Source organism: Coregonus lavaretus (assembly GCF_964263955.1).
Source record: "Coregonus lavaretus genome assembly, chromosome: 4".
NCBI classification, from domain to species: Eukaryota; Metazoa; Chordata; class Actinopteri; order Salmoniformes; family Salmonidae; genus Coregonus; species Coregonus lavaretus.
Genome location: NC_139991.1, coordinates 26,216,257 through 26,288,345, shown reverse-complemented (window position 1 = coordinate 26,288,345; position 72,089 = coordinate 26,216,257). Strand labels below are relative to the sequence as shown.

At 42.0% G+C, this 72,089-nt stretch overlaps 4 protein-coding genes across 5 annotated transcripts in view; 2 read left to right on the top strand and 2 right to left on the bottom strand.

The window, feature by feature from the left end:
• LOC311127770 (enolase-phosphatase E1) overlaps window positions 1-3,998 on the bottom strand; it is a 13,461-nt gene extending 9,463 nt beyond the window's left edge. The window contains exons 1-3 of the mRNA XM_084159648.1: window positions 3,678-3,998; window positions 2,672-2,773; window positions 1,520-1,722 (exon numbers count right to left, since the gene is read on the bottom strand). Of these exons, the coding sequence (XP_084015774.1) occupies window positions 1,520-1,722; window positions 2,672-2,773; window positions 3,678-3,761 (389 nt within the window). The 5' untranslated portion in view covers window positions 3,762-3,998. The remainder of the gene's footprint in view (window positions 1-1,519; window positions 1,723-2,671; window positions 2,774-3,677) is intronic.
• A 21,356-nt stretch (window positions 3,999-25,354) lies between these two features.
• Window positions 25,355-30,341, top strand: LOC311127168 (heterogeneous nuclear ribonucleoprotein D-like). 2 transcript variants are annotated; one of them, XR_014613100.1, is made up of 9 exons: window positions 25,355-25,621; window positions 26,219-26,387; window positions 26,565-26,726; window positions 26,980-27,111; window positions 27,301-27,412; window positions 27,662-27,823; window positions 28,619-28,725; window positions 29,147-29,250; window positions 29,988-30,341. XR_014613100.1 is itself a non-coding variant. In XM_084158945.1 (8 exons), exons 1-7 carry the CDS (start codon window positions 25,533-25,535, stop codon window positions 28,687-28,689), a joined length of 897 nt encoding a protein of 298 aa, XP_084015071.1. In that variant the 5' UTR covers window positions 25,355-25,532; the 3' UTR covers window positions 28,690-28,725; window positions 29,988-30,341. The 2 variants fall into 2 exon arrangements, 1 of the variants encoding a protein (XP_084015071.1); XM_084158945.1 differs by lacking the exon at window positions 29,147-29,250.
• A 453-nt stretch (window positions 30,342-30,794) lies between these two features.
• LOC311127768 (heterogeneous nuclear ribonucleoprotein D0-like) lies at window positions 30,795-34,212 on the top strand. Its single transcript, XM_084159642.1, has 6 exons — window positions 30,795-31,198; window positions 32,258-32,426; window positions 32,539-32,700; window positions 32,914-33,045; window positions 33,272-33,371; window positions 33,537-34,212. The coding sequence occupies exons 1-6, from the start codon at window positions 31,035-31,037 to the stop codon at window positions 33,719-33,721; spliced, it is 912 nt and encodes a 303-aa protein (XP_084015768.1). The 5' UTR covers window positions 30,795-31,034; the 3' UTR covers window positions 33,722-34,212.
• A 5,091-nt stretch (window positions 34,213-39,303) lies between these two features.
• LOC311127734 (vesicle-associated membrane protein 7-like) lies at window positions 39,304-43,324 on the bottom strand (the record flags this gene model as incomplete). The annotated part of the gene is made up of 6 exons (XM_084159602.1): window positions 39,304-40,774; window positions 40,973-41,134; window positions 42,312-42,413; window positions 42,836-42,932; window positions 43,013-43,083; window positions 43,247-43,324. The coding sequence occupies 6 exons, from the start codon at window positions 43,322-43,324 to the stop codon at window positions 40,631-40,633; spliced, it is 654 nt and encodes a 217-aa protein (XP_084015728.1). The 3' UTR covers window positions 39,304-40,630.
• Window positions 43,325-72,089: the final 28,765 nt, after the last annotated feature.

Here is a 72,089-nt window from a genome sequence, read left to right as displayed (position 1 = left end):
TGTGCTATTTTTGTATGATGCCTTGGTGGGGTGGGTGAGAGGGATGGAGGACTGGGGATGTATTATTGTCAATGTCTCCATGTCTCAAATTTGAAGTATTTTTTAAAAAGAAAATATCTTTGGGTCTCCACACCTTGTTATTGGAATTTCGACATTGCAAAACCATTTTTTTTTGTAAACTTAAGATTACCATTTTAAGTTAGAAAATAACAACAAGTGGCATTGACAAAATGATTGACACTCCGGAAATAGTACTAAGTTGCACAGCCTTTGGCCAAGATAACTGCCGACAAATGCTTCTTGCAGCCATCAATGAGCTAGCTGCAGCTTTAAACTGGCAATTTGGCCCACTCTTCAGCAGCATAGCAACCACACAGCATTATCAAACCTCGCCCATGTTTGATTGTAGGGAGGGTGTTATTTTCTTTGAATGCTTAATTTGGTCGTTGGTAAACATAGGAAGACCCCACCGCTGAAGGAGACAAGAAAGCCTGATTGAACTTCTCAAAAACACAGCTAAACAAGCCCAAATCCTGGGGAAATGTTCTGTGGATCAATGAAACAAAATTAGAGATCTTTGGCTATACAGATCAGTGATGACCAAATGAAGCATTCAATTAAAATAACATCCTCCCTACAATCAAACATGGGGGTTTGATAATGCTGTGGGGTTGCTTGCTGGGACTCCCTAAAAACACAACACTTCGAAACAGCTACAACCTGAAGTGGCATTTCATAGCAGGTTAGGAGAGCATTTTCGCTAACCCTAACCCTTTTCCTAACCTTATCCTAATTCTCCTAACCTGCTACTTTAATTCTCCTAACCTGCTGCGTAAGTCACTTCTGGTCATAGCTGTATCAAAGTGGCCTGTTTTTAGGGAATCTCTTGCTTGGCTGCCTCTGGTGCTGGGGGCCTTGAACGTGTGCAATGCATCATACTCCAAACACACATCAAAAAGCACCAAGGAATGACTCAAGAAGAAACTCTGAACTGTTCTGGAGTGGCCAGCGAAGAGATGTAAATCACATCCAAAACCTATGGCGAGATCTGAAAACAGCAGTTGGTAAAGGGAACCCCTCAAACATTTAAGAATTACAGCAGTTTGCTGCTGAAGTGGGCCAAATTGCCAGTAGAAAGGTGCAGCAAGCTCATTGGCTATAATAACCAAAGGCTGTGAATGTGTGTAACTAACAATCATTTTGTCCATGCCATTTGTCTTTATTTTCCTTAATAAAATTGTACTTAAGTTGACAAAAATACAATTGGTTCTGCAATGTTGAAAATCCAATAACAAGGTGTGAAGACCAAAAGTGTTTTCCTATTTCAACAGATTTGAGAAGAAATAGGGAATTATTTAAGAAATGTGCAAGGGTGCCAATATATTTGGCCGGAACTGTATGTCTGACTTCTGTTAACCATGAAATGATGTCTATGGGATATTTGCACCAAAATCGATGTAGGATTCATCCCTCATTCAGTACCATCAGTGCAATAGAAGGAACACTTCTGGCTACTTACTCGCCTTTGATTCTCCCGGCAGCGTAGGCCGCCCTCCACATGTGTCCCTGCAGCTGTTTCAGAGCCGTGGTCTTCCTGTCCGAAGCCATCTGCCACAGCACGTTATCCACCACCTCCCTGATGGCTTTCTCCTCGTCCGTGTGCCCAGACTGGTCCAGGACGTGCTGCGCACATGCTCGGTTCAGGCGCAGGTCCTCCTCAACCTAACATGATGAAAGGGTCAGGGCAGGAATTAACCATCGACAACTCTTGGGTGTTGTCCAACATAGATATCTTGACATCGACATTTATGGGACTTGTTTGGTGCATTGATATTTCAATGCTGGCCTCGACCCTCCTCTCCATCAACCGCACCCTATCAAGGATGAAGACAAACAGCTCTTGGCAGACAGGAAACTGTTCATTCCAGTAAATTAGATATTATGGTAGTCACCACGCTATTATGAGAACTTAATTCAATAAGCTCATTGGAGGAGGAGAGAACTCATTAGCTCCATTCAAAGACCTCCTGGCTGCATCCCTTATTGAAGAACCCAATGTTGTTACAGAATTTACTATAATCAAGTGTTTCTCTGAAGTAGATAGCAATCCATGAATGTCAGTGTTCCTCAACCCCCTTGTTCTGGTCCTTCAGATGACCGACCTAGTCAGATTTCAAGTGGTAGTTTTGATCTAAAGGCAGTCAAGTGGTCCTCAAAGGAGTTCAACCACCATAGTTTGCCAGTCCCTCCCTGGTGCAAAAAAACGAGCTTCCTGCAGTAGGCCTGCTAGACTTCAGCAGCCAGTGAATGTGAGCGCAGCTCTGAAAGCTTGTCTCATCTCTAGCACTCATGTCATCCCATTTGACAGCCTGCAGGCTTCCAGAATGCATGGAACTTTTAAGGCCTGCAGCTAATCAAATACACCCATTAATCTGTGACCTACATAGCTATATATTTGGGCTAAGCCCAAACCCACTGTAGACACCCAACTCTGAACAGCCGATTCATTTAATGTACTAATCTGAGGCATACCACATAAGCAATCGTTAACAGGCTCAACAAAGAACAGCGTACATGCTTTCACCCAAAATTTATGCATATTCTGTCTGTGATTGTGTGCAGTCACTGCTGACTGCTCATCATTTTCCACAGTTTGCAGCAAACCAGTTACCTGTTTCTTCAGGAGATGCACGTCTTGTTTGCATTCATCTTCTTCCCAATGCGCAGACAGATGCTCTTCAAGATTATCTTTGATGTATGGGAATAAAATGTCCTACAGGAAAAAAATAGCACTGTTAGGATATAGTTAGCTAGCTGTCATTCATGACCTAGTGTGCACCATCCGACTCCCCTTGTTCATGGACGTTGAAATTTGGTCCGTCCACCCTGTCCTTGATTTCAAGGTCCACTGACGTTTTTTGGACGTCTATAATTGGTTCACAGACATCTGGTCCAGACCGGCTTTGATTTGGCCACGTCTATGATTGGTTCAGATTTGAACAAATCATAGATGTCTATGTTTCACAAGTTTGGACTGCACAGTACAATAGAACAAAGTACAGTACAGTATAGTTCAGTACAATACAGTAGAGCAGCGTAGAGTAAAATACAGTATGATGTACTATATTGTACTGTACTGAACTAATCTACTGTGCGCTACTGTACATAGCTCAAATTTAGACACCTTTAATTATTAATTATTTAATTTATTAATAAGCCGGGTCTAAGGGCAATCCATAGCTACAGTTTGCCCGATATCACCAAACCCGTTGATGTACCTGTTTTAGCAGCACGTGCCCAGTGTTGGGGATGCTACCCCCACCAATCTAATTCAAAGATTGATTCCCAAGCTTTCACATCTAGACAGGTAAACAGACTGCCTGCAATAAAAAAATAATGTGATAATGCTTTCTTCATTGACATGTAGATAAGTGAGTGTACGGTTTAAATTTGGCCATAGATACATTGACCAAAATACGTATTTTCAAAGTCTGTAAAATATATATAATTTCAATTTTCATTCAGAACCGAAAATTAACCAAATATCAACGTCTGGATAAGACGTCTTTCAACGTAATTTTGCTCACTAGGTAGCAATCGGTCTAGCAAAAAATGTAACTTGCTAGCTACAGTACACACCTCAAATGCCATATATTCGTCTCAGTTTGTTGTCCTACCTTTACAAACGTTATTGGTGTCGTGGTTCCTTCAATATCCAGCAAGAGTGCGGTAGTGTTTGCAGGGATTGAAACCGTAGCCATGTTTCTGTCTAAAGCCGCCTATAGCTATTGTTAGCTTAGCTATCTACCCGGCTATCCAGCTTGGAAAAACACGCTAGCAAACCTAAGACAGAGGACTACCAATTCCTTTCCAAATCGTGTTAGGTTCCTTTTCAATTAGCTAATGTTGAGTAGTGGAGGCTCGTCACGTCAGCAGACATGCAACAGCCAGACAGACCCATTTGAACGTTCTCAACACATAGAGCGTGCATAATAATAGCCCAGGAAGTGTTCTGCTTCTTTGGTATATTGGCGTTCGCAACAATTATATGTGCATTCCGCCACCTACTGTGCGGGTGGATAATAAAGATCTCAAAAAGGAAATAATGCGGGGGTAAAAAAAGTACATATACAGTACCAGTCAAAGTTTGGACACACCTATTCATTCAAGGGTTTTTCTTTATTTTTACTAGAATAATATAATAATAGTGAAGACATCAAAACTATGAAATAACACATATGGAATAATGTAGTAACCAAAAAAATGTTAAACAAATCAAAATATATGTTATATTTGAGATTCTGCAAATAGCCACCCTTTGCCTTGACGACAGCTTTGCACACTCTGAGGGCGGGACATTTTCTGGTGACAGTAGTCCTTGCAGTGCTTCTGCCATGAAGCCTTGGAGGCCCAAAAACGTATTGGCTGCAGATATAATGATGTCCAGCTTATTGGAATTCTTAGACACATGCAGTACAATTAATAACTGTGTATATAATGCTACAAAATCCACCTTCTTCACAACAAGGGTATCCAGATCACTTGATTGACGGATAACATTTGCAACTGGTTGCTGTGCATCCACCGCCATATCTTCGTCAGCACTGTGGCCTCATGTCCCATAACGCTATCACCGACTCCACATAGGAGCTTTGCTGTACAGCCCTGATCCTTGAAACCTCAACCTCTTTCACCCTAACAGGGCACTCAGGGAATATGTTCTCCACCACAGTTGCAACATTTTACATTCAGACTCTTCAATAACATATTCCTTCCATCTGCAAAAACTTGAAAGTGGCCAAACTTTTTACACTTTTCAAATCAAATGTTATTTGTCACATGTGCCAAATACAACAAGTGTAGACCTTACCGTGAAATGCTTACTTACAAGCCCTTAACCAACAATGCAGTTTTAAGAAACGACTTACTAAATAAACTAAAGTAAAAAAAATAGATATATAACACAATAAAATAACAATAATGAGGCTATATATAGGGGGTACCGGTACCGAGTCAATGTGCGGGGGTACAGGTTAGTCAATCAAATAAAATGTTTTTGTCATTCACATGTTTAGCAGATGTTATTGCAGTTGTAGCGAAAGGCTTGTGCTTCTAGCTCCGACAGTGCAGTAATATCTAACAAGTAATATCTAACAATTTCCTATGACATTGGGTGCTGTAGGTGTCTTGGAAGGCGGGTAGTTTGCACCCGGTAATGCGTTGGGAAGACCGCACCACCCTCTGGAGAGCCCTGCGGTTGCGGGCGGTGCAGTTGCAGTACCTGGCGGTGATACAGCCCGACAGCATGCTCTCAATTGTGCATCTGTAAAGGTTTGAGAGGGTTTTAGGTGCCAAGCCAAAGTCGAGGTAATTGGTACATTTAGGTAGGGGTAAAATGACTATGCATAGACAATAAACAGCGAGTAGCAGCAGTGTAAAAACAAAGGGGGGGGGGGGGGGGGTCAATGCAAATAGGCCGGGTGGCCATTTGATTAATTGTTCAGCAGTCTTCTTGCATTGCATCGGGTTTTGCATGAACGCTCTCATGGCCTATCTTATATATCCCAGCTTTACATAGGTTGGTAGATACTCTTAATCAAACATCAATAATACAGATCAACTTTGCTCCTTTTCCCCCATTTTCCATACGGGTCACGCGACGTGCATGAACTACTCCTGGAATTTTTTGCCTAAGATATTGATTATCAATGTAAAACACGACGCCAGAGATAACACATTTTACCGGTGCCCTCTCCGAAAATCAAAGCTGTCCACTTCATACGTCGATAATTTCGCGAGCCACAATGCACGCTCCTTTTGCTCTTTAGATACACATAATATCAACACCATACCACTCCTGATTACTTTGACTGCATCCACTTTTCCCAGCGCCTTCCCATATTAACATCCTTATCCAAAAAAAACGTACTCCAACGAGCAACGACTCATCAGGCTAATTTTCCATAATAACTTTAGCTCTTTTTGTTATATTCTTGGACTTCGCTGTTGCCACTCATCTTTATCGCTAACGGTCCTCGTCGCGCTTTCAGGTTCAAACAGCACTTCTGCTTCTGCCATCTCAACTACGTCCCCACCTGGGCAAAACATGCAACATCTTCGCCCATCGGAGGTGTTCTGCTTCCACGAAGGAGTGATGATGATGACGACCACGAGGATAAAGCATGGAATGTTACAAATAAAATATGACAAAGGTCAACCTTCAGCTAGGTTAGGAATCATAACAATACAGAATCATAACAATGCTAATTTCGCCAAAGTGATTTTTTGACCTGTGTGAAGCTAGTCCCAATAAGGGATAGCCATAATAGTGAAATTTGCGTTTTGCCGGCAAAATAAAGGTCCCCCATTGAAAGTGATTCTAACGGATACTGTCGTGTATTGGGATTATGCCTTTGTTAAATGTTTTTAAGTGGAACTGAAAGAATGTTGATTTTAGTATGAAGAGGGAATGTTTTAGTGTAACGCCACATACAACAGACAGGAAGTGTGTTGTAGACAGGGGATTGGACAGTAGAGGGAGCCACCCACATCTTGGGGAGATTATATATACTGGGGGAAAAACGAAGGAGAGGGCAGAGCGGCCATTCTGAGGCGTCGCTCTCCGGATGTCATGACATCTGTCACTTATGCTGTAACCGTGTGATATTAATAAAAGCCTCTAAAACACGGTGCAGCCTAAGCGGACTCCTTGTTGACAGCAATAGCCACGGACAACAGACACTACAAATGGGGGCTCGTCCGGGATTTCTGATTGCATCGTTCTTGGTGTCCTTTCTGAGTCGCTTTAAAGGTGAGATTACTCACAAAATTTGGGCATTGGTTATTCCGCTGATTCATGAGAGGGCATTGAAGGTGTACAGTTAAGAGTACTTGGGTCGTTGTTGATGTGCGCTGTTGTGGTCGACTGGGAGTCTGTTATAATATATTCCATTCGTAAACGGCAGGTAATTGGAAGTTTACAGCATAAAACGGTAGGAATTAAGTATTGAAGGTGTACAATTAAAACAGATATGCGCATTCATTAGGGCACTGTACCGCTTAAAGACCCCAGGGGGGCCATTTTAGATAATGGTCCGACAAATCCGCTTGCACGATAGAATGTGCAGTCGGTGGGTTTTAAAGAAAACTCGGTTTGATGGGGTTTATCTGATTGGGATTATGGCTCGACTTTCGTCCGACGGGGGGTTTGATTGGGTCTAATTTCTCGGTGAAATGGTCATTAATCCACGGTAGCACAAAATGGTAGGAAAATATGTTAAAAAGAAAATGGGCAGTGCAGGATGCTTATGTGTGTGGTAGGCCGCAGTTAGCTAAAGGCTAAGGCTAATGTTAATGCTAAATGCTGGAGTGTGGGTCATGCCACATTATACATAGCGGCTAATGCTAAATGCTAATGCTAAATGCTAATTGTGTTGCGTGCTACATGCTAACGTGTCCTTAGAGGTCCTATTGCGATAGGATAAGCCTCTTAAACTTGTTTGTGTGTGGGTGGAATTCAGAGTTCTACGCAAATGTGAGTTCTGTTATGTGTAATTGTCTGACTATAAGTGTAAAATAGAGAACTGAGGTAGAACGCTGGCGTTCTATGGTGTGGCAATCATAGGGTTAAGTGGATGTGCGCATGCGCTTGATTTTACGGCGCTAAAACTACGACATGCGGTTATTTGCTAAAACTACAAACACGGCATTGTGGGTAAGGGTCATAGGTCTGTGGGGTTACACTGCAGGGGGAGACAGGGAGACACAGACGAGGGAACAAAGACGAGAGATTTTAACACGAATCTTATAGTTTTAAAGCGGCTGGTGTTTGAACATGAAACTATTTGTTGAGATGTAGTGAATTTATACATTAAATATATGTTGACGGAGTATAATGAATTAAATTAAATGACGGATTAAAATAAAATAAAAATGTTTTTGAGCGATCTATTTAGTTCTGAGTTTAGTCTTAGAGTGAATAATGGGTGAACGAAGGAATGTTGAATATGGTTGAGATAACTCAGTGATTGCAGTAACTACTAAAATCTTTTTCTGTGTCTCTGTTCTTCTGTCATATGAGAGGAACAAAGGAGAGAGAGAGGAGGGGCTAACGTGTGGCTGACGTAGCGTCACGTGACGCGGCAGAGGATCAAGTCAAAAAGGTTTTGAGACTGGTTTGGTTACAAAATATTTGATGTTATGACAATTTCACATAGGCTTGGCAAACTGATTCATTAAAAATTGCATTTTGGAGGCTATGTGCATCACTTGGGTTAATTACAGATGTGTTGGGAATCAAGGACTGACATTATTCTGTAAAATTAAGATAAGGGTTTATGGGAATTGTAGTGTTGAAGGGTTAGAGGCTTTGTTTTTGGGATTGCTTTGAAGTTGACTAACTTACACTTGCATTTGATGGGTTGTGGTAAGATAGCCACTAATTGATAAATGGGTAAGATAGGATATAGAAATAAAAATTGGTTTTAATTATTCATGATTTTTTTGGGTTGTTTGGGTTATATTAATAATTGAAGGGGGGAAGCCATAGGCTATATAGTCTAAAATAAAATAATTCACGATAAAGGAATATAAAAGGGTTGTTAAAAATGGGGAGAAAGGACAGCAAGGCTATAAAAGTCAGTACACCGGTTGATATAGTACAAAATGGTAATCCTTTAGTTAAGAGTATTGCTAGGTTATCCGGCAAATGAAACAAAAGTTGCCCTTCATTCTCAAACAAAAACTGATAAAAGATTCCAGCGATAAGATAAACAACGGTATAGAGAAGGTGACAGGAAAACTAATGGCAGAAGTTAGTACACCTTTCTCACATACGGATTCAGCAAAAAGACACCCACCTTACGAGAAGGAAGTAGAGCTTAAGGATGTTTATCCTCAGCTTCCAGGGATCATCCAGGAGGGTGATTGTTGCATCAGAGATGAAGATGAATAATAGATAGAGGACAAGCAGAAACGACAATGAAGATGAATCCAAAACTCCAGAAGGAAGAAAATGAGATGTCTGAAAGAGAAGAGTGAGGTTAAGGAAGAAGATGATGAAGATCAGAGTGATTGAGAAGAGATCATGGGTGGATATGACTCTGTGATCAGAAGGAAGTTGGCAAGAGAGGAAAGAAGGATATAAGAGATTCGAGTTCAGATGAAGACAGCGAGAAAGAGGAGACTGAAGGTGCTGTGTATTCAAAAGGAGTTTATCCTACAAGGACTAGCAAAGAAGAAATAGAGATATAGACCGATGTTTATCATGCCTGGATAAAGCAAATAGTTTAGAAGAAGTAACACAGCTGAAGATACAGAAGAGGAGAACCTGCTGAGAAAATAATCCCAAGAATTGGAGGAGAAGAATACATTGAGGCCAAGATGCTGAAGAAAAGTAGGAAGATGATGGAAGATGATATTTTGAGGACAGAACTTAGAATATAAGCTTTTGAAGAATCCTGATATGTCAACAGCAAGAAAGAACAGGATCAAGAAACTCTCAGAAAACTCAATCATACAACTGGTGGAGAAGAGAAGCTTTGGTTAGGAAGAATCAGAGTGAACCAAATCAACAATCACTGTTACAGCTTCAACTGAACAATATCAAATGCAATTGTACCAGCCAAGGAGGGTACCAGGTGTTCCATATCCACAGCCAGTTTTTGGACAGACACAGAATTGGAGAGGAAGAGGACGAGAAGGCTTAGAAGGAGGAGGAAGATTTCAGCTACACTTCCAGCAACTTTCAGAAGACTGTTATAATTATGGACAGGTTGGTTACTTTACCTGTGAGTGCAATGGGCCAGGAGGAAACAACAGAGAACATTTTTAAGGAAGATAAAGGAGCAAGTGAACCTGTTCTTGGACCTGTTCTCCAGGTGAATCCTAAGGATTCTAGAGTGCCTAGAAGATACGAAGGGGGGTGTCAGCTGATAGCATCGATTAGAGAAGAAGAGAAAACTAACAATTGAAGTAAAACCAGAGGACTATGAGAAGTGATAGTGAATAGTGTAAAAGCTTTTATCTGTGTTGAGCCTAAAAGAGGTTAAACATCTCACTATGTAAAATTAACTAATTAGGATAGGGATTTGAGGTAGTAAAACAGTTAATTACTCTTAGGGAACCAATTGAGCTATGCTATAAAAAATCAAGGAGAAATTAAAATAGACATACTAATATTATAACATATACCTATTGCAGTGTTGGGAAGAGATGCATGGTGTAAATTGAACTGTACAATAGGATGTACACTAAACGGCTGTCTGGTAGAAGATTTGAAAAAGTAGGGTTTTTGGGAATCATATTGGCTTAAAAAGATAATATCATAGGAAGGATGATAATCTATTAGACAGCCTATTAGACAATCTGTCTGGAAAATAAAGTTAAAAGGGGTGACTATTATTCTGGGTTACATTCTTACACCAAGAGATTTCAGGCTAGGCTAAAAGGTGTTTAGTCGTTTGCCAAGTCTGTGTGTAAAGAAGTCAGAAGCAGGTGGGGACTTTCCCAATCACATATCCTAAAAATTTGGTGGTAAAGGGATTTTGTGAATAAATCAGTGGAAAAGGTTTTTAAAGGTTAGGAGAACTAGGTTGAAGGAACTCTAAGACAGTAAGCTAAGTTTCAAAGTTAGTAGTAAGAGAGAGAGAACAGTGGTGAAGGACACTTTAGAGTAGGAAGATCAAGGTAATTGTAGGTGTATTTTTATAATAAAAAGTTTGAAAGTTAGGGTTTCGAGTAGGGAGAGAGAGTGAATGTAAGTTACATTTACGTCATTTGACACTAGTGGTGATAGATGGAAGTACAAGCAAAGAGTTCAAATCTTTGGGGAAAATGGATGAAGTAACTAAGGACATTAACACTTCAGTCTATTATAACAACAGTGAGAAGCAATTTAACTCTTTCAACATGGATAGTTATTAAAGCCATAAATATATCGCATTTGATTATAAGGGAGCCAATGGCTTCAGCACCAATTTTAGAGGAAAAATACTTATTAGGGTTAGGATAGACAGTAGATAATACACAGAGGATATCGGTAACTTTCGCACTAGAAATAGTTAAGAGTGTTGATACATCAACTAAATCAACTACTTTAATGGTAACTGTGGAAAGGGATTAATGATACGATGGCAATAGCAAATGTAGGAAGTATGACACCGACATCAACTTTTCTGAAATTAAAGGGGTTCATGTTACGGATGGAGAGTGCTGTCAATGATAGTACGAATAGGGTTAAAATAGGAGAACAGATAGTAGTGGAGAGAATATAGATTCATCATGGAGGTACAGGATGAGGTCTTTGATTTTAATGACAGACAAGGAGAGGTATCTGATCAGTACCGCTCGTTAGGGAAGAGAGAAACTAAATGCATGTAGTTTGATTCTTCTGTTGTGAAAATTAGAGATAGATGGCCAGGTAGGAATCTTTGGTTCCAGCGGTTAACTCATTCTGTAAGATCAGGGAGGAATCTTGAGGGTCCATGTCTGTTGAGAATTCCAGCAACAAACATGTTAGAGACGGTCGCTCGACCTCTATCAAGTATGTGTCAATCTTATGCTTTGTCATGACTGTGGTATCAGCAACAATCAGTAACCGATAAAATAATGTCATTGTCAAAACATTTGTTTGAGCCTAGGGTTAGGTGTTATTGGGTTAAGTGAATTAACTTGTGTGCATTTGTTAGATGGGAAGTAAAATCGGGTAACAGCGAGCCCTGAAGCATTTGAGGTGAAACCAGTGAGGGCTAAAAGTTGTTTGTTCTAATAAAACATATGATGTAAGGGGTATGTTCATGGGAATATCAGATTGTGATGTTATATGATAACTTTGGGTATGCATGACCTTAAGGGTAGTAATGAGAAATATGTTACTTTTTATGTACCAGGTAGTAAGAAGAGCAGGACTTTGAGGGTTAAAAGATTAGCTTTTGCCTGACAATGTGACTATGGGAAATTTTAGAGATATTTTGAGGGTTTGTGGTGATAAAGCATATATATTCTTACCCTATGGATGGATAGGAGGTTGTTACATGTCAACGTTGAAGCCTCCATATGAGGTTTTTACCATTAAAAGAGGGGTACCACCGGACACAGATAAATCTAGGGTTGGAAATAGGATGAAAAAGACATGGAGACATGTCATAGTCTTCAAGCCTATCATTGAAGGATAAAGCTAAGGGAGAAGGGGGGACTTTTTCCATGGTATGGTGTAACATTTGGGAAGATCATATTGATAATATTAGGTATACTTTGAGTCCAGATAGTTCAGATATTATCACTAGGGTTATATATGCATTGAAGAATATAAGGGATGCATTTGGGAGATCTGAGGGAGCTGGATGGTCAGCGAAGTCTTGGTTGCAAGATCAATTAGGCCCAGTAGGGGCAGTGATGGTTCAGATTTTAGTTTCAGCTTTGATAACACTGTGTGTGATGTTTGTAATTTGTTACTGACCTTTAAGAAAGCTATGAGATTGAGATAGGTTGGAGAGTGATGCCTGGAGACAACACTCAGATGCCGGTGTTGACTGTTCCTGATCTGGATGAAGATGGACAAGTAGAACTGGATGGATAAATATCCTTTTTGATTATTTGATCATTTTTCAATTTTTTTTTTCAATATTAGGGTGATTTTGGTATGATTTTATGAATCAAAGGGGGGAAGTGTATGAATGAATAATTATCCTATCATTAATGTGATTCATACATCATTTATATATCATTTTTATATTCTTAGTTGATATTGATGTTTAATTTGAAAGTGTTGTTTTGCAAAAGATACTGTTTGGTTTTTTCTTTTCTTCCAGAAGCATTTGGGGGACATGTGGAGATTGAAATACTCAAACAAGGACAATATGAAAGGACAATGACTAGAGGAGATAAAACAAGGAGGGGTGGAAAGATTCCGATTCCATCATCAACAGTCCATTGGAAGAGGAGACTACGGGGAGATGAAGTGTAGTGGACTACATTCCAGTGTCTGCAATGAAATATAGACGTGTAATACATAATTTGTGTCATAGCCTTAGGGATTAATTTTTGTAGAAGGATATTTGATGTTATTGAATACATGTGAGGATCTTAGATGTTTTTGTTTATTTCGGTGATGTTTAGGGACAGGGAGTCTAGGCAGGGAGAGGTCCACTGTAGGGTCCAATGGGTTGACCAGCCTTAGAGTGGATATTTTTTGGATAGGATTTTGTTTGCAGGGGCTTACATGTGTATTTAATTGCATCATAGTTTCAAATGCATTTACATGGTTTATGAGTTTATTTGGAGTACCATGGTGGTTGCCTGGGGCAGAGGGACCGTGAGAGAATTTTACTGTCTTGATTGATGGATGGATTTGGAACGAAGGTTGCCGGACAGTTTTTCGCTCTTACACTCCATAAAGATTTGTTCATATTTCATAGTAATGTATTCACACTTCATAAACAGTTATTCATATTTCATAGAAAGGTATTTACACTCTAGAGAAGAATGTTTTTGGTTTAATGTTAAAGATACTCAATAAGATAAATTGTTACTTGTCATAATCCTATTCTGTTTGTTTTCGAGACTGTTTAGTCTCGAAGGGGGGAAATGTCGTGTATTGGGATTATGCCTTTGTTAAATGTTTTTAAGTGGAACTGAAAGAATGTTGATTTTAGTATGAAGAGGGAATGTTTTAGTGTAACGCCACATACAACAGACAGGAAGTGTGTTGTAGACAGGGGATTGGACAGTAGAGGGAGCCACCCACATCTTGGGGAGATTATATATACTGGGGGAAAAACGAAGGAGAGGGCAGAGCGGCCATTCTGAGGCGTCGCTCTCCGGATGTCATGACATCTGTCACTTATGCTGTAACCGTGTGATATTAATAAAAGCCTCTAAAACACGGTGCAGCCTAAGCGGACTCCTTGTTGACAGCAATAGCCACGGACAACAGACACTACAATACAAAATAGTGAAATCATGTCATATTTGCACTAGATAATGCTAAAAAAGGTGGAACGTTGTATCAATTCAACAAAATACACTAATTAGTTAATTTGACACAAAACAAATCAGTTGAAATCGCACTGTGGATGTGTTAGACTTTAGAACTGCATTGGGGGCATATATGCACTATACAGCCTAACCTATGGATTGTGTACCCATGAAATGGGGTATCAGCCTACTCAATGACACACATTATAGACTGTCTGGAAAGGTGATTTCCCACAGTCCTGCAATAAGAGCTAAGAGGCTAATATTTGTGTAAACTCTACACAGTTGTGTTCTGTGAGTGTCACTGAGTAAGCTGATACCCCATTTCCTGGGTGCAACATCCATAGGTCAGGCTGCGCAGTGCAACATGAAGGTCCAATACACACAATAGACTGACTTGAAAGGTGATTTACCACAGTCAAAGTCCTGCAATAAGAGCTAAGATGCTAATATTTGTGTAAACTCTACACAGATGTGTTCTGTGAGTGTCACTGAGTAGTGTCAAAGTTGCGTCAATTCAAATCTGGCATTAGGAACAAAAGAGGTCAACACGACTTCTAAGGTATACTAGTTATTTTAATTAATGCAAAAACCTTCAATGGTAAATATGATGTTTCGTATATACGGGCTCTCTGATATGCCTCGCAGGACATTCCAGAGAACTAACTAATTGTTCCAGAAAACAATACCCAAATACTCTGACAGAGGAAGTTTCCCACTTCTCTGCTGGCCAATTAGAGTAAAGACTTGAGTGGTTTAAACTTTCTCAGCCAATCCGTTGATGCAGGGGGTTGGTCTCATCTCTTCGGCGCCATTTGTTACACACTTCAGGCAGGCACAAGATTATCATAACAACCTATCATAGTGAGAAGAGCCAGCTCCCTTAGACATCATTCCCATGTCAAAGGAAGACTCATAGATCACAATGAACCATTATAGTCTTGTATTTGAAGACACAATCCTTATCTTCTCTTCACATCAATCACAGCCTGCCAGGTGTCACAGCCTACATTAGCCCAGTCAAGACTGCATTCTTTCTAAGTTAGTCATCCTATCAGTTTAGAAGAATAATAAATCCCCAATAGTCCCCCTTTTCACACCTCATAAGGTGTGATTCAAAAAATAAGAAAACACAGATTGTCATTCATTATAATACAATACAAACAAAAAATCACACTTTTATTAATAGGCCATAATGTTACTAAAAATGCAAACCCTCAGTTCATCTACACCCCACTTGCAAATTGTTACCAGTCACCAAGGAACTTCAAACCATCACATAAGAAAAGACAAACATTCACATGGTTAACTTGATTAATAAAGCATAAAACACAGGATTAATAGAACACAAAACATAAGACTATTAAAACATAAAACACAAACAGAGAAGTATATTTTGGCCCCCTTTAGACACCCTCTAGTGTCACTCCACCAAGCCTGGTAGGTCATATCCTCCATTCCTAGGTTGGAGTCCAGGATTGGGCCTTATCTCACCATCTGTGGGAAATCACCTTCTCCATCTCCTTTCTCACCAAACCTCAGACACAGGAAATAAGACAACATCCACAAAGAACAAGTATACCCATATAAGCTATAACTTCACCCAGAATAGTTACAACAATAGTTTTCCATTTATCAAATATGTTATCAAACCAACTGTTTATGGAGCTATCAATACCAGATCTCTCAGCCAGTTTGTTCGTCAGTGTAGTTACTCCCCTGAAACTCTTTTGTCACTGACCCGTCCGGTGCTATATTGTTTGAGGATGAAAATACAGCACATAGATCCAAACAGAACACAAACTCCGCCCCTCTCAGCCAAAAGCATATCTAACGCTATTCTATTCTGCTTTGTCATTAAGATAGTTGCCGCTGTCTGCTCATCTAATCCCTTTATTACATCACAAGTGTGGTTTATAAATCTTTGCTGGTTATAGTAAATATAATTTATCCAATCTAAGTTTTTATTAATTGTTGACCACCAAAAAATACTTGATTCAAACTCAACTGCGATCTGATTCCTAGCTTTGAATTGTTCTGGAACCTCTCGAGGTACTCCTATCCCATCACAGGATCCTTTCATCAAAGGATCCCAGGAGGAGGTCCTACTTTCTATTTGACAACTCACCAGTCTCTGACACATTTGATTGTTTGCGTATGTAGGTGAGTTCACAATCAGTTATCACCACACAACCATCAGATGTCAGCACGGGCCTTGTTTTAGTTCCTACAATCCTCTAGCTGCAACAAATAAGAGATTAGTCATGTTTTCTTTCAGTTGTGATATTCTCTGTGTAGGAGCACAGCTAAGATGCCCTACTCTGTATCCTATCTTACTAGTCCTAGAATAACAATTAGAATCCCCTGAGACTTCAAACGTAGGCAACCTAGGTCGGAATGACTTTGTTATCAGGGATACTGATAGTTCAAGTTACTACAAGACTCTTTCACCAGTCTTTCAACAGTCCTCTTTAGACATAGTTCTTGCCGTATACTAAATCCATTCCAACCACCGGTCAAGATTCCTACACCCTGTCTCCACCTGTCCCCAAACTGTGTATGGAGATTTACATATCCCCCACGCTCTCGATATGAGCAACTACATAGTCCCAGGATGTACACGGCGACACACATATAGTGATGTCCTCCCCTAAAGTCCCTAATCTTCTCCTTTCCCTACGTCTAGCTGTCTCCTATGCCTTCATAGACTGTGCTCAGGTATTATTTTATCAACTTGTTTTAGGTTAACTACTACTTTTGGCTGATCAGAAGGGTTTGAGTGTGTTAGGAATATGGCCCCCACAATCAGAAAGCTACCTACCGTCAGGAAACCTGTGAATCCCCACCCTTGCCCTGAGAACATGTCAGACGCCAACCCATTACTTCACCTTCTACCAAACTCACACAGGGATGATCAGACAGGGTAAGGGAATCTTCGTTAAGGAGCCAACCCCCGAGCCCTAATGGTGATCGGATCTTTCTCCTAACTCTGTGTTTGTTCATCAGGTGTAACTGGGTTTACCTTTTTGCAGTGTGTGACATGCACCCAGATTGATCTAATAGGACTTGATAGGGCCCTTCCCAACAGGCCTGCTTCCAGTTTTTCTTCTTTTAGGGACTGGATCCACACCCAGTCTCCTGGTGTGATAGAGTGGGTCACCTTCTCCTTTAGTTCACCTGTGGGGCACAAAACCTCTGACATACGGGTGTGGTTAATAAACTATCTTCACACATACATGTTGAGCTCTCAATTTCTATTGTTGTTTTTTTATTTTTATTTAATCCTATCAATATTATTTAATCCTATCATTCCCCCTTTTTGACACATGATTTGCCCATGTGTCAATATTACCACCTTTCTAAACCATCCTTATGTAATTTATCATCCTATTGCCATGCCTTTCATTTTTTAGATTATCTTTTGCTTCTTTATTGCTCCTCCCACTTCCTTTGTCTTTTATGGCAGCTAAATTCAACTTTCATCCAGTTCAGAATCATTTAATAATCCAATCAATCAATCTCTTATCTTGTAAAAACACTTATGTTTAGTTCAAACTCTGTTCTACCCGGGCTCTCCCGGGCTTGACCTGAAGACTAATTGTTGGACATGACAAGTCTATTTCTTAGGTCACCTAAGTCTTCTGTCTAGCAACAAAGAATAAAAATATCTATGTTCATGATTAACCCAGTTATATCTAATAGCCCACCAAAAAACCTCATCATCTTTAAATCACTACCAATGTCATATCCCTCGTTACTCTCTACCATTTGGATAACATCCCTGATGTATGTATGTCTCCTTAGAGTTCCAAATTACTTTACCATGGGCTACCATTGCCTTCCCATAGCTAAGATCACTTAATTTACCCGTATGCAGTACATAATGGAGTACGCAAACTTTACAGCACTTTATCATTACCAATTCTTTTTGCTCACTTTGTGTCCCTGTTCTGCCAGGAAGGTTAACAATTGGATTGTATCCCTCTTACATCCCTCCTGAGTGGGATTAGCCAATAGAATATCATCTACATAAACTAACATTTGCTTCCTTCCCTAGGTTCAAACTTTCCCACATTTTTAGTTATAGCCTGGGCTAAGATTGTAAGACTTTCTGAAACTAACTGTAAGTCCATGACCATCCTCCAGTCGGCGCTAGGTGCCTTCTTTCTAACAGGAAAATATTGGAGAGTTGCATTGTACCACATCTCCAGGAATTATCACCCCTCCCTTAAGTAAATGCTCAAATGTAGGTGTTATCCCTTTTATTGCTTCTGGTTTCATAGTATATTGCTTTTGGTATGGTCTATTATCGAATCGAGGAATCACTTGTACTGGAGCTACCCCCTTTATTAGTCCTACATCTGTTGTCCTTGTGACCATAATTTGAACGGAATTGCTTCTAACTCAGCCTCCTGTTCCTGAGTTAAGAAAATCTATTCCTGTCATCCGTTAAAACTTATCTCCAGATGGACACTGGGCTGGGTTTTTGCTCTCCCATTCAACTTTATTCTATATCTCCCAGTGGAGTGGCCATACTGATCCCCATTTGGTGTATTCTGCCAGTCAGTAATGTTCTTCCCTTGTTTTATATATTTACCTAGTGATAAACATTCCTCTGAATGTTCTTTCACTAGGACAATATGGGGGCTCCACCTTTCTCTGTACAGCCTCTGGCTCTGTGAACCCATTTTAACCCAATTTGAAAAAACAACAATCACAAATAGCCAGGCCTCACTCAATTTGATAGCTCACTTTTATGACTTAAATATTGCCTAACTGAGATGAGCTAATCTCTTTCTCCTAGTTATAATCTAAAGATGGTAGTACACACAAAACATGATAGATATTCCCAGTCTTAACCCATCAATAATTGTTTGTATCATTCTAATTCCTCTTAACTAATCCATTAAACCACTCAAAATTCCTCGAGTATACAATGATTATTTAATTGATTACCCTAACTCTGCTACATGTGATCTCATCTCAAATGATCCATTTATCAATTATTTATTCAACCCCCTAGGAAAACCTGTCTTCCCTTCTATTGTTCCTGTCCTCCCTGTAAATGTCATTTTTGAGTTTTTATCCAATACAATCACGGTTACATCAAATGTTCCCTCATTTAATGGTATTTTCTTTCTAATATAACTTCCCTAAATGAGATTAAATCCCCTGCCTTCCTCTACTATCCTTATATCATTACTGGATCAATGATAATAACCGTAACAACTATCAACAACAATTGTAATAACTATTTCACATTAAATTGTGTCTTTTTTTTCTGATTATGCTACAATTGTAGCCTATTCTATCACCCCAGTCCAAAATATAAGTTTATGTAACAAATCCATAACCCACCACAGGCTGGCGCCATTCCCCAGCACAACAGCCAATGCATACTTTCATCCTAACCAAAATAAATTATCGTTCTATAATGGTCCATCTATCTTGTATTTCCCCGCTAACCCATTTCAGTTCGCTATTCAATGTATTTAACTGTTCTCTCTGATTATGCCCTAATTAATAAAACAAATACTTGCTATCGTTGGTCAGCATACGCTTAATGACATTCTTATCATCTGAACTATACTGTCTCTCTCCCTCCCCTTGCTCCTTCGGGGGAGCGCATGGTAACCTTATAACATATTTTCATAGACTTTTCTAGAATACTTCTATTTAAGCTATCTAATTCAACCTTTCACAATCCACATAGTAATCTAGGTATATAGCCCCACTGCGAAAGCTTTGTCTACTGTCCCTACCTGTGTTTGAACCAGGGACATCGCCAGTCACTCCACACCATCTGTGATGCTCTCAAAGTAACTACTCCCAGCTCATAGAGCAAGTGACGTCACCAAATGAAAATCGCAGTAGCTTTCACCTCAGCAAAAAACTCTCTCTCCTTTTGATTCCCTATTGTATAAGTTAGTTTTTCTATTTAACCCCTAAACACGCTTGCTACAAATAGTCCATTCAACATTACCAAACCAAATACTCATCGTACCCATTCAATCAACACATCAGCCGTGGAATTTACACTCATAAATGCAGATTGTTACTCCATGCCTTGAAATGATAAATAGATTTCCACCAATAGCATATTACAATGATTTCTCATTTTACCCTCTGACACAAAATGAAGTTCCCTCACTGTACTACGTTAGCTCTACCATGATAATTAGTTCAATTTAACCCTCTATTTGTTTTGTACTATATTATACATTACGTCTAAAACAACATTACTTATGGTCAGTTTATTCCGCCATCATATTATCCAACAACGCCACAATCTTAACTCATATGGGGCGGCCGACAGTTTAGTGACCAATAGCGCCGCGCCAACAACCGAGAGGTCGCCGGTTCCAATCCTCGAGCCGACCAGGCGAAAAATCTGCCGATGTGCCCTCGAGCAAGGCACTCAACCCCAATTGTTCCCATAAATCGCTCTAGACAAGAGCGTCTGCCAAATTACCAAAAACGCACATGTAAATATTCTCTACTTTCTCACCCAACGCACGTCTACGCTCGGTGAGCAAGTTTAGAACACTCTCTCGTCAGATACCCACATGCGTTCCCAGCCATCTCCCAGTCTTTTCATGGCTCCAAAAGCCACACTTTCGCTCTCTCCAGCCCCTCCCCTCGCAACTCTACCTTTTTGAGGAGCTGTGAGGAGCTGCTTCTCGTCCCAGCGCGCCTCCAATATTCCGCCGTTACTCAAAGTACTCCAGTCCATTTATTTAAATCAAATAATTCCCACCTAATTAGTTAAAGTTGGTGCACGTTTATAAACCGAATTATTTCGGTCTAATTGTTTAACCAGTATTTTGCACGGTCAAACATCAAACGTTAAATCAAATAATAAACCAAATAGCCCAAACCAAGCACCTAAAACCAGTATTATTCTACGTCAAACATCAAACCTCAAATCAAATATTAAACCGAATTGTTTCGACACAACTATTCAAAAGCAGTATTATGCTTTTTCAAACTCCAAACGTTATATTTGAAATATATCAGTTCAAACGTTTTAGTTCAGTCACACAATTCATCACTTTAGCTTTATGTTCCCAATTGTTTTTAACGGGTTATATGGTTTAAGCAACCACAAATCCAACAGTTATTCCCAAATTATACCGTTTGGACAGCCACAGACGTCTTAATATACAGGTTTATTATTTTTTAATAACCCCTATTCACTATTTTATTTCGTCTGTGATCATTCGCGCACTCATGCATACAACACCCAGTGTCCCCCTGACTCTAGCTGTATCTAGCCCTCTAATACGTGTCAGTAGTGTAACACTATCTAAAATTTAAGTGCCCGTTATGATCGTAGCCGTATCTCAGTGGATATGTGCCACAACGTTACACTTTGATCAATTAATCCCTGTATCTCACAGTTACACCATTTGTGGTCCAGAGACTTCAGTATTTTCCTCAGAACCTAGCCATATCTCTTCTGGATATGTGTCTCAGAAACAATACTCAACTAAAATTTTTGGCGTTCCTCTGATCCTAGCCATATCTCGATGGATATGTGTCAGCAGCCAACGCCCTTAGCCAATAATTCCCTGTATCTCACAGTTCTCACCCCTGGTGATCCTAGCCTGGAGACTTCAGTATTTTTCTCAGAACCTAGCCATATCTCTTCTGGATATGTGTCTCAGAAACAATACTCAATGGTACCAATGTTTTAACATCACATTCACCAGAGGTTTACATGTCACAATATTGTGCTTATCTACTCATAATGGTTTGATAATTTAGTTCACTTACATCAGACAGGTGTTTCACAAAATTAATTTGAATAAAGCCAATTTGCAGATTTTTGGTTATTTAACAACAGGTATCTGCTTACCTTTATAGAAGCCCGGGCAGTTTGTGAAACACACGGTTCGATTAAAGAGTTGACCAAATGGGCCGGACATTTACCCAGCGAAGTCCCTTCTACCAGATCGCGTCGGGGTCACCAATTGTCAAAGTTGCGTCAATTCAAATCTGGCATTAGGAACAAAAGAGGTCAACACGACTTCTAAGGTATACTAGTTATTTTAATTAATGCAAAAACCTTCAATGGTAAATATGATGTTTCGTATATACGGGCTCTCTGATATGCCTCGCAGGACATTCCAGAGAACTAACTAATTGTTCCAGAAAACAATACCCAAATACTCTGACAGAGGAAGTTTCCCACTTCTCTGCTGGCCAATTAGAGTAAAGACTTGAGTGGTTTAAACTTTCTCAGCCAATCCGTTGATGCAGGGGGTTGGTCTCATCTCTTCGGCGCCATTTGTTACACACTTCAGGCAGGCACAAGATTATCATAACAACCTATCATAGTGAGAAGAGCCAGCTCCCTTAGACATCATTCCCATGTCAAAGGAAGACTCATAGATCACAATGAACCATTATAGTCTTGTATTTGAAGACACAATCCTTATCTTCTCTTCACATCAATCACAGCCTGCCAGGTGTCACAGCCTACATTAGCCCAGTCAAGACTGCATTCTTTCTAAGTTAGTCATCCTATCAGTTTAGAAGAATAATAAATCCCCAATAGTAGGCTGATACCCCATTTCATGGATGCAGAATCCATAGGTTAGGGCGTTATGCTGTACAGTGCATATAAATATGCCCCCAATGCAATTCTAAAGTCTAATACATCCACAATGCGAATTCAACTTATTTGTACTTTGTTTTGTCTCAAATTAACTCATTATTGTCTTTTGTTTACCATTATCTAGTCCATTCCGACCTTGTTTAGCATTATCTAGTCCAAATATGGCATCATTCCACTATTTGTATGTTTGAATCTCTTTCAACTGGGGACTTTTATTTGGAAGGCAAACCGCTATTTTCACACAGGTGATTTAACGAATTTTTTTGTGGGTGTGGGACAGACATGGGGCATTGCGCAGTCGAATGTCCCATCCCCAGTCCACATATTGTAGAATGCGTTCTTTTCCAAACCAGCCAAGCCAAAATGTGTGAAGCAGTGCATAATTAACCATATCAAGAGATTATCTACTCTGGCGTAATTAATTATGAGGCCAGAATTTTTTGAAGAGATCACAAAAAATTTAGCTACAGTGCTTCAGCATCTTTGGTATCACAGTTTCTAAACCCATAGGCACAACCTCGCGAGACTTCCGGGAACGCTTGTAAAACAGACCAGGCTGGAGTTTGGGGTTTGAGAAGTCAATGAGGGAAGTGAAACGTCCTTAGTTGTACATTTTTTCGAAATCTAAAGGCACAACCTAGATTCGAGCTAATGTCTTAAGTAGTTGCACATGTTATTACTTCAACCTCGTGAAAGTGACAAACTGACACGTTTTCATTTTCGTCAAAAACAACTTTATAACGAAGGAGTACCTTTGATTTGACAGCTTTCACATGCGCAATTTGGCGCTAGACGACCGTTAGACCCGATGACGTGTTTCTACGCATGAGTTTAGCAAGCAAACGTCGCCATGACGTTGCCTACAAGTGTGAGTGGGGATTTCTATTGGATAAGCAGTTTTTTGGGGATTTATTAGGATCCCCATTAGCCGACGCCAATGGAGACAACTAGTCTTACTGGGGTCTGACATATAACGAAAAATACATTACAGACAAAATACTTTACAATTTACATACATTTAAAAACATTAACATGTAGTGTGTGTGTGCATCTATCAGTTACACAAACATGTCAGTACATACACACAACAAGTAGGTCACATAGGGGAGAGCCGTTGTGCCGTGAGGTGTTGCTTTATTTGTTTTTTGAAACCAGGTTTGCTGTTCACTTGTGCTATAGAAGATAGAAGGGAGTTCCCTGCACTCATGACTCTGTATAATACTGTATGTTTCCTTGAATTTGTTCTGGACCTGGGGACTGTGAAAAGACCCCTGGTGGCATGTCTGGTGGGGTAAGTGTGTGTGTAAGTCTAATATGCAAACAATTAGGAATTTCCAACACATTAATGTTTCTAATAAAAACAAGAAGTGACGCAGTCAGTCCTTCCTCAACCCTTAGCCAAGAGAGACTGGCATGCATAGTATTAATATTAGCCCTCTGATTACAATGAAGAGCAAGATGTGCCCTCCGTGCCAGCTGCAGCTTAACTAGATCTTTCTTTGCAGCACTTCACCATATGACTGGACAATAATCAAGATCAGATAGAACTAGAGCCTGCAGGACTTGCTTTGTGGGGTGTGGTATCAAAAAAGCAGAGCATCTCTTTATTACGGACAGACCTCTCCCCATCTTTACAACCATTGAATCTATATGTTTTGACCATGAGTTGACTGTTTACAATCTAAGGTAACACCAAGTAATTTAGTCTCCTCAACTTGTTCAACAGCCATACCATTCATTACCAGATTCAGCTGAGGTCTAGAACTTAGGGAATAATTTGTACCAAATACAATGCTCTTAGTTTTAGAGATGTTCAGGACCAGTTTATTACTGGCCACCCATTCCAAAACAGACTGCAACTCTTTCTTAAGGGTTTCAGTGACTTCATTAGCTGGGGTTGCTGATGTGTATATGGTTGAATCATCAGCATACATGGACACACATGCTTTGTTTAATGCCAGTGGCAGGTCATTGGTAAAAATAGAAAAGAGTAGAGGGCCTAAAGAGCTGCCCTGTGTTACACCCCACTTTACATGTTTGACATTAGAGAAGCTTCCATTAAAGAAAACCCTCTGAGTTCTATTAGATAGATAGCTCTGAATCCACGATATGGCAGAGGTTGAAAAGCCATAACACATACGTTTTCTCAACAAATGGTCAATAATATCAAAGGCTGCACTGAAATCTAAAAGTACAGCTCCCACAATCTTCTTACTATGCATTTCTTTCAACCAATCATCAGTCATTTGTGTCAGTGGAGTATATGTTGAGTGACCTTCTCTATAAGCATGCTGAAAGTCTGTTGTTAATTTGTTAATCTCCTCATTTGTTAATCTCCCACACTATTTTCTTTCATTATTATTATTATTATTATTATTATTATTATTATTTTATTTTTTAAACATGAGTGACTAGTTACCACACCCACAAAGTCAAACATTGACTATATCGTAAAAATTAATGAAAACAAAAATAGCTTTTTGTTCTTAATTTAAGGTTAGGGTTAGGCCTAATGTTAGCAGTGTGGTTAAGGTTAGGTTTAAAATAAGATTTTAAGAAGATAAATTGTAGAAATGGGCGGGGTTTAGCCATAATTATGACGTTGGGGCTGTGGTAACTAGTGATGACACACTGATGCCGCGTTCATGTACTAGTCGGACACTCTGTATTTCCGACTTGCTAACTGGTTGTAGTTATACACGTGCCACGTTCAACGAAACACCAAGTCAGAAATGTCCGAGTTCCGACTAGCATGTGAATGAGGCATGAGCCCCCGCAAACAAACCACATCATCTGCGTCACTCTCCGCCACCCTGGCCGCCCTTGATGTCAGCCATTTTACATAGCAATCGCGACTGAATTCGTCCCAAATAGTAGCTAGCAATCAGGCCTAAATACAAATTTATATTTACAGCTAACAACCGCCTGAAGTGCAAAAATGGAAACCGAAGGCCAAGTTGACTTCAGCACAGACGAGTTTCCAGAGGGCTCCAAGATAAACGCAAGTAAAAACCAGCAGGATGACGGGTAAGCGACTAACGTAACGTTAGCTAGTTAAGTACAACAGTAGCTAACTAACTTTTAAGCGTAACTAGCTACTGTTATTTTGCCCGCTGGAGACAAGTAGTTTACGTTATTGGAGTGGTAACAAGCCAAAGTTTGCTAGCTAACTAGACCCTGTTGTGATCGTGCATGGCTAGCTAACTATCTGACATTATCTAACCAGCGCGTCGCTGTCATGTCAGGCCAAGTTGGCTGACGTTACCTGGACTAACTTAAGTTGTCACCGCGATATTTATAACTTTTGAAAAGCCTTAATTTCTATTATCATTGTCATTGGTGTAGTGTTCATGGGCTTGTTGGTTATTGCCACTTTTTTCCTCATACACTAAGTTACTGCTGGTTTAGAATCCTGACAGAAAAACCTGTCCTGAGCATACGCAGTGGCCACCGAAACTAGAATCAGAAGTGTGACGAAGTTCGATTCAGTTAGTGACTCAGCTTGATAGGGAGGTAACTTCAAGATTATTTTAGACTGAAATATCAGTGTCAGTAATAGCAAGAATGTAGTTATATGACTGTCTGATATCGACTGTATTAGTCTCCTTAATTCTCCATTCACAGCAAGATGTTCATCGGAGGGCTCAGTTGGGACACCAGCAAAACGGACCTCATGGATTACCTTTCGAAGTTTGGAGAGGTTCTAGACTGCACCATCAAAACAGACCTGATGACGGGCCGGTCCCGGGGCTTCGGCTTTGTCCTCTTCAAAGACGCAGAGAGTGTAGACAGGGTAGGCGCTAGAACAGACTGAGGACAGGGCATGATGCCTCTGCTTGTATTGTTTTCTTAATTCTGCAGATGTGAAATAACTAGATAGGTTTGAAGACATACATAGATGGCATCCACTCACTTCTCTTGAACAATCACACGCACACCCTGTTTCACTGACACTTTGTCCTGTGTGCAGGTTTTGGAGCTGAAGGAGCACAAGCTGGACGGGAAGCTGATCGACCCAAAGAGGGCCAAAGCCATGAAGGGGAAGGAGCCGCCCAAGAAGGTGTTTGTTGGAGGCCTCAGCCCAGACACCCCGGAGGAGGAGATCAGGGAATACTTTGGTGCTTTTGGAGATGTAAGTTGAAGTGAGAGAATGCTTGTACTGTCAATGTATTCATGTTTTATTTTAAGGTTTTAGATATGGTAGACCCGTGCTTTTAGGAAACTGTATGTCCACTGAGTGAATGTTGGTGCAATGGAGCTAGAGCTGATATTATTGTATGATAATCTATCCTCTTCACATGGTACAAAGACTGGGAGATTTGCCAAACGTTATGATTACTGTCTTCATAGCAGCTAACTGAGAGAGACTCTTGTGTTGTTTCCAGATTGACAGCGTCGAGCTTCCCATGGACACCAAAACCAATGAGCGACGCGGGTTCTGTTTCGTGACCTACTGTGAGGAGATCCCTGTCCAGAAGCTGTTGGAGTGCAGATACCACCAAGTTGGGGGCGGAAAGGTAGCTTGAATCCGCTTATTCACAGTGAACCCTGTTACACATCTTGCGCTGATAGGCAAAGCTATTCTTTCTATGCTATTTAACCAACTTAGTTTAGTGATTTTGAAGAATTATGTTTGCAGTCAAATAACATGCGACTGTAGGTACTTTTTCAGAAGTGTTTTGGTTCATGGTGTGTTTTCTCTGCAGTGTGAAATCAAAGTGGCCCAGCCCAAAGAAGTGTACAGACAGCAGCAACAACACAGAGGAGAGAGGGGGGGCTACGGAGGAGGCGGAGGATACAGGGGCCGGGGACGAGGAGGTATGTGCAGCTACATCTAGCCTATGGCACTGAAGAATGCACATCAGAAGAATACATTTAAAATCAGTCAACTTTATTCTTCCACAAGGGAATTTGTTGTGTGGCATTTGACACATGCAACAATGACAGTGCTGATGACAGAACAGGGCATGCATTGCAGTATATTGAAAAGAAAATGAAGACATACAAATGTCTTTGAAACTACAATACAGACTACAGTCACACTGAACCTCTCCATTGTCTCTGCAGGTCAGAGTAACTACAACGAGGGTTACAACGGCTACTACGGCCAGAACTATGGTAGCTACGGCAACGGATACAACCAAGGATACAATGGCTACACAGGCTATGACTACTCTGGCTATAACTATAATAGTTATGGTTATGGACAGGGATACGACGACTACAATGGTAAGCTACACTATTGATGCCAACTATCGAAACAAGCAGTGCCTTTCAGCCCCCAGCAACAACTCTTGTACTTATAGCTAAGACAACAGGTGGAAAAATGTCTCCCTTGTATGTACTCAATAGCTCTGGAAAAATAAAACAGATGTCTGTAATGCTGCCTGCCTTGGGTCTCTTTGCTCTGGTACATGTTTGTGAGGGGTCCTTCATATCCAGGCAGTGCACTTCGTTATGTTATAGGGAACACTTGCAACATTAATGATCATTGAGCCCATGTACAGTTCTATAAGATTACATTTGTATGGCACACACTTCTTAGAGTACTTGTAGTTAAATTCCTGGGTATATAGAGTAAAACACACAATTTTTTTATTGTCACATACACCAAATATGTGCAGTGAAATGTACAGGGTCAGCCATAGTAGTATGGTATCAACAGATTTTTTACCTTGCCTGCGCGACCTTTCGGTTACTGGCCTAATGCGCAAACCGCTATGCTACCAGCTGCCCAATCTTGACACATGATTGTGCATCTCAGTACTGATACAGTAACAAGCAAAAATAACAATTAGGTACACAAACACTGCAGACTACATCCTACTGATTATTTGTGATTTCTTGCTGCCATTTACCCTATAAAGGAAAGTGAATTTAAACTCACATGCACCTGGACTCCCATGTCAACTGAACTCAATTGATAACACCTTGATAGGATTTCCTTCTGCAACTGTTTTGTTTCTGTGAAGTTATCCTGTGACACTCAATCTTCCTGACCTCTAACCCTTGACCTTCCCATAGGCCAGCAGAGCAGCTATGGGAAGGCCTCTCGAGAGGTCACAACCCACCAGAACAACTACCAGCCTTACTGAGCTGATGTGATCCAACAAGACCTGCTTAGACTTCTGGTAAGACCACACTCCCACCGTCACCTTAGGCTTGACCTAAAAAAAACCTTAAAGATCAATAGACACTAAACAATTTCTCTAAAACCTATCAAGAGAGAAAGCAAGTGGTTACCATTACCATGCACCACCCCATTCTGACAGATACATCTAAAGAGTCATGTCTACAGATCTTTAATTGCAAAAATGCTTGTGTATAGGTTTGCCTTTCTTACTAAGCTCTCCAGAATAAACGTAAGTGTTTTTCTGTAGATTGTCCTTTTTTCCCTTGCTTTTTAACAGGTGTTCATAAGGAAATAACATAAAGAGACTTGATAGCATTGTTAACAGGTAAAGTACTGCTAAGGGTACAGAGTAAGGACCTATCCTAAGTTTTCCTTTTCTTTTCCTAACTCTGATGTTGTACCTTGTTTGTACCTGCCAGCGGGGACTTCATTGCAGGCCGTGTGTCGCCTGACCACGACAATCTCTGGGCGTCGCACATAGCGGGCAGAGAGCACGGCATGCACAAGAAAACGCTGTCCTGCGGTATGGTCTCTTCACACTTCCTGTAACCAGCGATAAACAAAAAGAAACATAAGAAAAGGACAAATTAATCTCTTTCAGTTTTTAAAGTGTTTGCTTTAACGATTTGTCAAATTGATTTTTTACAGGATATTAATATGAAACAGTGTAAAAATGTACCTTGACTTGTATTTGTGTATTGTCTTAATTTTAGTGGTCTTGTGTTTCAGTTCTGGAGCTTCAGTGGTTTTTCTATAATGAACCCCTTTCTTAAATTCAATGCTTGCTTTTTCTTTATAGCCCTTAGAGAACTTCACTTGATAAACACACTTTTTTTTAAACTTAGGTGTTAAAGATCATATGTAAACCAGCTTTATGATGCCATAAAAAGCTGAAAACTCAAAATGTAATATTTGAGCTATTTGTGTAGCTGACTTGAAACTTCCACCAAATGTTTTACCTTATAGTTTAGATATGGTCACGTTTGGGCTTGCTCCTTAATGGTGAAATTGACCCACCAATTCATCGGAGCTGAAGCTTTTGCTGGCTGGTGAGCTGTTATAGGACAGGCTACAGAACCTTGGTGAAGCTGCGAGTTCTACATATGATCTTTAAAACGGAATGGAGAGAAACAAACGTAATAGTTTAAAGTTGACAGCACAAGCAGACGTTAAACAGTGAAACATGGACGTGCAAGGTTCACTGTGTCCTACAGAGCTCCAGAGTTGGTAACACCTACTGTGTTGTGTCCTTGTTTGCAGATGGGCTGGGCTGGCTGGAGGACTGGAGAATGACCTTGTACCGAGGTGGCAGCTTTGGGGGATGAATCCTATCCTGTCCTCAGATCAGCTCATGTTTTAAACACCAGACTCCAATTCCTGAGATGAAGCTGTCATGAAAACATGCAGCGCTTCTTGTAAATAGCGAGGTTGCCGGTTTTTGGTTCCTGTTTCCACTCTTCCCTTCATCTTGTACTCTGCTGAGGTTGTAGGTCTAGGTTTCTTTGTGATTTAATGTGTTCTTTTTACCTTGATTTAACTTGGCCTGTTTTTGTTTTAAACTTGGATTTTTCTGCAGTGTTTTGGATAAAGGTATTAAAGAGGGTACAAAACTGAGATGTGCTTGACTTTGTACTTGATATTCTGTTCTGCATTTCATAACACCAAACCATAGCTGCTGCTCTAGTCTTTAACTTGAACATTAGGCCTGTAGGTACAACTTCAGTCTAGGTGCAATAATCATTACACTTGAAATAATAATTTGATTCACACAACATTAATGTACTGAGTTTGTTTATCATGAGAATAAACCCTGCCTTATTTTTCTAGGATATCATAGTTTAGACATCAGTGTATGGAACCTGTCTAACTGAGTCAGGTGGATGACAACTCCTCTCATCCAAACCAAACTGTTATAAGACTGCAGTGCAATACGTTTCAAAGCATAGCATAAATTTGTGCTATTTGATTTTCATAGAGGTCTAGAAACATTTGCTAGTCGCACCATTTTATTATTGACGCCATTTATGTTTACGTAGCTAGCTGGCTAGCAAGCTGTCAACTGCCGGTCTCTCGCAAAATATACTAGAGAACGTAGTAGTCGGTAATAGTCAGCGAAACCAGAAGGATTGGTCATCCGTGGTGCCTAATTTTTGTTTTGTGTCTGGTCTTTAGCAAGATACTAACCTGGGGAAAAATTGAACGATTTCCAATTCGAAAGCAATTCAGACCGACGAGACAGCAACACGATCGCTACCACGCAACATCGATAGCAGCTGATCAACTAGCTATTTGTGCAACACCAACAACATGTCCGAGGGCCTTGAAACCGGCGAAGATCCAACTGTGGTGAAAATGAAGGAGTACGGAGAGGTTAGCAGCGAGGAGCAGATACCGACGGCTGCAGAGGGAGATCAGGCAGGAGAATCCGAGGGCTCAAAGATTGATGCCAGCAAAAACGAAGAGGATGAGGGGTGACTGTGACCGCTAGCAAACGTTCGATAACTCATGTTCCCGATATGGCTAGTTAGCTCAGCGTTGAAGAAGGGACAAGTAGCTATTTTGTTTCATAATTTTGACATTTCCTCGCATCGTTGGGTAACTTCTATGAGGTATAACTTGTTGAATGCCAGTACCTAGCTAGCTAAATGTCTCAGAAATGAGGATGGATGGATGGTACCTTAGGGTAGATCAGGTCACTGTTGTTGTGCAACTGTTGTGGCTGTCACATCCTTCAGCTCTCAGGCGATGATGCTTGCTAGATTTAGAGTTGTGTATGTGAGACATTGATGGAGAAATGATACATCAATCACCACATAATAAACGAGAATAGAAACATTGTGTTGAAAATTTACACACAGCACTTACACACAGCACTTACACAAACACTTACCCCACCAGACATGCCACCAGGGGTCTTTTCACAGTCCCCAGGTCCAGAACAAATTCAGGGAAACGTACAGTATTATACAGAGCCATGAGTGCATGGCAGCAAACCTGCTTTAAAAAAACAAATAAAGCAACACCTCATGCTCCCCCATGTGATCTACTTGTGTGTATGTACTGACATGTATGTGTAACTGATAGATATACACACACACACACACACTACAAGTTAATGTTTTTAAATGTATGTCAATTGTAAAGTATTTAGTCTGTAATGTCTTTTTCATTGTGTTGGACCCCAGTAAGACTAGCTGTCACCATTGGCGTCGGCTAATGCGGATCCTAATAAATCACATTTAAAAAATCCTTTACATCTTGTAAAAGCTGCTGTACAGCATTATCCAATGATGCTCTTGCTAATTATCATAATCATAGCTCTAATGATAACATTGACCCTAAACCAAGACTTTGGCTGTGTTCCCTCTCTAATGTAATGGCTTCAACTCCTTTCTTCCTTTCCTTCTTTCCCACTGATGGGTGAAAGGAAAGCAGATGAGAAAGGGAATTGGAACACAGACAGAATCCTTGTGTTGGGAATTGGTATGCAGAATTTAAAATGTCTGTATCTGCACTGTCTTTAAATGCAGGAAAATGTTTGTTGGTGGTCTGAGCTGGGACACAACAAAGATGGATTTGAAGGATTACTTCTCCAAGTTTGGGGAGGTGGTAGACTGCACCCTGAAACTTGACCCCACAACAGGCCGGTCCCGGGGGTTTGGCTTTGTCCTGTTTAAAGCAGCTGACAGCGTTGATAAGGTATTCCTGATAGTATATGTTGTGAATATGGCATGGCAGCAATGGGATGTGAATCTTTTCTGCCCAATCAGTTTCTTTATTATATATTTTTTCTGTGGCTTGTCTCTGATAGGTGGTCTTACAGAAGAACCACAAGCTGAATGGGAAGGTGATCGACCCTAAGAAGGCCAAGGCCATGAAGAACAAGGAGCCCATCAGGAAGGTCTTTGTGGGAGGTCTTTCTCCAGACACCCCCGAGGAGAAGATCAGAGAATACTTTGGTACCTTTGGAGAGGTAGGCTACAGTAGACTTTAATTTTACATTGTCAGATGTTCTTTAGAGGGTTTGCCGTCTGGGTGCCATTCTGAATGATTGAATCAGATCAGTCCAAAGTAATTATCTGAACGAGCTGTTTGTTTTCTCACAGCCTGTGTGTGCAAGTCGACAAAACATGAAAACCTTGTTGAATAATTGATTATTCTATTTCTGAATTCTTTCTGTGAACAGGTGGAGTCCATTGAGCTCCCCATGGAAACCAAAACCAACAAGAGACGAGGCTTCTGCTTCATCACCTTCAAAGAGGAGGAGCGAGTGAAGATGATCATGGAGAAAAAGTACCACAATATAGGATTAAGCAAGGTACATCATGGCCTCCCTTGCCAATACTTCCCACAGAATATGTTTGGTAGTTCAAAAACATTTTGCCTTTGCATTCATTATATGTTTTTCAGATTGCATTTCCTTGCCAGGACCAGTTGGTGATCTATTTCATTAGTGTCATTAATTAGAATGCACTGCAATGTTATGTCAGTCAGAGTTGCAGCTTTAAAGCATGGTTATGGCCATTCTTTGTTCCTGTCTTCAGTGTGAGATAAAGGTGGCCATGTCCAAGGAGCAGTACCAGCAGCAGCACTGGGGAGGAGGAGGCAGAGGGGGATACTCCTCCAGGCCTCGAGGCAGAGGGGGTAAGTTTGCTGGATAGAAATTGTAATTTCCTGTACCAATATTTTTCATATAGTAAGTAGTACTGTATTACGTTTGAGTAATAATATGTATGATGTTGTTAATTGTTCAATCATGTTTTTGTGGTCAATTAAATAATACCAAATGGGCAATCTGGTGTATTTTAGGACCCAATCAGAATAGTTGGAACCAGGGTTATGCCAACTACTGGAACCAAGGTTACGGAAACAACTACAGCAATAACTACGGCAATTATGGCTACAACAACCAAGGCTATGGATACTACGGTGGCTATGACAACTTTGGTTACAACAACTATTACGGTGGATATGGTGACTACAGCAGTATGTAATCTTTTTGATGAAAGCACACTTTAACGAAACAATGTACATTCACTATGGCTCTACAGTACGACCATATTACTCGCATATGCTCCTAAACATTTTGCTGTGCGACCTGGAATTTAAATTTAGGAGCACCCGTGCGCCTAGAAAAAACACACCCAGATGATAATTGTTGCAGTGATTACTTCACTGTACCGCAGCCCCTGAATGCCATGGAGAATACACTGAGCGCAGATTCATGACCGTCATGCTGGCACCATTACTACAAAGAAAATGGCTTGTTACCTCAAATATTTTTTATTGTGCTCCTAAATTTCTTTGTGTGCTCCTACATTTTTCAACTTAGGCGTGCTCCTTGTAAAAATGCATGTAAATAATGTGTATATGTGTATAATTTGTTTTGTTTTGTATTCAGTTATTGTATGGCTTATATTTTTGTATTTGACTGAAATTCCTACGTGCTGTACATAAATATAAAAATAATGACATTAAAACCATTAAAACCAACAATATTGTTAAAAACTTATTGCCTTTATTGATTGTTTTCCGTTTCCTAAATTACTAAATATTCAACACAACAAATGAAATATTTAATAATAATAATATGCCATTTAGCAGACACTTTTATCCAAAGCGACGTACATGGAAAATCATTGATTTTGAAGATGTACTACTATCTTCAAACCATCTTATCTAAGAGTTATAACTATCGTATACCAAAGTAATTGTTTTTTTTCTGTGTGTTTGTGTCTGATCAGCAGACCAGCAGGGTGGTTATGGGAAGTCCCCCATACGAGGTGGTCACCAAAACAATTACAAGCCATATTGATGTGACAGTCGTTCCACAGACATAGACAGGTTTGTTTCTAAGTCACCTAAGTCAAGTACAATGTATCTACCTCTCTGTATAATAATGATATACCTGCATAATGTTTTTCTCTTTATAGTTTTTCACAGCACCTGAAGTGCTTTACAGTAGTGGTAACATAGAGGCTACAGTCTTTGAATTATTTTAACACCCGGCCTTTTGCTGCCTCTTATAAGCTATTTTGTATGTGTAAAGTTAACGGGTAAAGTACTACAACAGTAAAATGGATACCAAGAGTTACGGATTTACAAGGAAAAAGAGAGTGAAAGCGAGAGAAAATAAGAATGTTGTCTCCTAACTCTGACATATACCTTGTTTGTACCTGCCAGCGGAGCTTCCTTGCAGGCCATGAGCTGACCTCCCCGGTACTCTCTGGCCCGCTCAATGCGGACCAGGTACGGGAGGCGTACACTCTCGAATGCTGCCATTTGGAATGGTCTTCCAACATCCTGTCTCAACATTGTGAACAAAAACTAAGTGGGACAAAATGTCCTGCTTTGTCCTCTTCTTGATTTTGATTTTTGATTTTTTTTTTGTAATGTAAAACTGAAATACAACTTATGTCATTTTAATGCAATTTTTTACAGGCCCTTTACTCCCCCGTCAAGTAATGGTAAAATACAACATGATACTGAGAAAATAACTATTTACTTTTCAAAGGACACAGCTTTCCCTGGACTTTCCAGTGTCTTTCAATATATGCATCATCCCTAATCATACCTCTAATTCTTGCTTTTCTTTATTTAGCTCTTGTAGCAGTAATAGCCAGTAGTTCATGAGCTAAAACCTGGTTTGGTGATCCCACTACGTTGGAGAAGTGCGTTACTTTTGTAGTTGTTTGCTTGTGTTACTGACAGCGGTGGGAAAGCTTCTCCTTTAAACGTTGTTAATTCCTCTAACAAAATTCTCTTTTTAACCTTTTGAGGAAGTATCAAAGTACACTACATTACCAAAAGTATGTGGACACCTTCTCGTCGAACATCTCATTCTAAAATCATGGACATCAATATGGAGTTGGTCCCCCTTTTGCTGCTATAACAGCCTCCACTCTTCTGGGAAGGCTTTCCACTAGATGTTGGAACATTGCTAACCACGATCGATAATAGACAGTACTGTGCAGCCGTCTTCATCGACCTGGCCAAGGCTTTCGACTCTGTCAACCACTGCATTCTTATTGGCAGACTAAATAGCCTTGGTTTCTCAAATGACTGCCTCGCCTGGTTCACCAACTACTTCTCAGATAGAGTTCAATGTGTCAAATCGGAGGGCCTGTTGTCTGGACCTCTGGCAGTCTCTATGGGGGTGCCACAGGGTTCAATTCTCGGGCTGACTCTATTCTCTGTGTATATCAATGATGTCGCTCTTGCTGCTGGTGACGCTCGGATCCACCTCTACGTAGACGACACCATTTTGTATACATCTGGCCCTTCATTGGACACTGTGTTAACAAACCTCCAAACGAGCTTCAACGCCATACAACACTCCTTCCGTAGCCTCCAACTGCTCTTAAACACTAGTAAAACTAAATGCATGCTCTTCAATCGAACGCTGCTTGCACCCGCCCGCCCGACTAGAATCACTACTCTCGGCAGGTCTGACTTAGAATATACCTAGGTGTCTGGTTAGACTGTAAACTCTCCTTCCAGACTCATATTAAGCATCTCCAATCCAAAGTTAAATCCAGAATCGGCTTCCTATTTTGCAACAAAGCCTCCTTCACTCATGCTGCCAAACATGTCCTCGTAAAACTGACTATCCTACCGATCCTTGACTTCGGCGATGTCATTTACAAAATAGCCTCCAACACTCTACTCAGCAAATTGGATGTAGTCTATCACAGTGCCATCCGTTTTGTCACCAAAGCCCCATATACTACCCACCACTGTGACCTGTATGCTCTTGTTGGCTGGTCCTCACTACATATTCGTCGCCAAACCCACTGGCTCCAGGCCATCTATAAATCACTGCTAGGCAATTCCCCGCCTTATCTTAGCTCATTGGTCACCATAGCAACACCCACCCGTAGTATGCGCTCCAGCAGGTATATCTCACTGGTCATCCCCAAAGCCAACACCTCCTTTGGCTGCCATTCCTTCCAGTTCTCTGCTGCCAATGACTGGAACGAACTGCAAAAATCTCTGAAGCTGGAGACTCTTAACTCCCTCACTAACTTTAAGCATCAGTTGTCAGAGCATCTTACCGATCACTGCACCTGTACACAGCCCATCTGAAATTAGCCCACCCAACTACCTCATCCCCATATTGTTATTTATTTTGCTCATTTGCACCCCAGTATCTCTATTTGCACATCATCTCTTGCACATCTATCATTCCAGTGTTAATACTAATTGTAATTATTTTGCACTATGGCCTATTTATTGCCTTACCTCCATAACTTGCTACATTTGCACACACTGTATATATATTTTCTATTTTGTGTTGTATTTTTGACTTTATGTTTTGTTTTACCCCATATGTAACTCTGTGTTGTTGTTTTTATTGCACTGCTTTGCTTTATATTGGCCAGGTCGCAGTTGTAAATGAGAACTTGTTCTTAACTGGCTTACCTGGTGAAATAAATATAAAAAATTAAACATTGCTGTGGGGACTTGCTTCCATTCAGCCACAAGAGCATTAGTGAAGTCTGGCACTGATGTTGTGCAATTAGGCCTGGCTCGCAGTCGGCATTCCAATTCATCCCAAAGGTGTTCGATGGGGTTGAGGTCAGGGCTCTGTGCAGGCCAGTCAAGATCTTCCATACCGATCTCGACAAACCATTTCTGTATGGATCTCGCTTTGTGCACGGGGGCATTGTCATGGGCCTTCCCCAAACTGTTGCCACAAAGTTGGAAGCACAGAATCGTCTAGAATGTAATTGTATGTTGTAGCGTTAAGATTTCCCTTCATTAGAACTAAGGGGCCTAGGTAGAACCATGAAAAACAGCCCCAGACCATTATTCCTACTACACCAAACTTTACAGTTGGCACTATGCATTCGGGCAGGTAGCGTTCTCCTGGCATCTGCCAAACCCAGATTCGTCCGTCAGTCTGCCAGATGGTGAAGCGTGATTCATCACTCCAGAGAACGCGTATCCACTGCTCCAGATTCCAATAGCGTTCAGCTTTCCACCACTCCAGCCGACGCTTGGCATTGCGCATGGTGATCTTAGGCTTGTGTGCGCCTTCTCGGCCATGGAAACCCATTTCATGAAGCTCCTGACAAACAGTTATTGTGCTGACGTTGCTTCCAGAGGCAGTTTGGAACTCTGTAGTGAGTGTTGCAACCAAGGACAGATGATTTTTGCGCACTACGCGCTTCAGCACTCGGTGGTCCTGTTCTGTGAGCTTGTGTGGCCTACCACTTCGCGGCTGAGCCATTGTTGCTCCTAAACGTTTCCACTTCACAATAACAGCACTTACAGTTGACCGGGGCAGCTCTAGCAGGGTCGAAATTTGACAAATTGACTTGTTGGAAAGGTGGCATCCTATGACGGTACCACGTTGAAAGTCACTGAGCTCTTCAGTAAGGCCATTCTACTGCCAATGTTTGGCTATGGAGATTGCATGGTGCTCGATTTTATACACCTGTCAGCAACGGGTGTGGCTGAAATAACCGAATCCACTAATTTGAAGGGGTGTCCACATACTTTTATACATATAGTATATCTCTACATTTCCTGGTAATTTGCATGTAATGTTTTTTTTATGTGTATCTTTTTGACCAATTGAAGGCTTCACCTATTGGTTTTGAATTTGGGCTTTGACCTCTACAATGTCACACTTCAGGATTTCTAGCTTATAATAATAATATGCCATTTAGCAGACGCTTTTATCCAAAGCGACTTACAGTCATGCGTGCATACATTTTTGTGTTTGGGTGGTCCCGGGGATCGAACCCACTACCTTGGCGTTACAAGCGCCGTGCTCTACCAGCTGAGCTACAGAGGACCACATGGACTAACTTGTTTTTTAAATTCTTAATTGTAAAAAGTATTGTTATCTATTTCATTGTGTTTTCTTAATGGACATGGTAAAGACATGGGACATTTAGTTGTAGCCCTACTAGTGTGCAGTAACCTTCATCATTAACAGTTTGACTTATTGGTATTTTTCAGGCTACGGGGCGATGGAAGATTGGAGCATTGGCAGGCGAGGTGACAGGTTTCAGTCACGAATTTCCTGTATTATGGATGGATTGAGACAGGACAGTCAGTTGATCTACGTATATTGAATTTATTTTCAGCTTTGTATTTCGTTGTTTCTTCTTGCAAAGCTTTTAAAAGTTTCCTATTCATCTTGTGTTGATTTACACTGTGTGAAACACATATACAGAATTATATTTAAGAGTTGATTAGTCACTTATGGTCAGTGATATCCCTATTATATTCTATGTTGCTTTTTGTTATGTCCTAAATGACCATTATTGTAACCCAAATTGAATTAGGATATACTTAATTGGCCCCGAGGGGGAAATTTGTCTTGGATAAATAAAATTGGTTTGGTCAGGGCCAGAAAACTAATTATTTATATTGCAGTCAAGAGTACAATGAGGCCCTTAAAGAAATCTCTATACTTTATCGTAGTTATCACAAGTAAACATTTTGTTAATATATATTTGACATGGTTATATGTATACAGGATTCTAGAATATTCAGAAATGTATCAGAAAAAAATAAAAAACATTTATCTGGAATTGAATTTGAACGATTTAAATTTTTTATTAGGAAGTAGTGTGAATTGTTTGGTACATTATGCTTTACCCTTGGACAGTGCACTCACCGGCCAGTTTATTAGGTACACCACCCGTTCATGACAATGGATACGTGGTCGTAGCTTGCTATATAAAGCAGGCAGACACTCATCGAGGCATTCGTTTACTGTTCGATTGAACGTTAGAATGGGCTAAACGAGTGACCTAAGCGACTTTGAGTGTGGTACGATCGTCGGTGCCAGGCGCGGATCCGGATTCAGTGTCTAGGGTTTACTGAGAGTGGTGCAACAAATAAAAAACATCCAGTCAGCGGCAGTCCTGTGGGTGAAAACAGCTTGTTGATGAGAGAGGAAAAAGGAAGATGGCAAGAATCGTGCAAGCTAACAGGCTGGCCACAAACAAATAATGACGCAGAACAGTGGTGTGAAGAACGTAATCTCGGAACGCAAAACTTGTCGATCCTTGTCACGGATGGGCTATTGCACCACACCGGGTTCCAGTGGGCACACAATCACCAACACTGGACAATTGAGTGGAAAAACATTGTCTGCTCCAACAATTCCTGGTTCCTGTTGTGTCATGCTGATGTCAGAGTCAGGATTTGGTGTAAGCAGCATGAGTCCATGGACCCATCCTAACTGGTGTCAATGGTACAGGCTGGTGGCGGTGGTGTACTGTTGTGAGGAATGTTTTTCTGGCACATGTTCGGTCCCTTGATACCAATTGAGCAACAAACGTTTCTGACACCTTGTAGAATCCACTTCCCAAAGAATTCAGGCTGTTCTGGAGGCAACGTGGGGTCAGACCCGGTACGAGATGGGTGTACCTAATAAACTGGCCAGTGAGTGTAACATTGCTAGTGGAGTGTAACTGTACACGGTAATGGAGTGAACTATTGTAGTGAACTATTATGGCTGCCAGAGGTGGCCACCATTAAGCACAAATATGAAAATCATCCAGTTTAAGGAATTCAATGCACCTTTATACTGTGGGATGAGGCCCCTAAACTGTAACATTAGTGGTGAGAAATGTTCTATATTATGTATTTTTTTATATAAATGTATCTACAAACATTATGAAATTTATCTTATTAAATATCAAATGAACAGATCCATATAATCCAAAAACAATCAAACAAATTCCAGGATGCTTATTTACAGAAGTCATAATGTGAAATGTTATTTTGTCACGTTACTATACACAATCCACCTTGAATCCACCTTGGAGAAGACTCAAATTAAACCTCAGTTTCATCAAATTCAAAATATGACTTCGTAATTGTGGTTCATCCTTTTCCTCTTAGTGATAATGTAGTACTGTAGGAGTCTGTGAGATGATTTAACTGGGGATGACACCTGTAGCAAACAGGATGATGAGGATGAGGATGATCAGCACTATCACTCCAATGATGATCATCATCTTGGCGTTCTTCCACCAGTACTTCCGAGCTACCCGTGTGGATGTCCTCTGAAAGGAATCTGCCTGGAAATGGGAGGAAATTATGGAAGGTTAAGTCGAATATAATTGTGTTTCAAGCAAGCTAAAGCAGAAACAGACAGGAAACCAAATGCAGCTTGGCTGGTTAAAGCTGTTCTCTAGACTACAGGAACCCCACTTCCTTATCACCTTGCCAGGATAAAAAATGTAAAAACACAATTGTATTTTTTTTATAATACTTACGGTTGCTTGTAGGTCATGTGTCTTGTCAACCAAGTCATCTAATCTCTCTCCCCTCTCCAGCACTTTGTCAATGTTGTCTTTGAGTATAACTTTGACTTCGTTGACTTGGCCCTGCACAGAGTCCAGCTTAGAGGAGGCTGGCTGTTGAGAACTGTAGTCAGCCTACAGAGAGGAAGAGGAAGGGGAGAGAATCTTCTCTGAATAACATCAACATATTAGGTATGGCATACTGTGTATACATTCTGTCTTCAGAATAACATGACACATATCATTACGGTATGATAAAAAAATATGACCCATTTCACCACAGATCATCACACAGACAGGAGGGAATGGAAAACCTGTATTTGTTCACAGTGTGGAAATTTGCATCTGACTTAGCAATGATAACAGTAGCAATGTTAAGAGGACTCATCAATATCAATTAACTTAAACAAAATGTGTGAAATATAGGAGCCAATACATGATGGGGCAGAATGCAATTCCATGACATTCCAGGACATATCATATGAACATACTGTATCTGAAAGCAGGCCAAGCAAATGTTGCTTTATCGCTCAACCTCAGCCATTCCTTTATTGACACTCTCCTGACAAGAAAGTCCTCCTCACAGCTAGGTCACCGATTTGTTTAGTCCAAAAGGTTATTGCAATGTTAAGAGATCACTGGACTCAGACATTTACTTACACATGCAAGTCACATGTAAATAATTGTATTCACAGTCTGTTGTTCCTAGTCTCTGAGTCTTTAACTACTATTGCTCTGCTCCCCATAGTGCTAACATTTCAGATCATTAGTGTGACCTCAAGGCATATTACTGCCTCACAACCGCCACTTGACAAATGTAAAAATACTTACCATGTCAGAATAGTATTACAAAATTAATATATATCCACAACCACTTCAGAGGGTAAATATTTCACAAAGACATATTATCCAGACTGACTACAAGCTTGGTAAATAAAGTAGAGACCGGTAAAGTCTGCTTCAAGCAGCTGTAGGTTGAGACACAGGTTCCACACAGCGCCGCCCCTCCCTGTAGTTACACATTAACTACTGCTGCTGCACTGTAGCTCTACCATTGACACAGCATTAGTCACTCTTCCCTTTACATAGAACTAGGATTAGTAGAAAATACATTGCTCTTAAACCCACCCCATGAAGATCTTCATAACGTTATATATTTCTATAGCACACCCCAATATTGCATGTAGAGCAGCTCAGATAGAAACAGGAAATCTGACTGAGAGATAAAGTGATGATAAGAATTGATGTAATGTTGTTCTGATTAGGAATTCTCATTCTACTAATTCTAATTATATGTGTCTTTAGGACATACCATCAGCTGTCCAAGCACCTGATGCAGGTCAGAGCTGAATTCATATGGCTGGGCAAAGGCCGCTTTCTTTATCAGGGGGCTGTTAGCAAAGAAACTGCAGATCTGGAAGGCAATAAAAAGTGAAGTCGCTTGCTACATAAGCTAAACCTGATTTCCATGGCTGGTCATGTTGTTCAGAGCTTTCTGTTCAAAACATGAGGCTAGTACCAGGAAGAGCAGAGCATACACTTTATTTATGGAAATAAGCTCCGCTCTTGTTATTTTAAAGAGACAGATTGAATCTAATTGTTTTGACATGCTTAAGTGTTACTGTTTAGGTATCACAGGATTGTTTAGAATTCATTGTATAACTTAATAACTTCTGTAAAGAATGTATAACTTGAAGAAAATAAACAATTTCACATGAAATGTTCCCCTTTCTTTGGCCATTAAACAGTACCAGTACCCCATGTCTTGTGGTGGAATCTGTCATTGTAACTCGTTATGTAAGCCAGTACAGTATAAGATTGTACATGTAAATTGACCTGGTTAAGGAATTCATGGGCCCTCCTGGACTCATAGCTGAGCTCTGTGACACAGACATAGGACATTCCATCCTCTGACAGGATGTGGTATCTGAACCTGATTGTTAAAACAAACACATTATGGCCAGCACATGGAATCACACTTGCAATTATGTAGTGTAGTAATAGTTATCTCACCCATCCAATGGTATGGTCCTTCGATACAGAGCTCCAAACGGAAAAGGTCTCAGAAAACTCAATGCTGCCTCCTACAACAATGCATCTACAGTTGTGTTAGGAATAACCCCCCCCCCCCCCCCCCCCTCCCCTCCCCTCCCCTCCCCTCTCTCGCTCTCTTACACACACACACATACTGACACACACTGACACACACACGCTGACACACACACTGACACACACACACTAGCCTACCTGAAACCTTCCACCTCTGAGAGCAAGATCAGCAAGGATGATGTTGCTTCTTGCTACACAGCAGTACACTATTGGCATGGTCTTTGGTTGGTTACAAAAAGTCAAAAGACTAATCTGTGCTGCAGTGTTCTTCTTGTAGGTAAATCTGTCATTTGTCGAGAGGAATTATTGCTTGGTTACTCACCAATGAATTGATGAGATGATAAAGTTGATATGCTAAACTCATATATTTTGCATACGTCATATTTCACTTTGTTGCTACGGTTATCTTTGTCCATCTGATGACCCTACCTTGTAGCCTGTGTGCTTGTCACTGTTACGTTGTAACAATTTATTGAATAACATCTAGTTAGGCCTATGTTGGATTCAAAAACCTATTTTTAAAATATAGCTAGTTTAAAACAGAAATGGTAACCTACAGTTAGCTAGCAAAATGGCTAGACCGTTCCGTTTCCAGGGGTCGTTAGAATGTCTCGAGACATTTTACTCAAGATTCGAAGACACAATCTTCATCAAGTTGATCAACAGCTGGATGCATGCACATCATATAATGGCCAGTAGTCGGGGCTATGCAGTGAACTTGAAACGGTCGCCTACTGTAGATGTTTGAATGTAATAATCATTAATCGATAGTATGTTTGGCAACTGTTTCCGTTCTAACCTCAAATTCAACTCAAGCTTTTGATTGTAGCACTTGTTTAACCGACCAACTGAAGATGAATCCCAGCGGCAATAGGTCCAGTGTGAAAACACCTCAACATTACTGAACTATTTGTGCACTATAAACTGTTATGAAGAGGGGTTTGATTATTTACATTTACATTTACATTATTATGCTGTGAGGAGAGGTCACCTCCAAGGCTGTAGTGGATCTCGTGGAGATGGTCAGGAACACCGTTAAGGAGGTACAGTTACTCACAGAGCAGATGTAGCCTCAGCCAGGGTACCAGACTGTTTATGCATTTAGCAATGGTACATCGTTGCAAGACAACATCGGTTCACAATTTAATTTGAAAATACAGTAAATTGGTTTCTGCTGATAGCCTACATCATGAGGTGAATGCGTAAGTGAAAATGACAGTAATGTAAGGCTGCTCTGTCTTCCAGGGTTGGACAATAAGACGAAACGTTAACTGTTTCCTCTGAGGTTTGACTATTAAAGGAAACTGTTTCACTGTCTGTCTCTATTTGACCACTGTCTCCATATACTACATGGTTTGATTTAGAACATGGTTTGACCGAAAAGGCGTGTACTGTCTCTCTCCAGGGTTCGACTACAAGACGTGTAACTGTTAACTACCACATACAAGGTTTGACTATAAGACATGTAACTGTCTGCCTCTATTTGACTACTGTCTCCAACACTGACGTGTAAATGTCTCCTATTATAAGGTGTGTTCTGTCTGTCTCTCCAGGGTTTGAGTATAAGATGTGTAACGTACTGTTTCTTACTATGAGACGTGCACTGTCTCCTACAGGGTTTGACTATAAGATGTACACTCCTAGAAAAAAGGGTTCCAGAAAAGGGTTCTACATGGAACCCAAAAGGGTTCTACCTGGATCCAAAAAGGTTTCTCCAAAGGGTTCTCCTATGGGGACAGCCAAATAACCCTTTTAGGTTCTAGATATAACCTTTTTTTCTCCAGGGTTTGACTATAAGACGTGTAACTGGGTCATTCCACTCATTAGGTGCCTTTTGAGTAGTGTAACTTGGAGAAAAAATGTTTTTATATTCTGTCATATAGAGCACTGTTCAACTTAATAAAAAACTAGTTTTCCCCAGAGGTTAAATAAAAAAAAAAGACTATAGTGCCAAATAAAGTAACAGGGTTGACGACAAAACAGAGCCCCACCTGTTTTGAGCCCCACCTGTTTAGCTAAATATATATATATTTTTTTTTTTCATGTTATTTGGGCATTAATACCTGTCACATCAGTTTGCAAACAATGAAAAAAAAATAAATAATTGAGTTAATAAAGCCGCATACAAACATGGTCTCTTTTTTGCTTTCTTGAGTAGGGCAGCTCCAAAATACAGGTGTTTCAGCCTAGCTCAGTGCTTTCTGTGGTGGTGGGGCAGCCAGTGGAAAATATGGAGTGACGGGGTTGGCAATGTTCTCTAGTTGCACCGTGATTGGCTCAGTGTTCTGTCACTCATGGGGACACATTACGTCACTGCAAAATCTATGGGGAGAGCTCGAAAATTGAAGTCCCTTGGGTGCTGCCATAGAGTTACATTAGAAGTGCCCATCCAAGAAGGCTCAAGGTCATTGGCCACAGATAGAATTAAGTCATGTTCCGGACGATTGTGTGATCACACTCCGTAGCCGATGTGAGCAAGACCTTTAAACAGGTCAACATTTGCTCTGACATGCACTGTCAACTGTGGGACCTTATATAGACAGGTGTGTGCCTTTCCAAATCATGTCCAATCAATTGAATTTACCACAGGTGGAGTCCAATTAAGTTGTAGAAACATCTCAAGGATGATCAATGGAAACAGGATGCACCTGAGCTCAATTTAGAGTCTCATAGCAAAGGGTCTGAATACTTATGTCAATAAGGTATTTCTGTTTTTAATTTTTAATACATTTGCAAACATTTCTAAAAACCAGTTTTCGCTTGGTCATTATTGGGTATTGTGTGGATAAAAAATAAAATCAATTTTAGAATAAGGCTGTAACGTAACAAAATGTGTAAAAGGTGAAGGGGTCTGAATACTTTCCAAATGCACTGTATGTCCCTATCCTGTGAACATTCCAACGTTTGTTTGAGGTGTCTAGGTCACATGGTCAAGGAGATATTGAATTTTAAGTGATTTCATATAAATATATTTAAAAAAAAAGTTGAAATCATTTTATTAAAAAAACACAGACTGCGCAACATAACTCTCTATGAGTTGAAATGAGGTTGCTAAGTAATGTGGTTGAAGAGCAATTGAAATTATATACTTTCAAATATTTCTATAAGATCGTGTAAGTGGTTTTTGGGAAAACCAAAGGCTGTGCAATGTGTGTCCTCCCATTTGAACAATACAAAGTTGGTTTGAGGTGCCTAGGTCATGTGATCAAGGAGCTATTGAAGTTCTAAGTCACACATTTAACTAATAAATGAAGAAAAAAAAAAGGAAAGAAAATCTTCAACAAACCAAAGTCTGTGTGATGTATGCGTCAACCCTGTCAACATTGGTTTGAGGTGTCTAGGTCATATGGTCAAGGAGCTATTGAATTTTAAGTGACTTTGTATAAATATAGATATAAAAAAAAGTGCAATCATTTTATGAAAAACCAAAGGCTGTGCAACATAACTCTCTATATACAGTGCCTTGCAAAAGTATTCATCCCCCTTGGCGTTTTTCCTATTTTGTTGCATTACAACCTGTAATTTAAATTGATTTTTATTTGGATTTCATGTAATGGACATACACAAAATAGTCAAAATTGGTGAAGTGGATTGAAAAAAATTACTTGTTTCAAAATATTAGAAAAAATAAATAACGGAAAAGTGGTGCGTGCATATGTATTCACCCCCTTTGCTATGAAGCCCCTAAATAAGATCTGGTGCAACCAATTACCTTCAGAAGTCACATAATTAGTTAGATTGCACACAGGTGGACTTTTAAGTGTCACATGATCTGTCACATGATCTCAGTATATATACACCTGTTCTGAAAGGCCCCAGAGTCTGCAACACCACTAAGCAAGGGGCACCACTAAGCAAGGGGCACCACCAAGCAAGCGGCACCATGAAGACCAAAGAGCTCTCCAAACAGGTCAGGGACAAAGTTGTAGAGAAGTACAGATCAGGGATGGGTTATAAAAAAATATCAGAATCTTTGAACATCCCACGGAGCACCATTAAATCCATTATAAAAAAATGGAAAGAATATGGCACCACAACAAACCTGCCAAGAGAGGGCCGCCCACCAAAACTCACGGACCAGGCAAGGAGGGCATTAATCAGAGAGGCAACAAAGACACCAAAGATAACCCTGAAGGAGCTGCAAAATTCCACTGTGGAGATTGGAGTATCTGTCCATAGGACCACTTTAAGCCGTACACTCCACAGAGCTGGGCTTTACGGAAGAGTGGCCAGAAAAAAGCCATTGCTTAAAGAAAATAATAAGCAAACACGTTTAGTGTTCGCCAAAAGGCATGTGGGAGACTCCCCAAACATATGGAAGAAGGTACTCTGATCAGATGAGACTAAAATTGAGCTTTTTGGCCATCAAGGAAAACGCTATGTCTGGTGCAAACCCAACACCTCTCATCACCCCGAGAACACCATCCCCACAGTGAAGCATGGTGGTGGCAGCATCATGCTGTGGGGATGTTTTTCATTGGCAGGGACTGGGAAACTGGTCAGAATTGAAGGATGGCGCTAAATACAGGGAAATTCAGTTTCAGTCTTCCAGAGATTTGAGACTGGGACGGAGGTTCACCTTCCAGCAGGACAATGACCCTAAGCATACTGCTAAAGCAACACTTGAGTGGTTTAAGGGGAAACATTTAAATGTCTTGGAATGGCCTAGTCAATGCCCAGACCTCAATCCAATTGAGAATCTGTGGTATGACTTAAAGATTGCTGTACACCAGCGGAACCCATCCAACTTGAAGGAGCTGGAGCAGTTTTGCCTTGAAGAGTGGTCAAAAATCCCAGTGGCTAGATGTGCCAAGTTTATAGAGACATAAGCCAAGAAACTTGCAGCTGTAATTGCTGCAAAAGGTGGCTCTACAAAGTGAATAGTTATGCACGCTCAAGTTTTCTGTTCACACCAAAAAATATTTTGCATCTTCTAAGTGGTAGGCATGTTGTGTAAATCAAATGATACAAACCCCCCATACAGTGGGGGGAAAAAGTATTTAGTCAGCCACCAATTGTGCAAGTTCTCCCACTTAAAAAGATGAGAGAGGCCTGTAATTTTCATCATAGGTACACGTCAACTATGACAGACAAATTGAGAATTTTCTTTCCAGAAAATCACATTGTAGGATTTTTAATGAATTTATTTGCAAATTATGGTGGAAAATAAGTATATTTCCTCATTTTGTCTGTCATAGTTGACGTGTACCTATGATGAAAATTACAGGCCTCTCTCATCTTTTTAAGTGGGAGAACTTGCACAATTGGTGGCTGACTAAATACTTTTTTTTTCCCCACTGTAAAGTCCACCTGTGTGCGATCTAAGTGTCACATGATCTGTCAAATGATCTCAGTATATTCACACCCTGACCAAACCAACTAAAGAAAACCGGGCTCTCAAGGCCAGGGCGTGACAGTACCCCCCTCCCCCCCCTTCCCCCCAAAGGTGCGGCCGCACCAACCTGACTCATTAGGGGAGGGTCCGGGTGGGCATTCAGCCTCGGTGGCGGCTCCGGCTCCGGGCGTGACGTCCTCTCCCTTACTGCCTCCCCGTTGCACCCCTGGTCTGGTCTGGACCTCGGCGTTATGCTTCCCCTCTCAGTCCTCCCACGATGCACCAAGCCCTGTCTGGACCCTGGTGTGGGAGGCCCTGACCCTAGAGAGGGGCCGACGTCTGGGCCTGGACCGGCAATCCCCCCGCAATGCATCAAGTCTTGTCTGGACCCTGGTGTGGGAGGCCCCGACCCTGGAGAGGGTTTGACGTCTGGTTCTGGAGTGGAGCTGACCAGAGCTGAACTGGGCACCGGTGGAGCGGACTGCTCTGGCACTGGAGTGGAGCAGCTGACCGGAGCTGGACTGGGCACCGGTGGAGCGGACTGCTCTGGCACTGGAGTGGAGCCGCTGACTGGAGCTGGACTGGGCACCGGTGGAGCGGACTGCTCTGGCACTGGAGTGGAGCAGCTGACCGGGCTGGGGACACGCACCCCTGGTCTGGTGCGAGGAACAGGCATGGGCCGCACCAGGCTGGGAACACGCACCACTGGTTTGGTGCGGGGAGCAGGTACGGGGCGTACCGGGCTGGCGACACGCACCACTGGTTTGGTGCGAGGAGCAGGTACGGGCCGTACCGAGCTGGCGACATGCACCACTGGTTTGGTGTTGGGAGCAGGTACGGGGCGTACCGAGCTGGCGACACGCACCACTGGTTTGGTGCGAGGAGAAGGTACGGGCCGTACCGAGCTGGCGACACGCACCACTAGTTTGGTGTGGGGAGCAAGTACATGGCGTACCGGTCTGTGAAGGCGCACTGGCGGCACAGTGCGTAAAGCCGGCGCATAGCCTGGTGCCTGCACGGTCACACGCTCCTCAAAGCGAGTGCGGGGAGTTGGCTCTGCTAAACCTGGCTCCGCCAGCCTCTGCTCTAAGGCCCGAGCTCTCTGCTGCTGGAGGGTTAACTCCTCTCTCAGCTCCTCCTGTTGCCTGGCCAGCTCTTCTCTCCGTACATCCACTAAAACCGGGCTCTCAAGGCCAGGGCGTGACAGTTGTGCCCTTGGGCTGAATATAATAGTTATAAATCCCTCCTCCCTGCTGCGTTCTCCGAAGCACCTCTCACTCACATGGTTCTCCCACTCACATGGCTCGCCGTCACATGATCGGGTCTTTCTCACAGGCTACAAGTGAAGACAGACCTCGGAGACGCAACTGTGCGCGTCCTTATCCAATTCCGAGGCGCATGAAGATATTGGAAGAACTGTACACATTTACTTTTCGTCAGCCAACAAGATGAGTAGGCCTAACGAACAGCAAAAGCACTAGCCTCTGTCAATCTACTATCCCCCATAGTACAAAAGTTGACCTATTCTATTTTGTGCGATAAATAAATATTCCAAATATAGTCTGGGACAGTTGCAGGTATAAGCGTGAATGTTCCATTAGCAGGAAAACACCATTCTCAAAAGTGACCGCAAATGCGATATTATAAATGTGCATTTTTATGGTGAAAATTATTTTCCCCAAACTTGAAACTCACGCGCTCTGTATGTATGTGTCACGCCCTGACTTATGGGACTCTAGTATGTTGAGTCAGGGTGTGGAGTTTTATGTTGTTATTTCTAGGTGTCGTTCTAGGTGTTGCATGTCTATGTTTGGCCGGGTGTGATTCCCAATCAGAGACAGCTGTCGCTCGTTGTCTCTGATTGGGGATCATACTTAGGCAGCCTATTGGTAATCATTAGTTGTGGGATCTTGTTCTGTGTAGAGGCTTGTGTTGTGTTTAGCCTGAGGACTTCACGTTACGTTGTTTTGTTCGTGTGTTTATCGTTGAAATAAACATGTACGCATTTCATGCTGCGCCTTGGTCTGACCCGTCCTTCAACGAGCGTGACAGTATGCCAGTTAGGCTTTACACCCATTGTAAAGCAGAATAATGTCCTTAATTTTAAGAAGTTATTTGGCCACTTTAGTTGTGATACAAACCTTATCAAATGGGCTAGGCTACATGAGGTGTGCGACTATGATTTGAAAAAGTCGCAAAAAAAAGGAATGCGCTGTTTCTTGCCTTGCTGCACACAAGCTGGGCACCATTCACATTCACAAGTGATAGGCTAATATTGTCACCCATCAGACTATTCTTAATTTAATATTGTCTTTACATATAATAAATAATATATGTGTGAAAAAAATGTAATGAGACTGAAACTTTTTACATCAGGTTTCTCCGATCAAATAGCCTAACCTAAATGGCACCTAATCAAATAAAGAATGCGTTGACATGTTAACAAACAACATAGCCTATCCTAAAAACAGGACAGGTCAAAGTAAAATGGACAATATGGAATGGACAATCAGTTAACTCACAACTGCTGTCCAGGAGTTTCATCCCATGGGCTCAATTGTCATGATCATCGGTTTCAATTTTTGACGAGCTGATCATAGCGAAAAATAAAACATTTCTGCATTTCCCGTTGTGTAAACACATTACAAATAGGCTCAGGATAACTCCTCCTGATTAAAATTGAGTAGCTGATATTCAGAGCTTAAATAGCCAAATTGATTAGTCGCAGGAATCAGGACTAATAAAGCCAATGCAATGGCCTGTTTTACAACCGGTGGGCCTATTCATAAAATTCCATTGGGGGCCGACATGGTAGGCTAGACCCCAATAAGCAGGGGCCGATGCCTTTTGGACATATTTATTTGGTGCAGGCCTTGATTTCCACTTCCACGAACGTTGGTTTTTGGTCTGGTCCGGACCAAATGTGAACCAATCATAGACGTCTATGTTTGGTTCTGATTTGGTCAGGTCTGGACCAGCCTTGATTTGGCCTAAACATAGACGTCTATAAATGATGTCTTTTCAACTTTAATTCGAAACCGAAAATGAACCTGATTTCAGCGTCCGGAAAATATGGTTTTCTACCTTTCATTCAGAATTTAAATTGAACCTAACTTTAACGTCTGGAAAATATGCTATTTTTTGGTCTCGCCTAGGGCGGCAGAACAGCCTGGACTGGCCCTGCTTCCTAGTAGGACTCTGCAATAATGAGGTGGTGTGTATGTGTGTGCGCATCCAATTAAGCGTGTTTTGGGAGTGGAGCAAGAGTCGACTCCTTCGACTCCAACCACAGGAGTCAGAGTTGACTCCAAAAAACCTGGAGTCGTGCAACACTAGTGAGAAGACGTTAGCAAGCCTGCATAGCAACCGTTTTTGTTAGTATTTTGTTTTTTGTCAGGTTTTTGTCCTCAGATGGAAGGATGAAAATAGTATACATTTACTTATTAAAATAGCATGCAGGCAGAACGCATCACAGGCATTACAAGCATATGAAATTTGGGTGAAAGTGCAGTGATTGGACAGTGCCTTTACGAAAAAAATATTTCAGTCAGAGTGCAGTATAACTGCAGTACACTGCAGTATAACTACAGTATGCTGCAAATACTGCGTTCATTATACCATAGTCGACTGCAGTTACTGCACTTTTACTGCAGTTTCAAAACTGCAATCATTTTTTGTTAGGGTGAACATTCTATGTGTTGTTCTTGACCCGTGTCACACTGGCTATTTTGACACCGTGATTCTGGAGCTCTGGAGCTGGACCAGCTAGCCCTGGGCTAAGGTTGGTGCTTGCCCACTTTAGAATGTGCAAGTGTGAATGCTCACTTAGCCCCGGCCTAAAATGTCCTTTAGCCCATGGCTAAGTAGGCTCTTAGCCCTGGGCTAAGGTGCAGCGTGAACGTGCCTTTTGTGGTTTAGTCAAGGAACTGGTGTAGAGAAATTGACCTGAAACAGTATCTCAGCCTTCTTTTGACTACAGGGACAGGGCATTTCAGGACATAAACAGAAGTTTGACTGACCAGGTATCAAATCTATTATACTTCACCTCCTTTGACCTCCTCCTCTCTTGAACGGCCCCAACAGCTGATGGGCATCACCTCAAGGAATCCAGGTCATGTCACTAATGTGACCGACTGGTGACTGAATGGCCAGCAACTGACTCGTTTTGAACCTGGGTCATCTGTGCACCACAAGACTGTGTTAGCTCACTGAGCTAAAGCCTCTGACAATCACATGCTCTACTCCAGACTCTATGTTCAGTAGATTCCTAACCATCCTTCGTCCTCTCTTATATGTCCTCAGTCTGTTAGCCCTCTGAGCTAAAGCCTCTGACAATCAGCTGCAGTAGTTCAGCTCTGTTCAGTAAATTCCTAACTGAAAGGGCTGACTGTGAAGGAGGAGAGAGCTATAGAGGAGGCCACTCTGAAGATGGAGGCCCTCCAAGCAGCTAAAGACCTGCAGCTCAGCACTCTGAGAGAGGAGGCCACCACCTTACAGGAGCTGTTAGTTAAGAGGGAGCAGGAGCTCTCCCATCAGAAGGAGGCGCTGCAGGAGGCCCACGGGGAGGAGTCAGTGGATGCACGGAGAGAGGAGCTTGCCAGGCAACAGGAGGAGCTGAGAGAGGAGTTAACCCTCCAGCAGCAGAGAGCTCGGTCCTTAGAGCAGAGGCTGGTGGAGCCAGGTTTAGCAGAGGCAACTCCCCGCACTCGCTTTGAGGAGCGTGTGACCGTGCAGGCACCAGGCTATGCGCCGGCTTTACGCACTGTGCCGCCAGTGCGCCTTCACAGACCGGTACGGCCCATGCCTGCTCCTCGCACCAAACCAGTGATGCGTGTCTCCAGTCCGGTACGGCCCGTACCTGCTCCTCGCACCAAACCAGTGGTGCGTGTCTCCAGTCCGGTACGGCCCGTACCTGCTCCTCGCACCAAACCAGTGGTGCGTGTCCCCAGCCTGGTATGGCCCGTGTCTGCTCCTCGCAGCAAACCAGTGGTGCGTGTCTCCAGTCCGGTACGGCCCGTACCTGCTCCTCGCACCAAACCAGTGGTGCGTGTCCCCAGCCTGGTATGGCCCGTGCCTGCTCCTCGCAGCAAACCAGTGGTTCGTGTCTCCAGTCCGGTACGGCCCATGCCTGCTCCTCGCACCAAACCAGTGGTGCGTGTCCACAGCCCAGTGCGTCCTGTGCCAGCGCCTGCCCTTGCCGGGCTCCAGTGATGATCCATGGCACGAAGCCTCCAGTGATGATCCATGGCACGAAGCCTCCAGTGATGATCCATGGCCCGAAGCCTCCAGTGATGATCCATGGCACGAAGCCTCCAGTGATGATCCATGGTACGAAGCCTCCAGTGAAGATCCATGGCACGAAGCCTCCAGTGATGATCCATGGCACGAAGCCTCCAGTGATGATCCATGGCACGAAGCCTCCAGTGATGATCCATGGCACAAAGCCTCCAGTGATGATCCATGGCACGAAGCCTCCAGTGATGATCCATGGCACGAAGCCTCCAGTGATGATCCATGGCACGAAGCCTCCAGTGATGATCCATGGCACGAAGACTCCAGTGATGGTCCATGGCCCCCAAAGGTGCGGATTCCGGCCGCAAAAACCTGACTCATTAGGGGAGGGTCCGGGTGGGCATCTAGCACTCTGCGACGGTCTGCAGTCCAGAGCCTCCAGTTCCGGTCAGCTGCTTTAATCCAGTGCCAGAGCAGGCCGCTCCACCGGTGCATAGTCCAGCGCCGGTCAGCTGCTCCACTCCTGTGCCAGAGCAGTCTGCTCCACCGGTGCGTAGTCCAGCTCCGGTCAGCTGCTTCACTCCAGTGCCAGAGCAGTCCGCTCCACCGGTGCCTAGTCCAGCTCCAGTTATCTGCTCCCTACCAGAGCCGGGGCAGTCCGCTTCACCGGTGCCCAGTCCGGGTTCGGTCGTCTACTCTTCCCCCATGCCGGAGCCATCCGCTCCACCGGGGTCCGAGCCGGAGCCAGACGTCAACCCCTCTCCAGGGTCGGGGTCTCCCACACCAGGGTCCAGACAGGACTTGGTGCATCGCGGGAGGACTGCTGGGCCGGGACCAGACGTCAGCCCCTCTCCAGGGTCGAGGGCTCCCACACCAGGGTCCAGACAGGGCTTGGTGCATTGTGGGAGGACTGAGAGGGGGAGCATCGCGCCGGGGTCCAGACTGGACCGGGTGTGCAAAGGGGAGGCAGGATGGGAGAAGAGTTTACTGCCTACGTCACGTCCGAAGCCGGAGCCGGAGCCGCCACCGAGGCTAGATGCCCACCCGGACCCTCCCCTAATGAGTCAGGTTTTTGCGGCCGGAATCCGCACCTTTGGGGGGGGGGGGGGGGGGGGTACTGTCACGTTTCTGTTTGGCTTGTTTGATGTTTAGCCTCTTGAACTTCAAGTTCTGTTGGATTTTGTTATTTTGTCGCTGTTTATTAAAATAAACAACTATGTACGCATACCACGCTGCACCTTGGTCCGATGCTTTACACAACGAGCGTGACACCGTCCTCCGGCTCAGCGTGGGATACCTCAAGGTCAAGAGCTTCTTCCATGGTGAGTGGAATACGGAGGTGCACAGACACACACACACACACACACACACACACAGGCACACATACACATACATACACACACACACACACACACACAGAACCACACACACACAGACCAGTCTCCCGAGTGGCGCAGTGGTCTAAGGCACTGCATCGCAGTGCTAGCTGTGCCACTAGAGATCCTGGTTCGTATCCCCGGGAGACCCATGGGGTGGCGCACAATTGGCCCAGCGTCGTCCAGGGTAGGGGAGGGAATGGCCGGCAGGGATGTAGCTCAGTTGGTAGAGCATGGCGTTTGCAACGCCAGGGTTGTGGGTTCGATTCCCACGGGGGGTATGAAAATAAATAAATAATGTATGCACTAACTGTAAGTCGCTCTGGATAAGAGTGTCTGCTAAAATGTAAAAAAAATGTACCTCTAAACTCACTTTTGGAAAGTAATAAGGCTATAAACATGCTCTACATTCATTACATTAGCAGGTCATTTTTATGTCAGCCAGAAGTGTGAAGTGGAGAGTATAGATTACCATAGACAGCTAGGAATGTGTTTGTGTGTGTATCGCTACATTGCCACAGACAGCTGAGGGTGTCAGAAGGAATGCAGAAGAGTGTGAATAATGGATCGGTCCCCTGCTGGGAGGGACACTGGAGTAGTGCTGCAGGTGGTGGAGGCCAGGGAAACTGCAGTAGTGCAGCAGGCTGCAGGTGGTGGAGGCCAGGGAAACTGCAGTAGTCCGCAGCGGCAGAATGTAAAGCTGTGGGCTTGATCTGAAGGGTTGATACAACCCATTCTATGAGTTTTATTTCTATGATGTTGGCAGGTGGTAGAAGATTACATCAATCCTAGGAGTTGTATTTCTATGCTGTGTGATGTGGGCTGTTGGCAGGTAGTAGAGACTGGGTAACCTGAGAGAGAGACTGGAGCTGTAGCCACAGCAGGCTGGAACACTAGAACACTAGGCCTTTTCTCTCTGGCTGCTCATTGAATTACACCGGCTAAACAGCCGGTAACATATACTGAACAAAAATATAAACGCAACATGCAACAATTTCAACAGAGTTACAGTTCTTATAAGGAAATCAGTCAATTGAAGTAAATTCATTAGGCCCTAATCTATGGATTTCACATAACTCGGCAGGGGCGCAGCCATGGGTGGGCCTGGGAGGGCATAGGCCCACCCACTGGAAAGCCAGCCCCAGCCAATCAGAATGAGTTTTTTCCCACAAAAGCGATGTGTCCCATCGCAGTCCCTGACGTTCCATTTGTTCTTTTTTAATCTTCTTTTAAAAGGTAATTTTGCTGTTTGCTTGAGTAATTGGAAGGGAGTTCCATGTGTGATTATGGCTATGTATAAAACTGAGCGTTGCTGTGAATTCGTTATGGACTTGGGGACTGTGAAGAGACTCCCATGTGACATGTCTTGTGGGGTATGTATGGGTGTCTGAGCTGAATGTTATTTGATTATGCAGACAATCTGGCATTTTTGTCACAGTAATATTTCTCATAAAAACTAGAAGAGAAGCAGTTAATCTCTCGTCAACCCTCAACCAGGAAAGACTGGCATGCATGTTGTTGATGTTAGTTCTTTATGTGCAGTTAAGGGCAAGGCATGCTGCTCTGTTTTGAGCCAGCTGCAGCTTTGCTAGGTCTTTCTTTGCTGCCCTTGACCATATTACCGGACAGTAATCAAGATGGGACAAGACCAACTATTACAGTTGATTTTTGTGTAAAAAACACAGAACATCTTCTCTCTCTGTCTCTCTCTCTCTCTCTTCTCTGTGTTGTGAGTCTCTTAGGTACTGTTATCAAGCTGCTGAGCAGTGCTGTTGATGGAGCTCAGGGGGGAGGCAGGGTGAGACAGGGGGAGATATCGCGAAGGGGAGGTAGGGGGGAGGAGTCCTAGAAGCTCTGAAGCATGGTGGCACGAAATGAGGGCTCTTGACAAGAGTGTGTGTATGTGTTTTGAGTGTGTGTTTGTGTGTGTGGATGGATGGGGTGATAGTGGAACTCTAACAAACATCAACATGTCAGATCAGTCACATGGGATGATGACGCCATATTCTGTAGCGGTTGTCATAGTCCTACAGATTTCTACCTCCACTGTAGCCACAACAACACAGGCAGCTACTGTATGGAGACTTAGGCCTCTTGATACTGACATACAGCTGCCAATATGCAGCTAGTTCCCCAGTCAACTAGTCAGTCATAGAGCAGGATGTGTTGTAGAGTTTATATGTGTTCTCAGAGGGAAGAATCCTATCTGGAGATAAGTACTCTGCAACTCAAATGTTCACTCAAATCTCCCATTGACACCAATGCATGACTTGTGTGAGAACCTGTGTGAGAGAAATTCAAGTTTCCAGCCAACGGCTGTGTCCATGGACATATCTGAAATGGCACGTTATGCTCTGGCCAAAAGTAGTGCAATAGGAAATAGGGTGCCATTTTGGACAAAGACCATACTTCTTTCAGTAATCCAGAGGGGATGTAAGGTCTGTCAGGCTGATCTGGGGATCAACAGCAACATTTCCTCAAACCCTTGATATTCCCCAATCTCAGAAGGGACAGCTTTCTCCACTTAATCACCCGTTTGTTTTAACACACAGGGGACCTGAGATGTAAGACATAATCAGAAGTAAGACATGGATTCACATTATTTCAACTGCACTGTTTTATCAAGGATCTGAACACTGAAAGATAGAATGAGAGACTTCAGAGAGAGAGGGAAAAGTAGAGTGACAGAGAAAGGGAGAGGCGAGAGAGAGGGAGAAAGAGAGAGACTGAGATGGAGAGAAAAGGAGAGAGAGACAGAGCGAAAAAGTCTGAGAGGTAGCGAAAGACAGGGAAAGAGAGAGAGAGTGCACGAGAGACTGACTCTCCATCTGGAGGAGCATTAGATCAGGCCTTTGCACCATACGTCATCCCGGCTTTGATCCGTCTCCAGCCTAACATGCAAATCTCACCGGCCACGTTGCATGCACGAGTGTTGCAAAAATAAATGTACGAGCGTGAACGAGCGTCTGCGTAGCCAAGCTCTAAAATAGAACTAGGTTCTATTTGAGATGCTTCACGCGCTGCATGTCCCCTCCTTATAGGATATTATGAAGATATACACCCACGTGGATGCTTGAAAGACAAAGGAGGAGAGATTAATTAATGATAACTAACTGAAAACTTACTAGGTTTCCATTTTTATCCGTGATTAATCGTCGGAGTAGAGAAACACAAGATTTTGTATGACTCTGGGTCAAAATTCTACAAAGAACCAGCTAAATAGAGGACCATATGCATGTCAGGTGAAATAACAACCCAATGTTCATCTCCCAGGACAAACAGCTAGCTAGATACATGTCCATGAATGTTTCATGTGCGTTTCGACATGCACCCAAATTAATATAGTTGGTTCACAGTTGGTTTTGATATTTTAACCGGCATGTTATGATCGCGTCTGGTGTGGATGGACAAAATCAACATGCGCACATTGGCGCACGCGCCTGGCGGGTGTAGTCAGCATGTAACTCTGTGTTTACATCTGCACCTATGTAAACGCACTGTGGACATCTCCTTTACCCACACCACGTCCAGCAAGAATGTAAACACTCTACAAATGTAGCTCTGGGGGTTGAGGCAGTGTGTGTGTGTGTGTGTGTTTCCATTAGGAAAATGTGACACTGGACATTTGACTGGCAGCATTTTAATTTATTGGACATTTGATAAATGTACCGGATCCATATGCATGGGTTGTGTAAACTGATTAGGGCGTCCACCCACGGTGCTCAGGATGACAGAAATCACATTTAGATTATGGTAATTCATATTAACAGAACATGCATGTCGAGAATGCAACGATGTGCTGGCCTTCTTACCGAATTCTGATGTGCACTTTGAAGGCTTTAGAATAACTGTCCACATTTACTTTTCCCTCAGCCAACAAGATGAGTAATGAACAGCAAAATTACTAGTTTATGTCAATCTACTATCCCCAATAGTAGAAAAGTGTACCTATTATATTGGTCAGCTTGTTGAGAAAGAAATAGCCTATTCCAAACAGACACTGGGACAGTTGTGGGATGATAGATCCCAAATTCATACAACCAGTAGGCATAGGCTACGTAAAAAAAGAAGTAATAAAGCAATGAGTCTGATGCAACAGATCAGAACGTTTTTCATAAAATGTTGATTATAAGCGCAGCAATGCGCACAAGGCAGCAGGCTAAGGATGAACGTTTGTTCCATAATGCAATTAGCGGGAAAACACCGTTGTCAAAAGCGCATCGCACGAGCGAGTGACAGAAATAAAAATATTCGTAAGAAATTTAGAAAGAGGGGAGATCTAATATGCAACAACTAGCATGGGTTGCTATATGACAAGGATTGTGCATTTGGCTACTGGACAATGAAAGAAAGTTTATATATAAATTAATTGCCTCCACGGATATGGTCTGATTTTGGCTAGGCTACTTTGAAGCAAGGTAAGACATGCCTCATAATATGTAGTAAAACGTTCAGGTTTCAAACAATTAAGTATATGTTTTCAAAATTCATACTGCCTCCAGCTCATTACAAAATGGTGTGTGACGCGCTGATGAAGCCTGCCTTCTGTTGCCTATGCATTTGCTGCAGCAGCTCTCGCGCTGTCAGTCAGATTTTCTGCTCAAAGGCTCTGTATCTGTAGGTGTGTGTGTTAAATAAGATACATAAGAAATATTGTGTATACGCGCCAATTTAATTCCACTAAATTATGCAAATTAACCTATAGACCGATAAGCATGACCAGTCAAATGAATTTCCATCGACTGGTATTTCCATCAATGAATTATTCTTCTCCCGGACAATTGGCTGGTGCCAGTTTTATTTATCAGCTTTCCAATTTTTGTATAGGCCAAAAGCCAGCTATTACCGGCTAAAGGAAACCCTGGTGTGTGCGCATGCAATAGTGATATCTGGGCCAGTTTATAGCTAGTCAGGTGTGATCAAAGCTATTCGTTATCAGAATGGCTCGAGGGGTACTGGAACACACACACAGTGACATACTGTTAGAATGCCTGACAGGACAAGCTATTGTCTGTCACATTTTACATTTAAGTCATTTAGCTCTTATCCAGAGCTACTTACAGTTAGTGAGTGCATACATTTTTCATACTGGCTCCCCGTGGGAATCAAACCCTCAACCCTGGCGTTGCAAGCGCCATGCTCTACCAACCGAGCTAAAGGAGGGACTAGCTAATGGGGGCGTGCTCAGTCCTCTTTTTTTTTCCTGTAGTCCACAATCATCTCCTTTGTCTTGGTCACGTTGAGGGAGAGGTTGTTGTCCTGGCACCGCACGGCCAGATCTCTGACCTCCTCCCTATAGGCTGTCTCATCGTTGTCGGTGATCAGGCCTACCACTGTTGTGTCGTCGGCAAACTTAATGATGGTGTTGGAGTCGTGCCTGGCCATGCAGTCATGGGTGAACAGAGAGTACAGGAGGGGACTGAGCACGCACCCCTGAGGGGCCCCCGTGTTGAGGATCAGTGTGGCAGATGTGTTGTTACCTACCCTTACCACCTGGGGGCGGCCCGTCAGGAAGTCCAGGATCCAGTTGCAGAGGGAGGTGTTTAGTCCCAGGATCCTTAGCTTAGTGATGAGCTTAGAGGGCACTATGGTGTTGAATGCTGAGCTGTAGTCAATGAATAGCATTCTCACGTAGGTGTTCCTCTTGTCCAGGTGGGAAAGGGCAGTGTGGAGTGTGTAGTATCGAGTAAATGCTGGCAATTATTGCTGATAAACAAAGGAGTCCGCTCATACTGAACCTTGATCATAAGTTTATTCATATCACAAGCTTTCAGCATAAGTTACAGGTGTCATGCCCACCCGGAGAGCGACGCCCCAGATTGCAATGGTCGCTCTAACCTGTTCTTCGTTTTTCCAATCTCCCCAAGATGTGGGTGGCTCCCTCTACTGTCCAATCCCCTGTCTACAACACACTTCCTGTCTGTTGTATGTGGCGTTACACTAAAACATTCCCTCTTGATACTAAAATAAACGTCCTCTCCGGTTCCACTTAAAAACATTAACAACGTCATAATCTTCATATACGACATTCCCCCCTTCGAGACTAAACAGTCTCGAAAACAAACAGAATAGGATTATGACAAGTAACAATTTATCTTATTGAGTATCTTTAACATTAAACCAAAAACATTTCCCTCTGGAGTGTAAATACCTTTCTATGAAATATGAATAAATGTTTATGAAGTGTGAATACATTACTATGAAATATGAACAAATCTTTATGGAGTGTGAGAGCGAAAAACTGTCTGGCAACCTTCGTTCCAAATCCATCCATCAATCAAGACAGTAAAATTATCTCACGGTCCCTCTGCCCCAGGCAACCACCTAGGTACTCCCGATGAATTCATAAATCCTTATCAAGGCATTTGAAACTATGATGCAATTAAATACACATGTAAGCCCCTGCAAACAAAATACTATCCAAAAAATGTCCACTCTAAGGCTGGTCAACCCATCGGACCCTACCGTGGACCTCTATCCCTGCCTAGACTCCCTGTCCCTAAGCATTCACGAAATAAACAAAAACATCTAAGTTCCCCACATGTATCCAATAACATCAAATATCATTCTACAAAAATTAATACCTAAGACTATGACACAAATTATGTATTACACATGCAAATATGTCTATATTTCATTGCAGACACTGGAATGTAGTCCACTACACTTCATCTCCCCCGTAGTCTCCTCTTCCAATGCATCGGTGATGATGGAATGGGAACCTTTCCACACCTTCCTTGTTCCATCTCCTCCAGTCATTGTCCTTTCATATTGTCCCTTCATATTGTCCTTGTTTGAGTATTTCAATCTCCACATATTCCCCCAAATGCTTCTGGAAGAAAAGAAAAGACCAAACAGTATCTTTTGCAAAACAACACTTTCAAATTAAACATCAATATCAACTAAGAATATAAAAATTATATATAAATGATGTATGAATCACATTATCCTATTCCCCCCTTTGATTCATAAAATCATACTAAAATCACACTAATATTGAAAAAAAATTGAAAAATGATCAAAAAATCAAAAAGGATATTTATCATCAATACTCCATCCAGTCCCACTTGTCCCTCTTCATCCAGATCAGGAACAGTCAACAACGGCATCTGAGTGTTGTCTCCAGGCATCACTACTCCAACCTATCTCAATATCATAGCTTTCTCAAAGGTCAGTAACAAATTACAAACATCACACACAGTGCTATCAAAACTGCCATTAAAATCTAATCCATCACTGCTCCTACTGGGCCTAACTGATCTTACAACCAAGTATTTGCTGACCATCCAGCTCCTTCAGATCTACCAAACGCATCCCTTATATTCTTCAATGCATAGTGATACTATCTGAACTATCTGGAATCAAAGTATAGCTAATATTATCAATATGATCTGCCAAAAATGTTACACCATACCATGGAAAAAATTCCCCCCTTCTCTCTTAGCCTTATCCTCCAATGATAGGCTTCCCAGACTATGAAATGTCGCCATGTCCCTTTCCACCCTACTTCCAAACCTAGATTCAGATTTATCTGTGTCCGGTGCTACCCCTCTTTTAATGGTAGAAACCTCATATGGAAGCTTCAACGTTGACATGTAACAACATCCTGTCCATCCATAGGGTAAGCATATATATACGCTTTATCACCACAAACCCACCAAATAACTCTAAAATTCCCAATAGTCACATTGCCAGGCAAAAGCTGATCTTTCACCATCAAAGTCCTGCTCTTCTTACTAACTGGTACATAACAAGTTACATTATATTTGTCATCTCTAACCTTATGTTCATGCTTATCCAAAGTCATCATATAATCATCACAATCTGATATTCCCATGAACATACCCTTTCCATCATATGTTTTATTAGAACAAAAACAACTTTTAGCCCTCACTGCTTTCACCTCCAATGCTTCAGGGTTCGCTGTTAAGTGATTTTCCTTCCCATCTAACAAATTCCCATAGGGTAATTCATTTAACCAAGAACACTTAAACCTAGGCTTAAACAAATGTTTTGACAACGACATTATTTTATCTGTTACTGATTGTTGCTGATACAACAGCCATGACAAAGCATAAGATTGACACATACTTGATAGAGGTCGAGCGACCGTCTAAAATGTTTGGTGCTGGAATTCTCAACAGACATGGACCCTCAAGATTCCTCACTGATCTTACAGAATGAGCTAGCTGCTGGAACCAAAGATTCCTACCTGCCCATCCATCTTTAATTCTCACAACAGAAGAATCAAACCCATTTAGTTTCTCTCTTCCCTAACGAGCGGTACTGATCAGATACCTCTCCTTGTCTGTCATTAAAATCAAAGACCTCATCCTGTACCTCCATGATAGTATCCTTCACTATTTCAGATGAATCTATATTGTTCTCTACCACTATCTGCTCTCCTATTTTAACCCTATCCTTACTATCATTGACAGCACTCTCTATCCGTACCATGAACCCCTGAGTCCTTCTTGCTACCCCCTTTAATTTCAGAAAAGTTGTTGTCGGTGTCGGTGTCATACAGTGGGGAAAAAAAGTATTTAGTCAGCCACCAATTGTGCAAGTTCTCCCACTTAAAAAGATGAGAGAGGCCTGTCATTTTCATCATAGGTACACGTCAACTATGACAGACAAAATGAGAATTTTTTTTCCAGAAAATCACATTGTAGGATTTTTTATGAATTTATTTGCAAATTATGGTGGAAAATAAGTATTTGGTCAATAACAAAAGTTTCTCAATACTTTGTTATATACCCTTTGTTGGCAATGACACAGGTCAAACATTTTCTGTAAGTCTTCACAAGGTTTTCACACACTGTTGCTGGTATTTTGGCCCATTCCTCCATGCAGATCTCTTCTAGAGCAGTGATGTTTTGGGGCTGTCGCTGGGCAACACGGACTTTCAACTTCCTCCAAAGATTTTCTATGGGGTTGAGATCTGGAGACTGGCTAGGCCACTCCAGGACCTTGAAATGCTTTTTATTAAGCCACTTCCTCGTTGCCCGGGCAGTGTGTTTGGGATCATTGTCATGCTGAAAGACCCAGCCATGTTTCATCTTCAATGCCCTTGCTGATGGAAGGAGGTTTTCACTCAAAATCTCACGATACATGGCCCCATTCATTCTTTCCTTTACACGGATCAGTCGTCCTGGTCCCTTTGCAGAAAAACAGCCCCAAAGCATGATGTTTACACCCCCATGCTTCACAGTAGGTATGGTGTTCTTTGGATGCAACTCAGCATTCTTTGTCCTCCAAACACGACGAGTTGAGTTTTTACCAAAAAGTTCTATTTTGGTTTCATCTGACCATATGACATTCTCCCAATCCTCTTCTGGATCATCCAAATGCACTCTAGCAAACTTCAGACGGGCCTGGACATGTACTGGCTTAAGCAGGGGGACACGTCTTGCACTGCAGGATTTGAGTCCCTGGCGGCGTAGTGTGTTACTGATGGTAGGCTTTGTTACTTTGGTCCCAGCTCTCTGCAGGTCATTCACTAGGTCCCCCCGTGTGGTTCTGGGATTTTTGCTCACCGTTCTTGTGATCATTTTGACCCCACGGGGTGAGATCTTGCGTGGAGCCCCAGATCGAGGGAGATTATCAGTGGTCTTGTATGTCTTCCATTTCCTAATGATTGCTCCCACAGTTGATTTCTTCAAACCAAGCTGCTTACCTATTGCAGATTCAGTCTTCCCAGCCTGGTGCAGGTCTACAATTTTGTTTCTGGTGTCCTTTGACAGCTCTTTGGTATTGGCCATAGTGGAGTTTGGAGTGTGACTGTTTGAGGTTGTGGACAGGTGTCTTTTATACTAATAACAAGTTCAAACAGGTGCCATTAATACAGGTAACGAGTGGAGGACAGAGGAGCCTCTTAAAGAAGAAGTTACAGGTCTGTGAGAACCAGAAATCTTGCTTGTTTGTAGGTGACCAAATACTTATTTTCCACCATAATTTGCAAATAAATTCATAAAAAATCCTACAATGTGATTTTCTGGATTTTTTTTCTCAATTTGTCTGTCATAGTTGACGTGTACCTATGATGAAAATTACAGGCCTCTCTCATCTTTTTAAGTGGGAGAACTTGCACAATTGGTGGCTGACTAAATACTTTTTTCCCCCACTGTACTTCCTACATTTGTTATTGCCGTCGTACCATTAATTCCTTTCAAAGTTACCATTAAAGTAGTTGATTTAGTTGATCTATTAACACCCTTAACTACTTCTAGTGGGAAAGCTACCGATATCCTCTGTGTATTATTTACTGTTGGAGTGACTACTGTAATATACTCCTCCTGAACTCCTTCGGTGACTGTGGAAGCTTCAACAGATTTCAAGTCTTCCATTATAAGCGTCACTTTACGAATTACATAGCCTTTTAATCAATAATTCTTAACCGGAACAAATTTTTATGCTTGCACTAGATAAGTACACATATATTCTCCCTGATCTTTCTCTGTAACATTACGCAAAATAAATGAACAATCACTCATAACTTTCTTCCACTTCATATCGTTGTACAAACTATACCTCATTTGACTAGGTGCAACAGCTTCTACTTCTGGTCCTGATAACACTACTTCTTCTCCATAATTATCTCTCCATGTGGGAGGAATGTCCCCATCCTAACCCTAATAACAGTCTTTTTCCCCCTAAAATTGGTGCTGGAGCTATTGGTTCCCTTATAATCAAATGCGATATATTTATGGCTTTAATAACTATCAATGTTGAAAGAGTTAAATTGCTTCTCACTGTTGTTTTAATATGCTGTTACTTCATCTATTTTCCCTAAGACTTTTAACTCCTTACTTGTATTTCCCTCTATCACCACTAGTGTCACTTTTTCTTAACTCTCAGTCCTACCTCTAATCCCTGACTTTCAAACTTTTGATTATAAAAAATACACCCACAATTACATTTTACATTTACATTTTAGTCATTTAGCAGACGCTCTTAACCAGAGCGACTTACAGGAGCAATTAGGGTTAAGTGCCTTGCTCAAGGGCACATTAACGTCATTTAGCAGACGCTCTTAGCCAGAGCGACTCACAAATTGGTGCGTTCACCCTATAGCCAGTGGGATAACCACTTTACAATTTGGGGGGGGGGGGGGGGGGGGGGGGGGGGGGGGGGGGGGGGGGGGGGGGGGGGGGGGGGGGGGGGTTAGAAGGAATACTTTATCCTATCCCAGGTATTCCTTAAAGAGGTGGGGTTTCAAATGTCTCCGGAAGGTGGTGAGTGACTCCGCTGTCCTGGCGTAGTGAGGGAGCTTGTTCCACCATTGGGGTGCCAGAGCAGCGAACAGTTTTGACTGGGCTGAGCGGGAGCTATGCTTCCACAGAGGAAGGGGAGCCAGTAGGCCAGAGGTGGATGAACGCAATGTCCTCGTTTGGGTGTAGGGACTGATCAGAGCCTGAAGGTACAGAGGTGCCGTTCCCCTCACTGCTCCATAGGCAAGCACCATGGTCTTGTAGCGGATGCGAGCTTCATATGGAAGCCAGTGGAGTGTGCGGAGGAGGGGGGTGACGTGAGAGAACTTGGGAAGGTTGAACACCAGACGGGCTGCGGCATTCTGGATGAGTTGTAGGGGTTTAATGGCACAGGCAGGGAGCCCAGCCAACAGCGAGTTGCAGTAGTCCAGACGGGAGATGACAAGTGCCTGGACCAGGACCTGCGCCACTTCCTGTGTAAGGCAGGGTCGCACTCTCCGAATGTTGTAGAGCATGAACCTGCAGGAGCGGGTCACCGCCTTGATGTTGGCGGAGAACGACAGGGTGTTGTCCAGGGTCACGCCTAGGCTCTTCGCACTCTGGGAGGAGGACACAGCGGAGTTGTCAACCGTGATGGCGAGATCATGGAACGGGCAGTCCTTCCCCGGGAGGAAGAGCAGCTCCGTCTTGCCAGGGTTCAGCTTGAGGTGGTGATCCGTCATCCATACTGATATGTCTGCCAGACATGCAGAGATGCGATTCGCCACCTGGTTATCAGAAGGGGGAAAGGAGAAGATTAGTTGTGTATCGTCAGCGTAGCAATGATAGGAGAGACCATGTGAGGATATGACAGAGCCAAGTGACTTGGTGTATAGGGAGAAAAGGAGAGGGCCCAGAACCGATCCCTGGGGGACACCAGTGGTGAGAGCACGTGGTGCGGAGACAGCTTCCCGCCACGCCACTTGGTAGGAGCGACCGGTCAGGTAGGACGCAATCCAGGAGTGAGCCGTGCCGGAGATGCCCATCTCGGAGAGGGTGGAGAGGAGGATCTGATGGTTCACAGTATCAAAGGCTGCTGGGAACTGTAAATATAGATACTCCATCACCCTCAATCTTCTCTTATCATTCAGCAACGCATACTTTCTCAATGCATCTGCTCCTAACAGATCTAAACTCCTACCATATCTATCTTCCCACTAAACTCTAAAATGTCCTTCACCACTGTTCTCTCTCTCTTACTACTAACTTTGAAACTTAGCTTACTGTCTTAGAGTTCCTTCAACCCTAGTTCTCCTAACTTTTTTAATCTAATCTTTTCTCCTAACCTTTAAAAACCCCTTTCCACTGATTTATTCACAAAATCCTTTACCACTAATTTTTAGAATATGTGATTGGGAAGTCCCCACCTGCTTCTGACTTCTTTACACACAGACTTGGCAAACGACTAAACATCCTTTAGCCTAGTTTGAAATCCCTTGGTGTAGGAATGTAACCAAGAATAACAGTCACCCCTTTTAACTTTATTTTTCCGACAGATTGTCTAATAGGCAGTCTAATAGATTATCATCCTTCCTATGATATTATCTTTTTAAGCAAATATGATTCCCAAACCCCTATTCTTTTAAAATCTTCTACCAGACAGCTGTTTAGTGTACATCTTATTGTACAGTTCAATTTACACCATGCATCTCTTCCCAACAATGCAATAGGTATATGTTATAATATTAGTATGTCTATTTTAATTTCTCTTTGATTTTTATAGCAGAGCTCAATTGGTTCCTTAAGAGTAATTAGCTGTTTTACTCCCTCAAATCCTATCCCAATTAGTTAATTTTACACAGTGAGATGTTTAACCTCTTTAGGCTCAACACAGATAAAAGCTTTTCCACTATTCACCTAATTTCTCATAGTCCTTTGTTTTCACTTCAATTGTTAGATATTTTTCTTCTTCTCCCTAAATCGGTGCTATCAGCTGACACCCCCCTAGGCACTCTAGAATCCTTGAAGGGTTCACCTAGAGAACAGGTGATATTCACTTGCTCCTTTATCTTCCTCAGAAATTTCCTCTGTTGTTTCCTCCTGGCCCATTGCACTCACAGGTAAAGTGACCAGCCTGTCCATAATTATAACACTCTTCTGAAAGTTGCTGGAAGTGTAGCTGAAATCTTCCTCCTCCTTCTAAGCCTTCTCGTCCTCTTCCTCTCCAATTCTGTGTCTGCCCAGAAACTGGCTGTGGATATGGATAACTGGTACCCCCCTTGGTGGCTGGTACAATTGCATTTGACCTTGTTCAGTTGAAGCTGTAACAGTGATTGTTGATTTGGTTCACTCTGATTCTTCATAACCAAAGCTTCTCTTCTCCACCAGTTGTATGATTGAGTTTTCTGAGAGTTTCTTGATCCTGTTCTTTCTTGTTGTTGACATATCAGGATTCTTCAACAGCTTATATTCTAAGATCTGTCCCCGAAATATCATCTTCCATCATCTTCTTACTAGTGGCCTTTTCCCTTGGCCTCACTGTATTCTTCTCTTAGTTTCCAGACATCTCGGTTTTTCTTACTTCTGGAGTTTTGGATTCATTTTTATTGTCGTTTCTGCTTGTCCTCTATCTATTATTCGTTCATCTTAATCTCTGATGCAATAATCACCCTCCTGGATGATCACTGGAAGCTGAGGATAAACATCCCTAAGCTCTACTTCCTTCTCATAAGGTGGGTGTCTTTTTGCTGAATCCGTGTGTGAGAAAGGTGTACTAACTTCTGCCATTAGTTTTTCTGTCGCCTTCTCTTCCTTTAGCCTTTTCTCTATACCTTTGTTTATCTTATCGCTGGAATCTTTTATCAGTTTTTGTTTGAGAATGAAGGGCAACTTTTGTTTCATTTGCCGGATAACCTAGCAATACTTTAGTTAAAGGATTACTATTTTGTACTATATCAACAGGTGTAATCACCTTCATAGCCTTGCTGTCCTTTCTCCCCATTCTAACAACACTTTTATATTCCTTTATTGTGAATTATTTTATTTTAGACTATACAGCCTATGGCTTCCCCCCTTTAATTATTAATATAAATATAATATATATATATTTTTTTTTTTTAATCAATCAACAAAAATATGAATATTAAAAAAATTCAATTAAAATTTTTATTCAAAAAATATTTTTTATTAAAATAAAAAAATCAATTAAAAATTATGAATAATTAAAACCAATTTTTTATTTCTATATCCTATCTTACCAATTTATCAATTAGTGGCTATCTTACCACAACCCATCAGGAAAGTAAATGCCAGTAGTCAACTTCAGACTACAATACCCATAAACGCCCTTGCTTTATAAGCACCCAATTATCTTAATTTTACAGAATAATGTCAGTACTCGATTCCCAACACCACTCCAATCAAACCCAAGTGATGCACAGAAACTCCCAAATGCAAATTTTATTCAAATGATCAGTCTGTTGCCAAGCCTCTGTGAAATTGTCATAACATCAAATATCCTGTAGGGGAAGATTTTGCAAACAGAACCAGCCTCAAAACCTTTTGACTCGATCCTCCCCTTGTCACGTGATGTCACGTCAGCACCTCTCTTTCTCCCTCTCTCTCCTCTCGTCTCGTCCTATCGTTCCTCTCATATGACAAAAGAACAGAGACACAGAAAAAGATTTTAGTAGTTAATGCAATCACTGAGTTACTTCCAGCATTCAATATTTCTTCGTTCACATTCGCTCTAAGAATCAACTCAGGAATAAATATAGATAGCTCAATAACATTTTTATTTTATTTATTTATTTAATTGTTTTTATTTTATTTATTTTAATTAGTCAACATATATCTCTCTCATTTATCAATTCAATAGGTCACAAAAACAGTTTCATCTTTAACCAACAGCCAATGTAACAACTAGAAGATTCCATTCGTGTTAGAATCTCTCCTCTTTGTTCCCTCGTCTGTGTTTCTGTCTCCCCCTGCAGTGTAACAGAAGTATGACCCATTTACCCACAATCCCCCTTGTTGTAGTTTTAGTAAACAACGTGTTGTAGTTTAGTGCCATAAAAAAAAAAGTGTCATAATCTCGTGCCGTAAACTCCCCCGTGTCGTAACCTAGTGTAGTAAAATCAAACGTGTTGTAGTTTAGTAAAATCACACACATGCGCGATACATTCAAAAATATTTTTTCACCGTGGAAGGGAGATTCTTAGCTCTCTCCCCAACCCAAACAGACAGTTACCAGTCCTGCTGTACCTCCGTTTTCCCCTCATAGTCAAACAACATTTAACAGCGCTCACAAATAGAACCTGAATTCCACACACACACAAACATAATTTAAGAGGCTTTATTCCATCGCAGTGGACCTCTAAGGTAACATGTTAGCATGCAGCATATTAGCATTTAGCATTAGCATTAGCCTGTATGCACCATGTAGCATAAAAACAATGTACCCGACATTGCGCCTTAAATTACTTTTCTTTGTTCCTACTAACTTTAGGCTGCCGTGAGTTCTGGATATTTTATGACAGGTTACTCCAGACAAATGCTTCGTCAACCACCAGCTGAGATGTAACATCAATAGAATGTATATTCCAAAACCCGTGTCCCCAGAACACACCTAATCCCACCGAATGCGTTATTAGGATTTATGGCCAACCCTATGGTCGCCTCGTTTGTTCCGAGGGCTTATCAAATCCTGCAATGTCCTAACTTGTATACATATCTTGGCCCCCGATTGTTCTTGACTTCCTATTCAAGCAACACATCTCTATAGCCAATCTATAGGCTCTCCCCGCTTTTGCGCTGTTAACAGTGCAAAAAGAAATTTATAATGATTAGCCAGACCCCCAGTTCTCAGCAATAACGCAACACGACCCACACATTGGTCCAACGGTACATCTTTCCAGTGCACACTCAAATAGCATCCAAACTAACAAACTTCCAAAGCTGTGAGAAAAACCTCACCCTTGTCTGGCCATGACTTCAGAACGAGTTAGCTTGGCGCTTGAATGAAACAAAGAAAAGATGCAGACCCTCCCTTTTCGTGACGCCATCTGTAGTATCGAGTAAATGCTGGCAATTATTGCTGATAAACAAAGGAGTCCGCTCATACTGAACCTTGATCATAAGTTTATTCATATCACAAGCTTTCAGCATAAGTTACAGGTGTCATGCCCACCCGGAGAGCGACGCCCCAGATTGCAATGGTCGCTCTAACCTGTTCTTCGTTTTTCCCCCAGTATATATAATCTCCCCAACATGTGGGTGGCTCCCTCTACTGTCCAATCCCCTGTCTACAACACACTTCCTGTCTGTTGTATGTGGCGTTACACTAAAACATTCCCTCTTGATACTAAAATAAACGTCCTCTCCGGTTCCACTTAAAAACATTAACAACGTCATAATCTTCATATACGACAAGTGCAATAGAGATTGCATCATCTGTGGATCTGTTGGGGCGGTATGCAAATTGGAGTGGGTCTAGGGTTTCTGGGATAATGCTGTTGATGTGAGCCATGACCAGCCTTTCAAAGCACTTCATGGCTACAGATGTCAGTGCTACGGGTCGGTAGTCATTTAGGCAGGTTATCTTAGAGTCCTTGGGCACGGGGACTATAGTGGTCTGCTTGAAACATGTTGGTATTACAGACTCAGTCAGGGACATGTTGAAAATGTCAGTGAAGACACTTGCCAGTTGGTCAGCACATGCTCGGAGTACACGTCCTGGTAATCCGTCTGGCCCTGCGGCCTTGTGAATGTTGACCTGCTTAAAAGTCTTACTCACATCGGCTACGGAGAGCGTGATCACATAGTCATCCGGAACAGCTGGTGCTCTCATG

Coding starts and splice junctions, on each gene's coding strand:
- LOC311127168 (XM_084158945.1), top strand. CDS start 25,533: ATGGAAACCGAAGGCCAAGTTGACTTCAGCACAGACGAGTTTCCAGAG. Junction 26,727..26,979: donor ACTTTGGTGCTTTTGGAGAT/GTAAGTTGAAGT, acceptor TGTTGTTTCCAG/ATTGACAGCGTCGAGCTTCC. Junction 27,112..27,300: donor ACCAAGTTGGGGGCGGAAAG/GTAGCTTGAATC, acceptor TTTTCTCTGCAG/TGTGAAATCAAAGTGGCCCA.
- LOC311127768 (XM_084159642.1), top strand. CDS start 31,035: ATGTCCGAGGGCCTTGAAACCGGCGAAGATCCAACTGTGGTGAAAATG. Junction 32,701..32,913: donor ACTTTGGTACCTTTGGAGAG/GTAGGCTACAGT, acceptor TTCTGTGAACAG/GTGGAGTCCATTGAGCTCCC. Junction 33,046..33,271: donor ACAATATAGGATTAAGCAAG/GTACATCATGGC, acceptor TCCTGTCTTCAG/TGTGAGATAAAGGTGGCCAT.